At 30.5% G+C, this 72,089-nt stretch overlaps 4 protein-coding genes across 12 annotated transcripts; 2 read left to right on the top strand and 2 right to left on the bottom strand.

Annotated features, from left to right (window-relative positions):
- Positions 1-5,179: 5,179 nt before the first annotated feature.
- Positions 5,180-8,604, bottom strand: LOC111295502 (GATA transcription factor 8-like). Of its 2 annotated transcripts, XM_022889009.2 has the most exons (4): positions 8,524-8,604; positions 7,773-7,830; positions 7,066-7,332; positions 5,180-6,414 (listed from the first exon to the last, which is right to left on the bottom strand). In XM_022889009.2, exons 3-4 carry the CDS (start codon positions 7,303-7,305, stop codon positions 5,623-5,625), a joined length of 1,032 nt encoding a protein of 343 aa, XP_022744744.1. In that variant the 5' UTR covers positions 7,306-7,332; positions 7,773-7,830; positions 8,524-8,604; the 3' UTR covers positions 5,180-5,622. The 2 variants fall into 2 exon arrangements, with proteins under 2 accessions (XP_022744744.1, XP_022744745.1); XM_022889010.2 differs by lacking the exon at positions 8,524-8,604 and having other exon boundaries at positions 7,773-7,894.
- Positions 8,605-35,122: 26,518 nt separating this feature from the next.
- Positions 35,123-37,453, top strand: LOC149515104 (uncharacterized). Its single transcript, XM_089742983.1, has 6 exons — positions 35,123-35,262; positions 35,393-35,641; positions 35,792-35,990; positions 36,467-36,513; positions 36,927-36,976; positions 37,080-37,453. Exons 2-6 carry the CDS (start codon positions 35,427-35,429, stop codon positions 37,199-37,201), a joined length of 633 nt encoding a protein of 210 aa, XP_089599109.1. The 5' UTR covers positions 35,123-35,262; positions 35,393-35,426; the 3' UTR covers positions 37,202-37,453.
- A 3,199-nt stretch (positions 37,454-40,652) lies between these two features.
- LOC111293600 (Zn-dependent exopeptidases superfamily protein) lies at positions 40,653-58,378 on the bottom strand. 4 transcript variants are annotated; one of them, XM_022886376.2, is made up of 14 exons: positions 58,249-58,378; positions 57,270-57,624; positions 56,558-56,796; positions 55,769-55,925; positions 54,454-54,531; positions 53,666-53,740; positions 53,388-53,507; positions 47,518-47,682; positions 46,821-47,343; positions 46,396-46,552; positions 44,749-44,858; positions 43,015-43,127; positions 41,696-42,047; positions 40,653-41,237 (listed from the first exon to the last, which is right to left on the bottom strand). In XM_022886376.2, exons 2-14 carry the CDS (start codon positions 57,606-57,608, stop codon positions 40,915-40,917), a joined length of 2,751 nt encoding a protein of 916 aa, XP_022742111.2. In that variant the 5' UTR covers positions 57,609-57,624; positions 58,249-58,378; the 3' UTR covers positions 40,653-40,914. The 4 variants fall into 4 exon arrangements, with proteins under 4 accessions (XP_022742111.2, XP_089599820.1, XP_022742112.2 ...); XM_022886378.2 differs by lacking the exon at positions 40,653-41,237 and adding an exon at positions 42,292-42,347 and having other exon boundaries at positions 41,837-42,047; XM_089743694.1 differs by lacking the exon at positions 53,388-53,507.
- A 577-nt stretch (positions 58,379-58,955) lies between these two features.
- On the top strand, positions 58,956-66,893 carry LOC111294213 (mRNA-decapping enzyme subunit 2-like). Of its 5 annotated transcripts, none has more exons than XM_089743695.1 (8): positions 58,956-59,273; positions 61,179-61,330; positions 62,288-62,415; positions 62,904-62,999; positions 63,581-63,733; positions 64,992-65,095; positions 65,183-65,250; positions 66,354-66,893. In XM_089743695.1, the coding sequence occupies exons 1-8, from the start codon at positions 59,194-59,196 to the stop codon at positions 66,536-66,538; spliced, it is 966 nt and encodes a 321-aa protein (XP_089599821.1). In that variant the 5' UTR covers positions 58,956-59,193; the 3' UTR covers positions 66,539-66,893. The 5 variants fall into 5 exon arrangements, with proteins under 5 accessions (XP_089599821.1, XP_089599822.1, XP_089599826.1 ...); XM_089743696.1 differs by having other exon boundaries at positions 61,179-61,337; positions 62,298-62,415; XM_089743700.1 differs by lacking the exon at positions 61,179-61,330 and having other exon boundaries at positions 62,298-62,415.
- The last annotated feature ends 5,196 nt before the right edge of the window (positions 66,894-72,089 follow it).

Here is a 72,089-nt window from a genome sequence, read left to right as displayed (position 1 = left end):
AAAGAGGACTTGAATGAAAATACTGGTATTTTATTTTCAATTCGCAATTAATATATAATTAAATTAAATATATTTTAACACGAACTTGAATTAAAATATAATGTAATAAAAAATAATTTAAAAATTAATTAAATTTTCATAAATTTGTAGTTACAAAAAAAAATCTTATGGTAAAAAATATAAAATAAATATAAAAATAATTAAATTTATATATAAAAAATTCATTAAAAGGGTTTTTAGTTCAAAAATCATATTTTTATTTTTTATATATAAAAATTATAATATAAAAAATAAAAATATTACAAGTGTTAAAATTTAAATTTTAAATCTAATTGAACATATAATTTTTAAATATAATTATATAATTATGTTTCAATAAAAAAATCTTTATTTTATGAAAGTTGATCAAATTATTAAAATTTAACCTAATTCTCTTAATTTGGAATTTTGAAAATTCCAAATTAATGTTTTAAATTTTAACCATCGAAATTTGTCGCCGTACATCCATCACATGAAAATAAAATTATACTACTATAAAGACAATTAAATTATTTTATTTTTGTAGTGGAAATATATTAAGACTAAATCATTCAAATAAAAAGTAATTTTATATGGATTTTTGAATTTAAGGATGTCAATCTTATTAAAATTTGATGAAAATTTTGATTTTATTTTTCTAATAGAGATGGAGATAGCATTAAATTTTGAGGATAAATATGATTTTAAATTTTTTATCAAATACGAATATAGAAATGAGTAATATAACATCAATTTTATTTTTGTACTTTATATATATATTTAATAATGTAAATTTATTTTAGACTTATTAGAACTAATATATTTATATTTTAAAAAATTATTTAAATAATAAGATAAAAATAAAAAATATTTTTTTTATTTTTTTAAAGCCATATATACAAAAACAAAAATAATATAAAAAATAAAAGATGAAGATAAAAAATAATTTGCTTATCACATATTTTATCAATTGACATTCTTACTTTGCAATTACTCCCCTAAGGCAAAGTATAATGATTTTTAATATTTTATTCCATGACATTTTTTTTTATTTGGATGAAAATGACATTTTCCATTTCGAATTTAAATGGTTTGCCCTCTAAAAGAGGCAAGTCCCAACTGCCAAGGTCTGGCCTCCTTAAGGTTTTTTCTATCAGCGCGATGGGTGGAGTTCACATCACATTAAAATTGCGTTTTTAACTTTTTTATGATTGGACGAATCATAAAACCAAACTGTAGAAATGGGGAGAGTCTTTCTTATCACAATGATAAAGAGAACCTTAAAATGCAAATGCTCAACCATGGTGTTTTGGCCTCAGAAAAATTAATGTTTGCCAAGGTGCTCCACCACCAACCTTTTTAGTAAATCCCCTAAAAAGTATTGCTTAGTTGAATACTCATTATACATATCTTTATTATTTTACCTTCCAATTCTAATTAATTTTTAGGTTTTCCTTTCAGTACCTCATCTCAAAATAGGGTTATGTGTTTCTTACTTATTTGCAATAAAAAATCCTTAAATTTTAATATTAAATTTTCAAAATTTAATGTGAAAAATATTTAAGCAAAATTTTCCTCTCTAAAGAACATGCAAAAAATTAAATCTTTTAACTTGAGACAGAAGAAATATATTTTTTATTTATAAAAAATTATGGAGTGACATTGTTTTTGAATTTAATATTATGGTCCCAAATGCCTATAAGGACGTCAACAAGTTGGGGAAAAAAAAGAAGAAGAAGAAGAAGAAGAAAGGAGTACATCAACAAGAGACTCATCCTAAAAATTTTCACTAGAACCACAAAAACATTTTGAGGAAAAAACACTTTTGTCCCTCTGTTCCTGGGCCAACCCAACACTAATGTGACCAGCAGTGTTCTAATTTTCTTTGCCACAATAAATGAAATATACATTTCATTAATCACAATAAATGTGCAATGAAAGTTTAAAGATATATGAAAGAGTTTGATAATGAAGTTCTCTTAGTATTTTTTTTTTTTTTTACCTTCTAAACATAATGTTTATTGCATATTTATCATTGTCATGCTTTTATATCTGGAATTGAAACTGCCCTTCAGTTTTTAATTAGTTAAGGATTTGGATCCAGAATTTTGCCTTTTTGGTATTAAAAAAATTATTAAGAAGTGCCCATTAATTTTAAAAATATAATTTAAGTATTAAATAAATAATAAATACTTGCAATCGTTTAAATCTACTTACGGAATTAAAACATTTCATCATCAATTAGTTAATAATCCTAATTATTAAAATAAAAATATATAGATAAATTTTTTGTTGTGCATAAAAATATGTTTTAAAATGTTCTTTTGAGAGGGAAAAAATATCAATTATTGAAATTTTATGGTGGCGTTGCATTAATTGAATTCTAATTTCAATCCCAAACCATTACAACACGTGTCCAACGTGAATGCTGCAGCCAAGGCGCGGGTGGCGGCCGTGCCTGTTGGCTTTACCCTTTTCTTAAATTCCCTTGAATCAATGTAGTCAACTTTTAATTTTCATTGCCATTTCAATTGGAGACATCAACTAATGAGAATGACCGGTTAGAGAGCGGTTCTTTAAGAAGTAAGCTTTAACAAGCTTGGGGCGGATTGACCCAATTGTCATAGGGTTTTTCCAAAACTAAGATTTTTCAGTTTTTGTGAACTTGGGATAGAGCCTATTTGATTTATTAGACTCAAACTTAGCTTGGATCTTGAGTTTTGGTCCAAATTTGCCAACACAATCATCAATTCTTGGACTCAATTTTGGGCTATGAGAGTAAACAATGCGAGTACTCAAAATGTAACCTGGACAAAGTCCAAAACCCAATAGTTTCTCCTTATATTTATTAAAAATAATAATACGAAGCAGTTTCTGTTAGAGCCAAGAAAGATTTTGAGTTGGTAATGATTGAATATTTTAATTATAAGAGTTAGATTCAATTTTGGTTATTAGTAATTTTTTTTTATAAATGATTTATAAATCTAATATAAATTTTTTTTTTTCTGAAATCTCCAATCTACTCGGATGTTAGAATAGAGAAGCCTCTCTTTATTTTAAACTTAAAAAAATCGCTCATCTTCGAATATGGTGGAGGAAGGTCATTTGGAAATTGTCAGTCCCGACTTAGATAAGGAACTTTCTTCAGAGATCCTGTCATGATGCAGCGGCAACTAACCACAAACTTATGGAAGAAAAAGGTGAAATTGTGTCCTGTTTGCTCATTTTGTAAGTCAGGATTTGAGACTATTGAGCTTATATTGCTATCTAATGAATGGACAAAAGTTGATCTGATTTCCTAAAACTACATGAAAAAAGGTTACTTGAATCTTGCCTTTGCCTTTAAGCTGCATATAATTTTGTTTTTAACCTTGTTTGGAATTCAACTCAGTAAAAATCTCCATTTATAACACAGGATCACATACCCTGTTTGAAAATCACAATTATGAAATTTAACTAGGTAGCCAAGATTGGGCTTAGACTTGAACTTTAAACAAGAATGGCTTTCCTCCTCTCTTTTTTTTTTTTTTTAATTTTTTTTATTTACATAAAGCGAGAGAATTGAGTTCAGCAATTTACCATCCTACTCAGGAGTGAGAACAAATTTTAAAAAATAAAAAATTGATTGAAAATTATAGTGCTTGATCTGATTTAGATTGATTTTTTTATTTCTTTCACTTTAAGTTTGAATATTAAACATATATTAAATTTAAATCAAATTTTTTATTAAGAAATAAAATTTGGAAAAAAATGGAACCAAATTGAATTATAATTTTTATTAATTTATATATTTTTAAAATTTTTATAAAATAAAATTAATAATTTTTTTATCAAAATTTATTTAAATATATGAAAATTTTATATTAAAATAACATATAAAAAATAAAAAAATAAAATTTAAAAATCAATAAATCAAAATAATAAAATTTGATTTGATTTGAATCAAATTATATGAGAGATCAATTCAAATTTAGATTAAATTTTAAAATTTTATCATATTATATAATATCTAAAAAAATTAAATCAAATTTTATATGATTATCCCCATAATCCTAATCAACTTAATAGAAACCCTCTATTAAATCTTTTATTTATTTAGGTTTTAGTCGACTCACATACGTTGATCTTCTCTCCACACAATCCCAGCCTAGATTAGTTTGATGAATGATGGAAGAAATCTTCAGGTTGTTGAGGCAATTTTTCCGGTAGGTGATAGAATTGACAAGATGTTGACACAATTCTCGCTTGGTGGTATATTGTCCCATCAATGTCCCTATTGAAATTTTGTTGCCACAATCAAAGCATTACTTAAAACATGCCCCCCGCAATACCTATCAAACCATATGATTAGGAAGTCCATTCAACTTTTAGAATAATCAAACTAAGTGATTTAAAATTTTGTTTGAGTTTAATTCTTTTTTAGAATTATCTTAAAAATGTATTTTTTCTTTTCATATTAATTTTTTTTACATTAAAAATTTTTATTTTTACAATGCATTCATGAAAATCGAATCCCAATCCATAAGAAAAACAATTTTCATTCCTCATCAAAGTTGACATGATTTTAATTTCAATATTTCCTAGGCTTTTTAATACTAATCATTACCTGCAATGAAGTTGCCCTCTAGGTTGATAGAGTTGAGTCAAATTTGGAGGATTGAGACGCATTGCCAAATGCTTTAAACAACCTTACGCATGATCGCATTTGATTTTGATTATCCAACCAAATTAGCTAAGAAGCTGTTGAAGTTTTTTAGGGATTCGTTTTTAAAACAAAAGTTCAATTCTCTGCTACATTTCATAACTTAAATTATAAGGGATTCCTGTCAATTTGGTTCATCAACCATGATATCTATGGCAAGCCTACATTTGCTTGAAATTTAAGACATAAAACCATTCATTTTATTTTAATAACTTTAAACAACTTTTCCATGTGTCGAATATTTCCTTCAAAATGGCAATTTCTAGTTGTTCAATTACCATTAGCAAGCTTGCTAAAATTTCATATATCAATATCCCAATATTTTACTGTTCATGACAGCAGTTGGAGAGGGCTAAATGTTTCATTGCAAATAAAGAAGCAAAAAATGTAGCAGCATTAAAGTGGAAATTTTGAATGGAGGAAATTATAGAATTGAAGGAAATTTTGGAGAAATTCAACTGAAAATAACAAATTATCAAATTCCATTACTGATATCAGAATTTGGTTTCTACTAACAAATGAACTGCAAAAAGAATTCTCATGAAGAGAAAGAAAAAAAATTAACACAGACTCCAATGACTAATGACCTTTTAAGGACCTACCCATTACTAAAACCTACAACCTTGCTAACCCTTAACCTGCCATTTTCTCTACCCAGCACCCCCCCACCCTTTTTTTTTTCTTCATTCTCTCATTACAATCCATCTATACCATCTAAAAATATTGGTCATCTATTGCTCCTATTCCCTCATTCCAACCCTGTACAAAAAAAAAAAATTTGAACAAAGATCAAATAACAGTAAATAATACAAGGGGAAAAAACAGAGAGAGAGAGAGAGGGAAACAGAGAGGAGAAAGATTATCCCAACGAAGGGAATTTTCACAATTCTCTACACCCTCCCTCATATATAATCTAATGCTGGGTTGGTTTTATTTGGAATCAGCTCTGGTGAATTGGTGGTGACCATTGTTGTGGTGGGTGCTGCACTACTTTTGGTTCTCATCTCGATCACTTTCTTATGGGAATTGGAGTGCAAAGATGGAACAAATGTTGGACTTGCCGCAGGCCGGTACTCCGGGAAGAGCCTGCCTGACTTGTAACGCACGCCACAAGCATTGCAAAGGGTTTTCGGCCCCATTGGTCCAGCCCTCCATTGCGGTGTCTTTGTTATCTCACAGTGCATACATTTCCTAACTGCTTGTCCTGATGGATTTTGAGTATTATAGGCAGGAGCAGCTGAAAGTGACAACTTGATCTTCTTTTTTTTCTTATGTTCTGGATTAACTTGCCTAGGTATTTTGATCAAAAGTCGAGACTCTGCATAGTTCTCAGAGTCTGAAGGCACCTTGGGGACGACAAACGGCTGAGGAACATTATTCTCATTGACAGATGAAGTAGGGGAGACAAGCTGAATCGCCGGACGAGGATTGAATGTGGCAGGGCGGGGACGTTTGCTACGTGCACGTCCGGGCCTTCCTGGAGCAGCCGTCTCAGGACTTGGCGGCAATGTTTTGTCCCCTGAGCAAGAGCTGCTGCTTTCCAGAACAGAAACCGGGCTGGATGTCTGGAATTGGTGATGGGAGGAGTCCTTATTGATTGAAGAGGACTCTTCTTTCTTAATTGTCAAGCTTGCTCCACAATGAGAATCTTCAACAAAGTTTGACAACCACTCCAATTGAACAATGTCTTCGTACTGCAAAAACAAAACTACCCAAAGCTTTATTCACGCAACTGTAATCATAAATAAGACTATATAATTAACAAGTTAATCATAAATAAGACTATAATTTTTATTTGACAAAAGGGGAATTCGAATCTGCTTATACAGCGAGCATAAAAATACATACATATATTATTGAATTAAAAGTTTATACGCATGAATTAGACAATAATCGATCATAATTACACCAAATCAAGCATTTCAAAATCCTCAAAACTTCAGCCTAGATGGATTAGAATTTCGAAGTGGCTATTATATTGTTGAAGTTTTGAAAAAATAAAATAATTTTTATAATACAATGTATTACTGAATTTTTTTTTGCCACCTAAGCATGTCTAACTAATCACATGGTAAATCACGTGCCCCATAATTGAAGCAATAATTATGCCACTAAATAATGCAAAACTCCTGGGTGGATTCCACATTTCCACCGACGTAGCCAACAGTCAATATCACAAACAAATAAATAAAAATCATTAAATTTTTATTAAAAAATCCCATTTTATCTAAGGCCCCACAAAATGAGTTAAATTCCAAAAACCCAAAAAAAATTCCAATTTAATAAATAAAACTCGCCATCACTATAATAATAATAATAATAATAATAAAAAACACGACACTTACCGGTAGGGAGAGTTCCGCAGAGAGGTCGGGAGCGGTGTTGTTGGAAAAAACCGAGTCAGAAGCAGGAAATGACTCGGAATGAGCTGTCCAAATGCCAGGAAAAGCGGCGGCGTTGAAGGCGGATCCGGATGCTGATAAGCCAGGTTCGATATCCTCGTTAGGGAAGTCGAGGAGATCATCTATGTGGTCGAAGAAGCTGCCGCAATCTATCTCATCAATGAAGTCCGTTGGTCCAATCATGTTTTTTATGTTAATAATTTAAAATTCCTGCAAAAAAATGTAAATTTATTACTATTTCTGCATGTAATTTGTGAATGTCTGCCCTTTTTATATGTAAAGCAAAGCGGCCACCGCTAAATGATTGAGCCGTGTGGCGCATATTAGCCCACTTCCTCGAAAAGTCTCCGCCGTCACATGTGCAATAATCAATTTATTTTGAAACAAAAAATGGATTTATATGTTTGAAAATTGAAAATTCAAATTTGGGTCACTTTGAGTTGGAAGTTTTGAAAATTCTAAGGAAAATATGTTTTTTAATGGAAAGTGAATTAAAATTTTCACACATGGATTAAGTTAGTGCAAGGTGGTCCAAGGGCAGCTCAAATTTGGTTTCTTTGCAAAATTGGATTATTTGTTTTTAAAATTCTTTTGCTAATTTTGAGGAATTAAAAAAGAAAAAAAAAGTTGGGAGGTACTCTGAAGCAAACCTTCTGTTACTCAGTGAGCAAAACTTTCTGGAAAGAAGAGATAATTTTCCTGAGAAACCTGCAAGAAAAGTTAACAAAATTGTAATTGTTAGTACATAAATTAAATTACTTTGGTAGCTGAAATATACTGTCAGTTCATTGAATAAAAATGCAGCAGAAAGCTTCTTATTTTCTTTACATTGTTCTATTGTTCCCAAAGAAAAACAAAGGAAAATGGAATTGAATTTTGAGAATTGGTAAGATAAAATGAGAACCCAGTACAGTGAAAATATTTCGAAAAGTTCGTTTTTAGTTCACAATTGGGATTGGAGATGACTGAAATAATGAAAACTTTAGTTCACGAATTCAGTTCAATTCCTTCTCATTTCCTCCACTTTCTCAGCTACGAAACAGAGTAATCTGGATGAAAAAGATTTAAAAAAAAAAAAAAAGCTTCTTGAACCATAATTCTATATCTTACTCACTGCCGACACTGAATTTTTCAAGAAGAAAAAAAAAACTCACTGAAAATGCTAAACTTGAACTCAAAACAACTATAATTCCCGCCCAATGTGAAGAAAAAAAAAAACTTTCATTGAGAATCCCGAGAAAAACAACAGCATTCCTAAAACCCAATTTGAAAAACCTCCAAAAGAATGAGAATTTCAGCTAACTAGCGATCAAAACAAGTTGAAAACCGCTTCATCCTTGTTTAAGTTAGCGGAACGATGTGAATTAGTAGTAGCAAAGGCAATTGGGTTTGAAGCAATACCTTGAATAAGAGAAGAAAAAGAGGGAGACAGGAAAGGAAAAGAAGGGAAATGAGAAAGTTTGAAAGGTGAGAGAGGAAGGAAACGAAGGCTAAAAAGGAGAGGAGAGAGGAGGGCATTGAAGGAATTATGGTAGTTGAGCATCTCCCTTCATTGCTAGCTGTCTTTTACTCTTCTTTTCTGTCTTGATGTTAAAGTTTTCTCTCTCTTCCTAATTGCCCCTCCGGGTCCCACCTCTATTCTTTTCCATAATTTTTCTTCTTTTTTTTCCAAGTTTCAAATTTTCCATAATAAAAATTTTAAATTATCATATGCATTTAAGAGTATTAAGTTGATTTGATTAATTTAAAATAAAATTATTTAAAATTAAATTAATTAAATTAAATTATTTTTATTAATTAAATTAAATTTATATATTTTAACAATTAATCGATCAAATTTAATTTAATTGATTTTATTAATTTTTTATTAATTGAATAATAAATATATGTAAATTATATTATATTTTAAATTTTTTATATTTTAAACAAATTAAATAAAATTATCTAATAAAAAAATTTAAATACCAAAACAAAATGTTAAAATCTTTAATAACTTATGAAATAAAATGATCAATTTTATATATTTTACATTTTATATTTGGATTTTGTATATTTCAATTAAAATTTTAGTTAATTTAATTAATTCTATTTTCAAATTAAATTAACAGAAAATTAAAATTGTTTTTAAAATAATTTTTTATAATTATCAAAATTATTTCAATAATTGACCTGTTTAAACAAATTAAATCTATTTATTTAATTAATCCCATTAAAATTGAGTTACGAACATCTTTATTTGCATTCACATATATAACTAATAAAAATCCATTTATTTAATATTAATATCCTTTATTTTGTTTTAAAAATTGATCAATTTATTTATCTTGAATTTTTGTTACCAACAAAAACAAAATCCTTCGTCAAATCAAATGAGACTGAAATTTTACCAGTAAAAAGAAAAAACTACCAAATCCACTATGAAGCTTGTGGTTTTGGGATAGAGAGTAGAAAACAGAAGCTTCATTGGCTTTGCAATTTGCTCCCATTAATGGAATGGCTTTAATATACAATTTGTCTAACCAATTTGAATAAATACAAAATTGATTGAGGTGATGGCACAGAATTCAATCCTTTTTAAATGACTTTCTCCTCTTAACCCAACTGGTTAAGAGGCTGTTAGAAAATCATCTAGGCGAGGGTTCAGTCCCCGCCATGCCCCCTCTCCTTTTGTACGGGCATTAGCCTCCTTTGAAACCAAAAAAAAAAAAAAATCATTTTTAAAATTTGATTTTATTTCTGCTTGATATTGTTTGTATTTAATTAGCCATACTTTTCATGGAGATAATGAGAGTTGATAAGAATAATCCTTAATTTTTTTTTTAAGCTATGTGAAACATGTCGGTAGGTACATTTGATTGGATACATCATTATATTGTACATCAATATTGAATTTTATCATTATACTTTAATTTCATTAAATAATAATATTATATTTTTAATATTGTTAATTTTTTAACATAAAATAATAAATTTTATGAAAATTTATCCTTTACATTAATATAATATATATTGTACTTTTGTTACTGTTTGTCCAAAAACCAATGGGGTGCTTATTTCTTATCAATGGTAATTAGCATTTGAGTCAGACAAAAATAATCATCCCTTTTAGCTTTCCCCTTTTTGAATAATTTTAATTAAAAGTTAAAAATATCAATTTTTTTTAATTGATATTGACTACTTAATTATGAAATTTGATGAATTAAAATCTATTAACACCATAAATGTCTTCAAGAAAACAATTGTAGATATGCATACATATAGTGAAAAAGAAAAAAAATAAAAAGCTTTAGCTGAATTAAAGCCATATAGGCATTGTTAATCAATTTTAGCACTTTGAAAAAATTGGTCAATGATCACTAATTAATTGGAGCTCTCTAATTTAATGCAAGGCACCTTGTAAAATCTTGACTTTGTAATTAGATACATGTTTTGGTGCTTTTATGTTTAAGTTCAAATCTCATGGCATGTTTATTTAGTTTAATTTTATATTAATTTGTTTAGTTAATTATTTTTTATTAAATTTTCTATAAATATAATATTTGATATATATATATATATATTAGTTAAACATGCATTTCATGTAAGAACTCAACTGTAGGATTATCCTCCCATCATTCATGACATTATTGAAGCTGAATGTAATGTTCTCTATATCAATGAAATTATCCTCTATTTAAAAAAAAAAAAAAAACTACTAAAAAAGTTTTGGGTTTTGAACAAATTTTCTGGGTCCCTCTCACTCATTCTGAATTATTTCCTTTCCTTTTAGGAAAGCAAAAAGGTCAGAATTTAGTAACCGGCAAGTGAATGATATTTGGGGCATTCTTGTAATTAAAAGGGAAAAATATATGTAAAAGAGGTAATTTGCTCTCATTGGCTGGGATTTGCCTATTATTTTACAATATTACCCTGCAACACCTTATGGGAATTAATTTATTTTTTCTTCATTTCCACTCCACCTTGTAGATGGGTGCCACAGGCCGTTCAAAATTGGGACGGGCAAATTTAGGGTGATAAATTTAGGATTAAAAACAAAAAAAAAGTGTTTTGGTCAAAAAAAATGATTGATATTTTTCTTTTAAATATGAGGAAAAGGTTAATAAAAGTGACTGCATAACAGAAACATGTTTTGGGATGTTAGGCTCTAGAAAAAATGATGAACCTCACTCACCCAAAATCAAGATTCAATACTCCCTTCTCCTCTCACTCTCTTTTAACTAACTTGAATTGCACTCTATTCATCAAATCCTTCCAAAATACTTTCTTCTTTTTTTTTCTTTTTCTTTATGAAAAATCTGCTAATATATGTTGCATTCTTTGAATCACTTTCTTCTAAAACACTTCTCCCCTTGTTTCAAAAAGTAAAATTAGGTTGAAATCCATTTAATTTTTTATGTTAAGTAAGAGAGGTTGGACTCTATGCACTGTAAAAATTGGATATGTTGCAATAATCAAACAATGGGTTCCTCTTCAAAACTATGGGAATGGAAAAAATATATATGAATATAATCATATAGCTTGGTGGTATCTAATTCTATTTAAAAAATAGGTCATAGGCCTTGGAATTAGATACTATTGATGATTGATAGGATGAAAAAAAAATGTTGAAGGTTATTTCTAGTTTGTTGGTTAATTAATCAATGTCTATAAGAAAAAATGTTTTTCTTTTTTGTATTTTTCTTTGTTAAATGATGTGATAGATATAAGTATTTTGAGGAATGATCTATAAACATGCATCATTAGAAGTATCAGCCTAATTTCTTAAATATTCTTTTTTGAGAAAATGTATATTCTTATCAATTTTGAATTTGGAGGGTGCTTTTCTTATTTACAAGTTGTACAAAGATGACAATTAACTGTTAATGTGTCATGTGTGACACACATTTTAATACAATTAAATGTTAACGTAGCATTCTCATAAAAATATGATAAGCACACCATTTCTTCCCTTTAAAGACAAGAAGAGGAAAGGTGTTGGGGCCATGTATTTATCACGATGTCTTAATTCTTTGACACATTATGTAAATAAAATAATTTATTAACTATATCTACAGAATGCATACATGTATGTTGGCATAATAAACTTGGTTCAAGTACCGAGTTTTTTTTTTTTTTTTTTTTTTTTTATCAATAACATTCATTAGTACACAAATAATGGGAAGTCCCACCCCCCAATTAACTTTCATGTGTTAATAAGGTCAATGTGTATGTAAAACCAAACCTATGGAAAAGCACATGCCCTAAAATAGGTGCCCATGATTCAATATTTCGAAAATTTCAAGTTTAAATTTGATACTAGTTAAAACGTTTGATTCCTTAATATTGCCTATCGCATATTATTCCATTGTAGCTTTAATTAATTGGCAAATCCCCTCTACGACTCACTTAATTGTACACGCTTGGTTGTGAATTAAAACGTTTAAATACATTATTTAAAAAAAAATTTTAATTCAAAGTCTATACTCTCTTAAGTTCTATAAATTATGCGTAAAATGATGATATAAAATTTTCCCACAAACGATTTAATACCAATTGATCCTTTTATTAAATTAAAAATATATTTTGAAAAAGATGTAATACGAACGTTCAATAAAAAAGATTTTTAGGAATTAGTTGTCACGTACACATGGAGTTGATGAAGGAAAGGACTTTGTAACCTTCCTACATTTTCATGACTAATATATCCTTTACAATCTTGTTTATTAATTGACATGGCATGAGCAAAATCGTAAATTGGATTCGACATCGACGCGGTGATACCAGCACAATTGACAGAGCGGGTGTGTGGTAGTGTGGTCATGTGCGTCGTGCGTGCAAGCAAGCAAGTAAGAGGGCCCATGCTGATTGTGGGACCCATTTAGAAACGTTGAAAACCGTCGGTTGCACAGGTTGTTTTGCTAACGTGGAAGGGTACGGATTCACCCTGTTTCCAGTGGAGCCCACAACAGCGAATTAAAGCTCGCCCAGGTCATGCTAAGTTCAGTGTACTCAGTTTCTAATAAAAAGAGTAGCAAGCACGTGACATGGGGCCGGATGACACATGACTATGTCTTGATACCCTAATCCTGGAATACTTTTGTCTATTTGGCTAATCATTCTCTGCCACGTTGTCAGTGCTGACTTTGCTTAGACGAAAGTACCCACAACGAATTGTTTCTATTACCTATTAGGATCTGTGATGTTCCTTAGACCATGTGTTCGGTGGGTCCACATTGCAGAATCAGCCGTACGCGACAAAATGTGATATGGAGGACTTTGGTGGGGCCAAGTTATGGTATCCAAATTTACAATTGAATTACCTAAATGCTCCTTTATAAGTTTTTAAGAGTCAGATTACTCACTCGGATTGGTTAAGTTTTGGTCCAATTTTTTTTAGTTAAATTATATTGGATGTAGATTATTTGAGTTAGTATCATTTTATATTAAATTAATTTTAATTCAAATTTGATTTGAATAAAACGAATTTAAATTCTTAACTTTTAATAATTAAATTGAATTAAATCACATTCGCATCCAAATCAATTAAACATATTTTTTTCAATTTGAATCCATTTTATTAACTATAATTAAGAATAACAATATTTGTTGGATGTTTTCACGTAATTGAATATTCATACTATTGACACATCTCAACAACTCTCTTTCATATTAAGCTTTAAAACCTTGGGTTTTTAAAGTTTTGAGAGCAGTTGGAAGCTGCTAGCTGTTTGCTACTTTAAATTGGAAATTTTGAACCTGTAAATTACGTTGTCACAGCTGTTTTAATGTTTTGACTAAACCACCAACACGTTGTGCTATAGTGATAGGTTTTGTAACAACTAATAACAATGTCGAAAACTTTGCAATTGGATTATTTTTTAAATACCATTCAATTTTCTATACATGTTTTCATGTGCCTGCACAGCTTATGTATAGTACAAAATTCTAGACTTTCTATCACCACATGACGAGTTATATATATATTTTATATGAATTTTCTTTTCTTTTTTAATACATGATCTTGGACTCGTTAACAAACTACCTACTTTTAGACTTTTTTTTTTCTTTGAGTTTTATAATTAGATTAAATGGTATCGGTGATTCTTTAATTTTGAATTATATATTGTTTTGATCTTTATATTTTTTAAATGTTAGTGGTCCAAAACTTTTAATATTGTATTGAAATAGGTTTTTCGTCAAAAATTTTGTTAAATCTCACCTTAAAAATTAATTGATGTCACGTGTTAGTACAAATGACCGATATGTGGGTGCTGAAGTTATTTTTTTTTTTATATTTAAGTTTAATTTTAAAAATATATTTTATATATAATTTTAAAATTTTTTTAAAAAATTATTACAATTTAAATTTTATTTATTTTACATTATAATATATGATCTAGATTTTTAATTTTATTTATTTTAAATTACAAAACTAGCTAAAATATAAAAATTAATTATCTTTAAAAAATTTATTAAAAATATAAAATTTGATAAAATATATTAAAGCTATGTTACATTTAAAAATAAAATTTTGGAATTTATTTATTTTAAATTATAAATTTTGATAAAAATATATTAAACTATATTATATATAAAAATTAGAAAAAATTATTCAAAAAGAAAAGTTTGAAATTTGTTTATTTTAAATTATAATATTTTATAATAATATTATAATATATATTATATTTTGAAAAATAAAAAAACTTCTTAAAAATAGAAAATTTAAAACTTATTTATTTGAATTATAATATTTGTAAATATATTTAAATTTTATATTATGTTTACAAAATAAAAAAATATTTTTGTTAATTTTCTATTTTTAAAAATAATAAAATGAAAGAAATTAAAAAAACCATTTGCTTGTTATTTTATTGTTTAATTTTAACTATCACGTCAATCATGCCAATGACTTTTCCTTTTTTTAAAATCACATCAAACCCTTAATAGAATTAATAGTTAAATTGATGGAAGAACCAAATCGATATTATACTTAGCAAATAAGGATCAACAAGTTAGTTTTAAAATTTATGAATTAAAATCTTTAGTTTCATGTTGTCTTTAACTCATTTTATTAGATATCTAGAATTTTAAATATTGTTTAGTTAAAATTTCCTTTCCAAATAATATGCTACAAAATTTTTGTGTTCATGACTTTTATTTTCGAAAGATATAAAATTCTTGTTTATTATAATTATATATTACAATTGATAAATGATATTAGTGAGATTCACTAAGTGGCTAAAGTATGAAAATTGCAAATGTGAAAGAGAAGCACTTGAGTTAATTTTGTCAATGACTAATATAGTCCAAATACATGTTCTTAGTTAGGGACCACTAAGATCAAACTAATCATAACCACTAGCCAAAATAGTTTGAAGATTGCATGATTGGATGGTTCTTGGCAAAGGTACTAAAGTTTATTCTTCTTCTCTATTTTGTTCTACTGTGATCTAAATATTCATAGACAACCATTTTTTTTCTAGATTCAGGGAATTGCAGGGTTCCCACTGTCGGTCCTTTTGACTAGTGATCGCTTTGCTTCTAGGGTTTAGATAGGATATGGGTGGGTGTAGCTTTAGCTTTATGTTATCACTTAACGCTGAGTGCTGGCTCGCCGTCTTAACATGGGTAGTTATTATGAGTGTAAATGATATATTAGTACTCGTACATTATTCAGATTCGATTCGAAAAAAACTTGAATTCGATTTGATTATTGTCGAGTCGAGCTCGAGCTCGAGTAGTTAAACTTATCGATCGAACCGAATTCGAGTATTCTTATATCTGATTCGAGTAGCTCGCGAGCCTAATTGAGCTTTTATATTTAAATATATTTTTATTATTTTAATTAATAAAATATTTTGAGTCTGAGTTCGAGTTCGAGCATGAATAATCGAACTCTTGTCGAGTATACGAATCGAGCTTATTTTTACATATTAATCGAGCGAGCTCGAGTAACTCGAATTCGATTACGAATCGAGTTCAAACTTGAAAAATAAAACTCGATCGAGCTCGAGCTGAGTATCGAACTCCGAATTATGAGTCGAGTTTGAGCTCGAACTTCTCACTATTCGATTCGGTTCGACTCGTTTACAACCTAGCAGCCATGAGAAAGTAAAGAGACAAATTGCAACAATCAATTATAGCTAAAAATAAAAAATATATATTAGTAAAAGCTTGAAAAGTGTAACTTATTTTCATTTTTTTTTCAGACACAAACAAGTTGGTTATGCGAACATTATCTTTTAAGATGTGCATGTTTCTAACTTCTATAAAATATGAAAGTAATTAGGGAATTAAAATTTGAACCAACTCTTTTTCATAATAAAATATTCGTGCTATTAATTAATACTTAAAAATTTTAAAAAACAAATAGTTGGTTAAGACAATGTTTATTAATAATAGTTTTATAGTGAGTAATAGGATTAAACCACTCATGAAAGAGTTAGTTCAATTTGATTATTAGTTCGTTTGTCTCGAATCATAGCCAATAGTACTGTCCAATCCTATGAGGAATTGATTTGGTAGCAAGGAATAAGTTCTAGAATTTTTATGTCTTAAATTTAAATGTTATTATATGTAGTTTGTCATTTAATTATATTATAATTTGTCAATGAATTATTAATAATCGTAATTTGATTATTAAACTAATTATATAAATATAATATTTGATTATAAGTATAAATTTTTAAAAAATTATTATCTAAAATACAAATCATGTAGTTAGAAAAAAAATTTTTTGCCAATCTACTCTTAGAGAATTTGAGATTTAAATAATTTAAGTTTTTGTGATTTCGAAAACAAATAATCTAAACATCAATTAAATGAAATCATACCTCTTTCAATTTTTTTAAGAAAAAGAGGAAAAATAAAACATTAAAAGGGTCAAGATCTTTGCTGTTGCAAAGACAAGTCGGAATCCATTGTGTTGCAAGTCACATGCACATATGGTCGTGTAGTCAAGTACTTCTCACCCGACGGAGATGAAGCCTCCCCTTTTGGACCCTACTTTCCCCACAAACCAATCAACTTTTTTAAAATCCTCCGGGCCCACCATATTGCCGTACACAGTAAAACACCTAATAAACCCTTTTTCAAAAATTGTTTATGGCCTTAAAAAAAAAAAACTCGAATTACCGGAAATAAATCTGGCGTGTCGGTGCCGACACTTCGAGCACCGACAGGGATACCGGGTGTAGCAGGTGAAAAAGGAGGTACCCGGTTGCTTAATCGGGTAAAGAAAGGGAACGAGAAAGTCATGAAGCGACCCGGAAATTCATGCACGAGAACAGAATGAAACGGGAACTTTGAACGCGTCGGTGCGGGGATTGTTGACTCTCGTGAAAACGCCGTATCCGTAACGATTTCCCGTTTGTTCCCCGGGTTTTCGACCGTTGACATTTATGATTTTTTAAAAAATTAAAAAATTATAAAAAACCCTTGAATTATTTTTATTGTATTTATATAATTTTTTTAATTTATATTAAAATAAATTTTTATTTCAAACGAAATATTAATTTATATTAAACATTTATTTAAAAATAAATTAAAAATTTATTTAAATATAAATTAAAATTTAAAAATTTACTTGAATGTAATAAAATTATAAGAATTTATCCAAAAAAATGTTAAAATTCATGGATTTGTTTTTTATTTTTGCCAAAAAGAGTTTCTTTTATTTTGGTTTTTTCTATTATTTGGAATCAATTGCAATTAATTGCCTGAGAGCTAAGGCAATCCATATTTTAAAATATTAAGTTAGCAAATCCATTACTATAGTTTAAGAATAGTTAAAATGTTTTTTGTAAATATATATTTGATGTAATTTTCATTAAATTTATAAAAATAATACGTTAATTACATTTTTTTCTCTAGATATCATCTAAAAAAACGCTATTAGCCATTTATTATAATTTTTCATAAAAAAAACCTCAATATAGTATAATAATAATAATAATAATAATAATAATATTATTATTATTATTATTATTATTATTATTATTAAAAAAGACTGAAATATAAAAGTTTTTGCATTAAAATTTAAAAATAAAATTCTTAAGAATATGTAAATTATTTCGATGTTCATTTTTTTACATTGGTATTACTCTTTTCTCTCCTTTTTATTATTTTTTATGATCCAAAAATATATATTTATTTTTAAACGCCTAATAACTTTTTTCCCAACATTTTGTTACTAATTCTTCGTAATCTTTTAACTTTTTAGTACCATCAATAATCAAATCTCAATATGCATTAAAACTCTACTCCACCTGTTAAAACCTAATCAACATATATTAAATTCACTACAAGTGCATCTCAAACAAACTCAACAACCCTTCTACTACTCTTTTCAAAAATTTATGGAAAAAAAGCATTTTTTTTATAATTGAATAAATTATTAAAAGGGAGCATCTGGTTCATAGAATCTTAGATTTTAAAATAAAATATGATTCTTGGAAAAGTGCAATACCCATGATTTTTTTTCATTTTTAAGATATCTTGTGTTCAGATTCATTGTTTGATTAAAAAAATTCACGTATATTAATTTTTGAATAATTATCATAATCTCTTTGACATATATGATAGCAACTTTTCATTAATTTTTATTAATAATTAATACCCAAACGACAAATGATACCTTTAGCAATAAATGAAGATAAATGTTTTATTTAATTACTATTTTTATTTATAAAATATAATCAACAAATAAATGTTGTGGATTGTTTTGCTCAAAAATGTTTTAAATAATCCTTTTTATTTTTCAAAGGGGATTATTTAGGAAGTTTTACAACTAAAAATGCCTTAAATAAAAATTCTGTATGGCTTGTACCTGTAAAATATTTAAGGCATTTTGCATAGAACTCTTATTTAAGGTAGGAATCATAGTATGGCTTATACCCAATATTATTGGTTGTAGGATGTTTTATGTATATTGGTCTAATAACTATATTGGATATTTAAGGAGACAGTTTGGTGTATTTCATATAATTATGATTAAAATCGCATGCATTATGAAATTTAAAGAACATATGTCTTCTACTATTGAACATGAAGATGACACACCCGTAGTGAAAAAAAAAAGCAAGGGGACACGGTAAACAAATTAAAGCAAGCGATATAAAAATTCACATCAACTTCAATCAAAGTGGGCAGCCTGTGTCAGATGAAGCTGCCAAGTTGGTTAGTCACATTGGAGTGGTCGTTTGTAGTAGTATTTTTATTATGTATCATAATTGGCGATGAGTTCCTGTTGATCAAATGGATCGTATACGGGAATCGATTGTAATATGTTTACTCAACAATATCTAAAAATTTGTTTATGGTTGGAAATTCAAATGAAATAATGAGTCCATACTAATTGTTTTAAATTTATTAGGAACGGTTTGACGTCCTAAATGTATAAAAACTTGAGAAAGTATTCAAAAAGTTTAAAAGCAGATTGATAACCCAATATATTTTACCATTCATTGATAATAGTAGATTGTTGGCTGATCCTTTATCGTCATATGCAAATGTTATTAGTTATCAAAAGTGGATGTGTTTTGTTCGAGATCGTCTATCAGAAGAATTTTCAATATGCATACCCATTTTGTTAAGTGTTTATAATATTTTATGTAATATATTGGATATTTTAATATGTGATTTATCTTATTTCTTTTTTTTTTCAAAAAATCAAAGAACAACAAAAAACCATTTAGGTCAAACAAGTACGTCACCATCAGACATCCAGAAAAGGGTTATGCAAATATCAAGCATGATCTTGTAAGTATTCACACGCTTATTTTATACTTATATATGAATATTTATGAACATTTATTTAATAGATTCTGATTCTTATATCATCTTAATTTATCAAGAATTATCTAGCTCTAGAGCTAAAGTTACTAGATGAGATGTGTGAAAACAAGGACATATGCAAAAGGATGGATCGTTTGTAAATGAAGAAATGGCTAAAAAGATTATATTTATAACTGATTAATTTATCTCGTATGATTGGTTTTGTGTTTGTATGGATAACTATATATTATATAACTCGATTGTGTTACGCGTCATCTTATTGTGTTTTACAATGAATTTGCTATTAAATTTGAATTTGGTGCACTGCTAATTGGTTATGGTAAAGATTCATTGTCTTTAGCATTAGGATCGAAAAAAAGACATGGTTGAGTTCGTGGGGTTGGTAAATTTGTGTTACTATCAAAGTTTTTCAGTAATCAACCTAAATCCTTCCAATGAAAAATGTTGAATATGAAGCAATCATTCAGCAACACTAGCAAAGACTTGATGAGCAAGAGCAACGCTTGAATGATTAATAGTAACAACTCACAATTTTGAAGGTAATGTTGGCAGCAATGTAGCTTAACATGCCTAGAAGGCAATCAGTTATTGACATCTAGTAGAGACAAGCTTTCACGAATCAAATTTTGTAGCAAACCTAAATTTTGGTAATAATCATTATTTTCAGTTTGTTTATTCACTTATTATTTATTTATATTTTATATTTATTGATTCGATTTTAATACTTTTATTCTATTATATATTGTAACAGGATGTTGAGACTCAGAGGATGACCTTTGCTGAGGCTGCCATTAATGTGTTATCTAATTATGCACTTGATATTTATCTGGAGGAAACGTCATTGCCATTGCATCCGATGATGGGTTATTTGATCATCCATTCATTTCTTACATAAAGAAGCCTGAGATTGAGGCATTTTGTACCTTGGATGAAATATCATTTTATGATATTATTACCTATATAAGGTTAGCTTATCAATTAGTTTAAATATCCAAAGTCAATATATATTATTTATATTAAGGTGTATTACTAACTGATATTATTGATTGTTATCGTACAGCTTCCTATATAGAGAGATCAATGGGAGACAGATGACCCATAGATTCAGATTTATTGACCCAAATGTGATTAGTTAGGAAAGTGGCATTGTTCTTATTCCTGGTTGTCATGTGGATCAATACAAGTAAAAACGGGCCAATTATTTTTTGGTACCTTATAATGTTATGTAAGTTATATTCGACCAACTAAAATTCCAACCTTTACATCTAATATGATGCTTAATATTTGTATAACATGTCTCTTATTTTGCAGGTGTCATTAACAGTATTGTAATTGATACTATTTCCTGGATGCCATACTTATTTAACTCCACTCAACCAACAGTGATGCCTAAACCTGATATTAATAATTTAATAAAGAGGTATTAATAAGAGATAATTAGATTATATTGTGTTTCTTCATAATTACTTTTTTCTTTTGCATTTACTATTATTTTTCTATTCAATTTAGGGGAATGAATGTAGTTGATAAAAAAACAAAGATAAATTGGTGTTATTATCGGTAAATGTGAAATAAATTTTTTTATGTTGAGTTTGTTTAAATATATGTTTCCTAAACCAAATGTTATTTTTCAGGTACCTCGTCAACTTGGAGTTACCAAATGTGAATATTATGTTATTCATTTTATGAGGGAGATAATTTTATATAATTTTATGAGTACACCATTTAAGGATAGTATTAATTTCATACAATAGTAATATCTTTCAATAAAAATAGCTAAACATTATGCTCATTTAATAACATTGACTTTTGGTTTTTTGTTTATAATGGGAGAGTAAAGGAAGCTTCACGAAAGATGAACTTGATGAAGTCCGCAAAGAGTGGTCTAATTATGTATTATCATTTTTTACACCTTGAGGTTAGAGAATATTGATTCGCTGTAAATATATACATTAAATTTGTTTAAGTTTTTTTGTAAAGGCATTTTAGTTGGATATTTTTTAATTTTTGATTGGGGTATTAGTTCATCATTATTGGTATATATTTGTTTTATATCACTTGCATTATATGAAAACACATATAATAATAAGCACCAATCTGTGAAATATATTTTTAAACACCAACGTTATTAGTTATAAATTCAAATTATGGTGTAATATTGAAGTAAAATGATGTTTGTAATTTAAATACAAAAATGAAATTTGTTGTATCACAACTATAAATTTGATTCATACAAGTACAATATCCGTTATAAATAAACTCATGTTTAACATGCCACATAATTTATATATTTACAATCTTCTATTTCCTGCCTTAGTTAAATAAATAGGTTTATAAAATTATACAATGAATCTGTATACAAAATGTAGTGTGGTCTACATGTGTCCAAAATGAAGAAAGTCGAACAATGACCGATATGTGTTACATTCATTTAACCGTTTTCTAATGTAATTACTTCTAAATACAATCGACATCATAAAGAAAAACTCAACTTTGTGATTTTCTTTCAACATATACTCACTAACATTAAGTATTTCATCAGGCATGAATTTGTCAAGTCACATTATTTCATTAAAAAGTGACTTTTTTATCTGTATTCTCGACTTTTATTTGGAAGTAAGCTAAAATGCCTTATAGCCTATCATATGAAACGCCAATATTGTTAATCTGATACACCAACTCAACTATTGGTCCATCCTCATTCCTATAATGCTTTTTGCCTAACAAAGTCGTCCTAACGTTGCTCGGAACAATAGAACCAATTTCATCATCATCATCTCCTCTTTCCACGTTTCCTTCGGCATTGATATCAAACTCATGAAAGAAATAAGTATTGTCATTAACATTCAATGATTCAATCGCATTGGTTGTTGTTTGGCTCATTGACTGATTGCTCTATCAAATTTGAATATTACTTTAAAATCATCAAAAAATGAAAAGAATTTATTTTTTAACCTTTTAGCATGTGGGCGTGACTGGCATAAGTTAAAGCAAATACAAATAAAATAAAACCTATAGAAAAAAAAAGTAAAAAACATAGATAAGCCATAATATAATCTTAAAAAACTTACTTAAATCCACTTACCAAATACTTTTTTATCAGCTGTGATACATTTTTCTTGATCATTCCACCCAAATCCACTAGAATTTTTTATATCATAAATTGCATGATATTATCTCTTAAGCAGCTTAACCCTAGATTCGATGTAGGTGATGTCTTTAAGTTATGAAGTTGGGATGATTTGCTCCAGCATTCATTCAATATAACCTAGATATTCGACGCGAAATGTCCTATTATTTGCTATCCATCTAGGATCTTCAGCCAAAAAATATAGGCATTGAACTAGATGGGAATCCTCTTTTCGAGTCCATGAATGTTTACCAATACCTGAACTATTCAATCTTCTTTTGGAGACGCCTCAAATGGATTGCAACTGATTGAAATGCGATGAAGACATGTTCAATTTCTAATCACATGGTTACACATTATGAAACAATATCAATATAATAAATGAAAAAATAATCAAGGGAATGAAATAAATGAATACACATGAAAACAAAGCAAAAAAATTGTGTACTCTAAATTGTAATATTCATTGGACAATCAACAATGCCTTAAATATATTGTAAACATATATTCAACATTGATAGAAAGCAAATTTTATACTTAACCATATGGTACATACAATAAAAATCATTGGGTAAACAAATAATAAAATATAAAACAAATCTATAATATTATTATCCCCGAGATTGCAAACAATAAGTGAACATCTCATTAGCCAGATTATTTTTAAACTGAGTTCAATAATCAGATGGCTCAATATGCATAATCAAATTTAGATGTTCAAATTCATCTAGTTAGAAAATACTTCCTTCAGCAACATCCCCTTCAATAGGGTCAAAAATCATCTTAGACCTAATAAAATTCTAGAGAAGGCAACAAGCAGAAATGATTTTACACTATATCGTAATTGATTAAAATAACTTCTCCTTAAAATTGTTCATCTAGCTTTCAATATACCAAAACATTTGTTGACATAATTTTTTGCTTGAGAGTATTTCATATTGAAGTATTCTTGTGGGGTCATCGATTAGAGTCCTGCCCTTCAGTTACTAAGGTAGCATCATTGACCTCTATAAGGTACCAAAAATTCTTTCTCATTTGTGTATCCAACATCACATAAATAATAATTACCTGTTAGAACGCTCAACAACATTACTAATATGAAAGTAAGGTGTTTCAACATTAATATTACATGAACATAATAAAAATAATACCTTATTGGATCCTTAATCCATTCTTGCATGTAATGACATCCCTTAACACTCTACCATCTGCTATAGAACCTTTCTATCTTGGTATAACATATATGAATTACATATCTGGGGTGCAAACACCAAAGACATTGATAACAATTTCATTTTTTCTAGTCCTGTATCTAGGTCTGTCAACTGTGTCTATGTTGACTTTGATGTATGTCCTTTCTAAGGCGCCCAAACAACTTTTAAACCATTTTCATATATTATCTATTGAATTTTTCAATATGGGTTTGGATTTTTTAAACAACAGCTTATACAATCTTAAAACGAAATACAATATAAAATGTAATTATCCACTAATCGTCTCTCCAAATTTGGCCATTTGACACTTCATAACCTTATTTTTTATATGATAAGCAATTATGTGGATAAAGCTAGTTACTGGTTCTTCTATTGACATATGTCTACATGACTATAACCCATATTCTGTTTTAAGCAAATGATATAATTTTGTAAAAGTTTTTCTATTCATTATAGTATTATCTAGATACTGTATATTGCTGTCAAAGAGCATTGCGTTTAAGTTTAACTTCCTAATATATAGCCTATCATAAGATGTTCCACTATAAGATAATTTATATCATTTTTTTATATTAATATTTAATAATGTTGCAGCAACAAAACATAATACATGCAACAAAATCTTCATCTGGTTCAAATGCTTCATAGGTAATATAAACCATTGCATCTTTCTTCTTAGTGATAAACTAGCCATAACTGTTTATAAGACAAAATATCATTAAAGTTGAAAATATAATGGAAAGTAAATCTTGACATATGGTAGATGGAATCTATCAAACATCATCAAATAAAATATAAATCACAAATAAAACATTGGAAGATTGAAATGAGCTAAAACAAATTAACCATAAAACAAGGCATTTATATAAAAAACTTAACTTTAGATTTAAACGACATCTAAAAAAGTGAAAAATAAGTTCATTGGAAGGAAACATCAATTATACACTATCAATCAGAAAGTATACACACCATAAACTTAACAATTAAATGACGAATAAGGAAGCTGATATTTTTCAAAGAGAAAAGTAAATACTATAAGCTGAGATCTGTTGAAATATAAATAAAAAATGTATTAGTTATTGAAATATGATGAAGACATCGAATAATACGTTCCATATATACAAATGCTATATTTGATATATAAATTATAGGTTCTTTTGCTTCACGATTAGATGTTAGAACGTTTATATTGTCAAAATACGGTTATTGAGAAGGAAAAAAAAATTTAATATGAGGTAATTAAAGCGATTGTAAGAAGAAACACCTTAAATGGTAATTATTTAAGGTATTTTTTTATACAAATGCCTTAATTGTTTGTTTATAGGCATGTCTGAAAACGATTATATCATAACACTCTAATTAATACAAATAAAAAGATTTATTTTAAATTATCAATTATGGCATTTTAATTGAGAAAATGCCTTACATAATTAAGGCAAGGATTATTTGGGGCATTTAAAGAAGAAAATGCCATATTTGATGATCATTAAGGCGTTTATGAAGAAAAAATGCCTTAAATGATCATCATTTATGGTGTTTCTTCAACAAAAAGGCCTTAAATGATGATTGCAAATAAAAAAAAAGTCATATTTGATGACCATTTAATGTGTTTTTTAACGTCAAACATCATTAATTGTAATAAAAAAAAATTTTAGTAGAAAAAATATACAATTAAATTGAATCACTTTCAGACATACTTTTAAAAAAAGTAACGATTATTTTATAATTTTTTATTTAGGTTAAATTTGAAAATAATGCAATTTTCTCTCTCGAAATCCTAAAATATCATAGAAAGATGTGAGTTTTTAATTCCAAAACTTTGAGTATTATTAAAAATTTGTCACTTTTTTCATAATCAAATTATCTTAAACCAAATATGAGAATCAAATACTCACCATCAAGATTTCGAAAATAATTTTATGAATTTTTTCGAACTAAATAACTCGTAAATTTTTTGTGCATAAAAAATTAAGCACAAGAGATTTCATTTCATGATCATTAAAAAATATAAATTAAAGGGCAATTCTATGTGTGTATGTATTGTGATTATTATTTGTAACTAACTTAATACACTTCCAAAGCAGTCGAGCGCTCGAGTCAAAGTGATGGGTAAATAATTTTTATTTAAATAATAAGGTTAGAATTTTTTAAAATAAAAAATTACATTCTTTCAAATTGGCAATAATTTGTAGATCTTGTGACATGCTGTCACGTAGAGAGAAAGAGACAGCAGCATGTGATGGTGCCATGTGGACGTACGTATTTTATTTGTGCATGTAACTGTTGTATTCAGGATGATGACGTGGAAAATCATATTACAAACACCGTTACATTCGCCAAGAACATGTGAAAATTTTATCTAAAAAATGTTACATTGACTAAAAATAAAACAAAGTTTCCTTTTTTTTTTTTTAACCATAAGGTTGAAAAATAAAAAATAAAAAATAAAACAACATATTTGGTTGTAGCCACATGCCACGTGGGTGCCTCAATCAAATGACACAACGTGGAGATGACACTTGATTAAGAAAGGACTCTTTTGCCCATGAGAGGTTGACTTGGGGGGCAAACGTTGGAATATTCTCAATTTGATTTTTGGATTTTGAGATTTCAAAGGTCAGTCTCAATTTAAAAAAATAGTGTAGTTTAAGATAGTGCACCCCACCCTTTTTAAAGGCCAATGGGAGACAACTTCCAAGGGTACGAAACAGTGTCTTTCACATGAAATTGAAGCATGCTTCCCCACACATTTATGGCTTTATTATTATTCTTTCTTTTGGTAATTTCCTAGCCAACCAATTTAAATGGCCAAACGTTCAGAATTTGATTGGCCACTAATTTGAATGTTTCTTACTACATAAAAAAAAAAAAAAGGAAAAAAAACCAAGAGATGGGTTATTTTTCCATATTGCTAATTCATGTTAGGTAAATTTAAAAATCAAAACCAATATTGATATGGGTTATATTATAATAAATTTTTTATTAAAAAAAATTAAAGTTAGTATTAGTTTTCATAAATTTAGGCAATCATGTAATATGAAAAAAAAAAAAAGTTGATGCTATGATGAGATTGATACAATGAGATATCTATCATATACTGAGTATAGATTATGACCTCCCTAATGGAGTTAGTTCAATTGCGGTAATTTGGCTAACATTATCACTATAAATGAACTATTGAGGTTTTTTCCCCCTTTTTGTTTTATATTAAAATGTTTTTTCAAAACATCTTTTTTAATAGTTAAATTCTTATCCTGTGAATAGTTGTTACTGCTTCTAACCAGAATGGATTGAAGTTCTTCATTCACGTTGAAAGTACTAGGGAAATCGATCTTTATACATTTTGGAGTATGCTAAAGCTAAATTACAGGCCGTTCATAAATAAAAGAATGTAATAAGTAGGATGGCAATGGATTGAGTTGAGGTAAATTTTTATATATCATAAATCTAATATGATTTTATACTTTAATACTTAAATTTGATCCAATCTGATTTTTTTTTTATTTTTTAAATATTCGAATCCAAATTCAATTTGATATTATATAAAACTATATCCTATTCGATCTGATTTAAAATTAATAAAATATTAATTTTAATATAAAATATTATTTTAAATAAAAATATAAAAAAATAAAATTTAATAAATAATTAAAAAATTTATATAAAATCGGGTTGGATAGGGGTAGATTTGCCAAAAACTCAACTTTGACTTAACTTGAAATCTAATTTAAAAAAAAAAAAAATCTTATAAAATTGAATTGAATTAAAATCCGTTAAATTCGAATTAAACTATCATCTCTAATAATAATAACAGAAACCCGTAACTTAATTATATTTATTCAATACATCTAAAATTTTTATGATCTCTATGGCTTTCTTCACCATTTCCCACGCCTGATGAATGCAATCAGAAAACCAATCCTTGTGCCAAAGCAGCAACAATAGATAGTAACAAATTTTTATTACAAAAAAATTGAAAAGGCTTTTTTGCCAACAAGGTGAATTATTTTGTGGTTGATTTGAGAGGGCAATGTGGGGAAATTTTCATTTTGGTTTTTGGATTTTGACATTTCAAAGGTTGTATCAATCTATAAAAATGGTGTAGTTTAGGAGAGTGGCATCCCACTCTTACTTAAAGGCCAAAGAAAGACAACTTCCAAGGGTAGGAAACAATGTGCCTTTCACACCCCACACATTTATGATTTATGGCTTTATTATTATTCTTTTCTTTTGGCCATTTCCTAGCCAAATTAAATGGCCAAAAATTCATAATTGATAGGGCCCTCATTTGTATGCTTCTTATTATATACACACATAAAAAAAGAGATGGGTTAATTTTCTTTCCATGCTAATTCAGGTTAGGTACACTCAGAAAGTCAAAACCAAGATTATATAATTTTTTTAAAAATAAAAGTTAGTATAATTTTCCTAAATAATGTCTTGTTTGAAAAATTAAAAAAAAAAATTCTTATTAAGGATTTGTACTGAATTGACAACTCATTATTGTGACATAGGATTCAATTTTAGGATTAAATAATATTCAAGGCCTTATTTGAAATTCATTAAATCTCTATTTCAATGCATTTGAAGAAATTTTTGCTTAATCGTGTTGTGATGACCCATTTCGATATCATGGGTGTGGTATGGCAAAAACATTTCCATTATGCCATGCCTCATTTGTTTGACCTGACCTTTAAGGGTCCAATAAGCCTTATTGCTACTTGGTACCGTTTCTATCCTTCAACAAGCAATAAGCATATTACAATCAACAACAAAAAATTCCAAAAAAAAAAAAAAAGAATTACCATAAACAAAAATTAGTAAGAAGAAGAGAGAAAAAGGATGAAAATGTCACCTAATGATAAGAACAACATACAACAAAATATGCAAAGACAAAGTTTTAGAGACAGAGCAGAGGTGGAATTGAAAGAAAATAAATGATAAAAACAAGGAAAGAACACCAATGGAAAATAAAGAGAATTCTTTATTTTATTTTTTATTTTATTTTTCAAGTAAGGCTGATGAAAAGCAAAATCTAAGACTAAAAAAAAGGAGTGACGTGAGTGCAATTAAGGGAAGAAAAAGATGAAAAAGAAAAGGAAAAAATGAAGATAGGGTTTTTAGGGTAGGCTTATATAGGAATAGTTAAAATTACGTAGTTTTGGCATATTGTAAATAAAAACACATACTTTTTAGCTAATAAAAATACATATTTATTATATATAAATATATTAAATATATAAATAATTAGATTTATTTTTATATATTATATAAATTATGATATATCAACTTAAAAATTTTAAATATTGTTCTAATATAAAATAGAAGTACCAATTAAATCTGTTTAAGGTTGGCTACTCACTCAAGTTTAAAGGTTTGTTCAAATTTTAAAAGAGTTTAAATAAAAAATTAAAATTCGTTAAATGAGTTTGGATATAATTTTTAAGTCCATTTAAATTTCAGGTGAATCTTGAATAAAATATTTAAAACCTCAACCCGGCAATGCTCAAATTAACATATATATAAATTTTTTATTTTTATGTATACGTGAATTAAATATATTCACATTAAACTTAATTTGATCACACATTTTTTAATTTTTTATTATATAAATTAAGTTTAATGAGTGAACTTGAGATTTATTATTTTGATTTAGACCGAACTTGAAAAAATTTGGAGATTTGAAATTTTAGGTTGGGCTGGACTTGACAAGCATATAAATTATTAATATCAAACATGAACTTGATCAAGCCCATGAACACTTCTAATACTAATATTATTTTGAATAAATTTTGAATATGTTAAATGTTAAATAAAAGTAAAAAAAATATGAGAATAATTTATTAATTTACTTTTAAATTAATTTTTGAATAGTAATTTGTTCATTTTACCTTTTTACAAAATATCATTTTATTTATATAATTATTTCATGAAGAAATATTAAATAAATAAATAAATAATAAATTTTATAATCAACTAAATTATTAGTGAATAAAAAATAAAATTGATATCTATATAAATTATAAAGTAAATAAATATTAGTTGTTTTTATTTTAAGATGTATAAATATATTAATATTTTTTTTAAAAATAATTATTATCTTGAAATAAAAATAATCATATAAAGAAAATATAAATAATAATAAAATATATAGTCAATTTATTTATTAAATAAAAGAATTACATAAAAATAAAATAAATACATAATTAATTTATATAAAATAAAAATGAGACCTAAATAATTAAATGAGAAATATTATTTTGTTAAATTTAATATGTATAAATTTATTATTATTATTTTTAAAAAAATAATATTTGATATAATAATAATTATTTTAATTTTCAATTATTTGTTAAATTTATAACTATCAAATATATTATAAAATTTAGTATATATAAGTTTTAATTTAATATCCTTAATAATAATTTTCTCTCATAAAAATTTACACATTTGTATGTAGACATATATCCCACCATTAAATTTAATCCAAATAAATATTATAATATTCAATCTCACCTCTATTACTATTTTAATCTCACTAATATTAATTTTATCATTCATCCAAATAAACATTGATAGTAATAAATCATCAGAGTAATTAAAGATTAGAGGAAACTTCAAATAGTCTTAAAATGGACTTTAGCAAGGATTGGCACATTCGCCCATTGGACTGTGGGCTTTGTTTTTCTCATTGGATCCATTTTTTTTCTAAAACAAGTTCCAATTATTTTCTTTCTCCTTGTTCAAAATTTTCAATAACAAAAAATGAAACAAAGGCCATAAAAAAAAAAAAAAGATGTAAAATAGAAAAAAAGGCAATTAAAGTTAAAGGTTAAAAAAATATCTCCCCCAATTTTTTTTTTTTTTTTGTTTTTTATATCCTTGAAAAAGGGGGAGAATTATCTTTCTTCTTTAGGACAAAGTCTTCTAGCTTCATGATTATTGTTATGATTATCATTGAACTAGATATTAAACATCATGATGTGCCAACAATAGTAGTGCACGACGAAATTAATTAGAAAAATGTTTTTTTTTCCCAATATAAGGACTCCGTTTCATTTTTTAGGACATTGAACTCTATTATTTTGCCACTATATTTGCAATAATTTCTTATCTTTCATTAGGGTTTGAAAGCAAAGAAATAATCCACAACGTTTTTTTTTATATATAAATATAATTATAAATATAAAAACGTTTTCTTTTTCCTGATGAAATATTAAGAAAACCATAGATTTGAAGGATTGAGTTCAGTGGCTTAAGGTTGAAGAAAATTCAAATAATATTGGGTTTTGGTCATTTTAAATTTGGATTAATTTGAATTCAAATTGTTTTAAATTAAAATAATTAATTTTTTTAATCAGTCTAATTTGATCAAATTCAGATCAGATTTGTTGCCTTTAAATTTCTATAAACCATTAATCATTTTCTTTAAAAAAAGCTTGACACAGGCAAAATGTGCTTCGAAAACATTAGCACCATAAGCCTCTGTATTTTAAGTGAATTTACTGGGAGAAAAGAAAATTTTTTTGGTACTCGTGAAAATCCGTTCTACTTGAGTTATATAATGGAATATGACATTGTCTATGCTTTTCTTGAGATTTCAACTTGAAACTTGTAATTGAAAAGCTGGGGCTCTTATGATCTTTGGATCGAAGTATGATAGTTTGATTTCTATGGTATTCGTGAAAAGAAAATAAATCGAAAAAAAAAATTGTAAAATTCTTCGTCATTTTTACATCTTGATAGCAAAATTAATTGGTAGGCAAATGCACAAAAAGAAATGAAATTTATCATTTCTTTCCGACGCTTTGATTGACAATTCATGATCTCTTAATAGGCAAATTATCGGACAAAACATATAAACAGAAAAAAAGAAAAGAAAAGGAGAGTAAACAGCATGATATGTAGGAAACCTGCAGCAAAGAAAGTTTTTATGCTTTATATTAAAGCGTCGCTCACCTTAGAAATGTGTGTTATAAGCTTAAATCTTGAGTTCCTATAGGCATCAACCCCATTTAGAAAGTTATATAGCAGGGGATGGGGTTGGGGTTGATCTTCCAAAGGAGTTTTTATCATGGGTATCATTCGTTGGCGACCCTGGAGTATGATTCATAATAGTAGGGAGTATATAACGTGAAGACAATGAAATTTATTGAAAATATAAAACAATCAAACACATCCGCATATTATTAGTAAAGAAAAATTCTGGTCCACCTCGTGCTGCATATTAATTTCTGCGGGAATATATCGACACAATTATTTTTCAATCACTGATTGGTTTCTAATAGTTTGTCTCTGTTTTACACAGATGCTTAATAACAAGGACTACGTTGTTAGACATAGGCAAATAATACATATAATTATAATTCAAACCTGAACGATACCACCAGGTCGGCTGGCCCAGATCATAAGATATTAACCAGCAGTCTGCCCTTACCATTTGCATTTATGGTTCCACTTGCCTTAATCTACTACGAAGAATAGGAATTTGGATTGAAGGTAAAAGACAGAAGAATGTACATATGCAGATTTTGAAAAGCGAGTAACCGTATCTTAAGAAGTATTTAGATATATATTTAAAGGATTTCTAAAACCAACATTTCAGCATTAAGGATAGATTCTTGTTTTTAAAGTCCAACTTTGAGGTTGGAAAGATGAATTTTTAAGGATTATTAGGAAGCTGTTTGATGTGAACTGAACTCGACTGAAGTCCCTAACATTGACGTTGGTTCCTAGTATATGATTTCCATAAATAATCTCACTTCGAAAGCAAAGATAGTCTTCTGTCAGTTTGCTTGGCAGTGCCTCCATATTTTAACTTCAATTTGGGCCCAATTGTTCCTCTATTTTTGCCACTTTCATTGCCATGCTTCAAACTAACTAATCTGGTTTCTTCCCATCTTATACCGAAAACATTAAATTCTGGCAACGTACTTGTTTCTAGCATAGACATTTACTATTAAATATGGCATGTACACAAACTAAAAAATAAATATAGAGACAAGCATAACAAAAGATAAACTTGCTGCTCATCAACAAAATAATCTCCATTAATGAAAACAATGTGGGACTTAACACTGACATCTTTCCAATGACAGAAGTTCATCAAACAAGCATTTAACAGTTCAATATATCAATTATACATCCTTTCTTCATAAAGTTTATCAATTTACATTTGTGTTTTCCAAGTACATAGATCATCTAAAGGTTTTTGAACTATTCATCACGTTAAAACCTATTTATACCCATTAACATCACACTTCCGACAACATGACTAATTAGTGCAGCATAAAGTTAATTTCACCTCTTCTGTGGAGGTAGCTAAGCCAACTTTCTGGCTATCTTTCCACCGTTTACTTCATAACAGGCAGTCAAGCCACTTGTCAAAAACAATTTTTGTTGAAGGTAATTTTAACCTCAGCCTCAGAAGGAGAATAACAGCATTTTGCAGTTTTTCCTTTTATCTGTCAAGATATCCATATGATTATTTTAAGCAAGACTCACTCCATGATATCACAAATGACTTGTGTAAGCAGTGCTTTCATTGCTATTTAATTTCTCGTACTTTCTCTAACTCTTTGCTCTTAAAACCATTAGCGTTCATCAAGTTTACAAGATTTATTTGAAATTTTAACATAATTGTACTGATAACACTTCACTTATATTTCTGACAATTCATCTTCTTTCAAACTTATTGCTAGTTCTATTTCTAATCCTAAAATTTAGCCAATATTCCAACCCTCAATTAATAGTTGTTTGAAATTTAACATTCTAGCATCAAATTTACATAAAACAATTTGGTATACATATGAAATCAAGAATCTGACTTTACCAAGCACACATATGCAGACATAAGTATAGTATGCATGTATATATCAATATGTATTTATTTACATATATATATGCACATACACAAAATATGTCTGTATCTATGTATGTATGTATATTTGCATGCATGCACGCCATATGCACTTATATATCTATGCCTATATGTATGTGTGTCTCTGTGTTAATACAATTGACTAATTTCAAGGTTTGTGTGAAAGAATCAATTAAAAAGGTTGTGGACCTGTCAATTTTTACGACATATCAAAACCGTAAAAGGATGGCCAACAAATCAACTGCATGCAAGGTAAAATGCAGGTTGGGGTTCTTTTGGAGAGAGGTTCCGTAGGAGTAGACTGTCTTCCCTATCCACATATTGTAAGTATGTAATCCTTTCTTTTGAACTGCAGCATGAATAAGGTTGGATACTTGCTCGTCAGAATATAATAATTAAGGAACAGCTAAGATGCATTCGATCCACCAATTATCTCAAGGTTAATTTTGGCTAGCATAATTGAACTCACTTGCAAGATCATGCAGCTTTCTCACTAAACCAGCTGCTGATGTCAATTTCGCCTGTTGTACGCTCTGCATGTTTCATTGTGGGAAAAACAAATTACTAAATTATATGAATCAATAAAAATGGGAAGGCAAGCGAAGTCTCCTTGGAACAAAGTTGCTTTGCCAAAGTCACATTTGGCACTTGAAGCCACAAATTGCTTTTGACTTTTGGGTGCTATGCCTATGTGAAATAAATTTCATTGAATAATTTTATCGCGCTCATACAGAACGACATAAGAGGGAGAGAAAGTCACTACTTAGATCTCTGCTTGAAACAGTTAGGCACAGCAAAAATAAAATCTTGAGAGAAATATCATATCCACTGACTAACCAAGTTTCTTGCCAACTATAATAGGATTTCAAGAATCTATATAGTGTGTGAAAACGAACACCCATATGGTGGTTTTTCCACCTCATTTTTTCAATTAAAATATCCTTCTAGATCTTTATTGTCCTTTCGGACAAGATCAACCATTTTTTTTTCTATAAAAAGCCATCAAAGCAGACAGCCTATACGAAAAAGCTTTGGCTGGAGATAAAGAGTCCCATGCGAATATCAGACTGGGCAAGTTTTGTTTAATCTCTGCCTCATTGCCAATCACGTTAATTGAAGAAACTGATTTGGTGAATTTCAAGGTAAACAACGCATATGTCTTTTTTCTCTTCCATTTCGATTTCCCAGATTTCTTTTAACTTTGATTTTTTACTTTCTTTTCAACTCCAAACCCAAAATTCTAGCTTGAAATTCTCCACTTTTTTTTTGCAGCCTGGACTTTTCCCAAAGTCTGAAGAAAGTTAACATGTCGAAACTCCTTAAAGTAATTGTTTTTTCTTTGACTTTGCTACTGGTATCAACAGCTGAAGAACCACCAACATTGAATTATGACATCATTAGGAAGAGTAATAATGTTCCTCCGTCGATGTCGATGCACCCTCCACTTGCTAATCACCCGACAACGGGTTGCAACGCCGAAAACTTATGTCGGCATTTTACTCTGAGCGTTGAAAACCCCATGTGGGTTAGCAATCCATTTTTCTTTGATTTTTGTTTGATTTCATAACTTCGAGCTATATGTATGCATACACATATATATGTATATATTTATTTATTTATGGTGTGGGGAAGTTTGATTTTTCGTTCTTTCACTCGATCATGTTGATACAGTGGCACTCGAGTTGAGGCTGTTGGTAGTATCGTTGAGGTGGGAGCACATTTAAGCACCAGTGAGTCAGGTACTGAAGCAATAGCTGCTGGTATTGCTGCATGGTCGTTGAATAAGACTAATGGTAATGCATCTGGACGGTTAAGCGTTTCAATCGATTCAATTGCTAATGTTGATTCGGCACAAATGTTACAGCTACAGGTATCTCTCCCCCTCCCATGCATGACTAATTCTCAGTAATTGTAAATGTCATGCATAATGTAATTTTAGTGTCCATTTGAATCTTATATCCCCCTGTTATCATCAGTACTTTTGACAGTTTTCCTGCTTGTGAAGTATTGTTTTTAAGTTATGTTGATTCAGTTTTTCATTTTTCCGTATCATCTCAAGTTCCATTAACGTAGCTTTTTAAGTCCTTATACTGTCCTTAGACTCTACCTACTAATTGTTACTTTTCTCATCATCTGTCATATTTATATGCCTTTTTTTAAATACAGGCAATGCCCTTAGGCTTGTAGCTATACTTACGATGATAAAACTTGTAGTTTCACTTTAATTTTTGATTCTAGGTCCTTTCTTTTTCTTTTTTATATGTATCCATGTAGTTTGATTTTATCAATATCCTGATGAGTAATAGTCTAATATGCTTTCGTTGATTTTGCCAATTGACTTTTCAGGCTGTTTCTAAAGGCGTGTCTAGTGTGGGACTGGATGTTCGATATAGGTGAGTATGATTTTCTATTTTTTATTGCTGATCTTTTGTTTTTTAATTTTATGTTGGTTTGATTATCGGTTACGACTTGAAGATCTGTCATTTCAATGGTAATGGGTCCAACCAAGTCTGCCAAAAGTGGAATTTCATGTCCCTACCAAATTATGGCTTTTGACATTTGAAGAGCTTGATTTCTTCTCGAAGACAAACGCTGTTAATTTAAACTGTTCATCACTTACAAATCTGAATTCCTTGTAGTTTATCGTGGTTAGATTCACTAGTTTTGAAACGGTTGAGTTTGCACATTTTGTTAATACATAAAAAGTTTTGGTACAAAGGAAGCCGAAGTTGGAGCCTCAAACCTGAAGTATTAATACCTATAACAATGGTTAAGTTAATTGATGTAATAATTTACCGTTTTACAGGTATGCATCAATGTCTGCTGAAGATGTTGATGGGAACATTTCAATAACAGGTATTTTTACAAATATGTTTATCTTTGAGTATGTAAAACTAGATTCCTTTTGTTTTACACTAGAATATTTTTTTTAGTTGTTAAACTCTTATCCTGTGAACAGTTGATACTGCTTCTAATCAGGTGAGATTGAAGTTCTTCACTCATGTTCAAAGTCTTGGGGAAACTGATCTTGTACGCATCTTGGAGTATGCAAAAGCTAAATTACAGGCCATTCATAAGTAAAAGAAAATGTTTGACAATCGGTTAAACTTACTGGAGTTCGACATATTGGGATGTTTCGAGTGTTAAATTTCAGTTTTATTAAGGTATTCGTCATTATAGGTTGGTCCAAGATAAGAAAAACAACATGCTATCATGAGTTTGCTTTTTAACTTTACAACTACTACATGTCCCACTTCTTTTTGCAATTTACGCTCATTTTTCCTTAGACAACAATGAAAATTTTTTCCCAATCTACAACTGAAACAACGAGAATTTTACCAGTAAGAAGATGCCTGAAAATGAGCCAAATTTTCAAGGCTGTGAGTAATCTCTGGATTGAAAATCTCTATGAAAATACCGAGAGATGGCTGCCTTTTTATGTTTGCTATGTGGTCAAGTTTCAAAATTAGCTGCATACGGGGTTCCAGATAATTGTGGACCAAGGACAGAAAGAGATAAGTTCTAGATAACGTGGTCCGTAATTATCTTTTTCGGTAATAGACAGAAAGAGAGTCCAAACACCAATTAGTGCAGGTTGCCTTCGTGCTAAATCCATTGCCAAAAACACTAAAAAAAATGTCAACTGGACTAAAACTGAAGCAAAAGCGTGATGAAAGGTGAAGACCATGTTTTCATAGAAAAAAAAAAAGGACCGTGTTAATTTCTTGAGATTGTGTTTCTTAATGTTTCACGTAACAGTTCAAAAGGTTTTAATTCAATTATATCAATGAAAATGAAATTAAATAATTAATTAAACATATAAAAGATAATAATTTAATTTGATTCAATTTAATTGACTTACGTTTACGAATGAAAAATAAGATTTATTAATTATAAAAAATTATAAACATATATCAAATCAATCTCATTCAATAATTAATATTTATAGATCCTTTCAACTAGTTTTATAAAATATTCTCAATTCAAATAAACATATATTTACGTGCACTCATGCTCCATACCCATGTGAACCCTGTTAATCTCTTCTGGTTCACTTATATGCATCATATTTGTATGAACACTTTTAATTTCTTCTAGTACACTAAAAAATATATAAACATACACTCATTTATAAATATACATTTATAAAATATAAATCTCTAATAAAACGTAAATTTTTAATAGTTTTATGAGTTATTTATCCTATAAAATATTATAATCTCTTATATATTTTTTTTCATATTTAATCTTATATAAATTTTATCTATTTATAAATATATTAATTTGTTTATTAAGAATTTAAAAAAAAAAATTTTTTTGAATATTAAATTTATCTATTAAAAAAATTTTTTTTAAACACTTTTTTTATAAATTATTTTATCATTAAATAATATTTAACAATTTTAAATAAATCTCTTAAACTCATTATTTTTAACACTACAGGAAGTGGTTGTGGGATATAACGAATGAAGTTACCGATGTTCCCTTTTTTTTTCCCCAATCTACAACTGAAATAGTGAGAATTTTGACCAGTAACAAGATTCCTGAAAATGGACTTTTTAAATAAAGAAAAAAAAAAGAAAGAAAATCCATTGGAGATCTATTTCTCTTTAAAGCATGAATTTGAGAGCACTGGCAGTCCTTTGAACCGGATTTCAGTGTCGAGTATATCTAATAATTTTAAATATAATATGATATGAATATAAATAAAAATTATAAAAATAATATAATTTAAAATTTTAATAAAATTTATAAATAAATTTAATAAAATTAAAAAAATATTTTATATTTTTATATTAATATAAATTATAACACATAATTTTTATATAAAATATAATATAAATATATAAATATTTAATATTTTATACAATAAAAATATATAAATTATCAAATCTAACAATATCTCTAAAATTCTTCTAATCTCCATGGCTTTCTTGACCATTTCCTACCTCTGATAAATGCAATCAGAAAACCAGTGCCAAAACAGCGGCAATAGATAATAACAAATTTTTATTAAACATAAGGTTGAAAACAAAGTTTCTTTTCTTTTTCAAACATAAGGTTGTAAAACAAAAAATCAAACATATGTGATTGTAGCCGCATGCCACGTGGGTGCCTCAACCAAATGAGACAACGTGACGATAACAATGGATATAGAAAAGGACCTTTTTGCTCACGAGGTGAATTATTTTCGGGGTTAATTGCGAAGGGCAATATTGAGATATTTTTATTTTGGTTTTGGATTTTGACATTTCAAGGGTCAGTATCAATCTAAAAAAATGATGTAGTTGATGAGTGGCATCCCACTCTTGTTAAATTCCAACGGGAGACAACTTCCAAGGGTGGGAAGTAGTGATGGCAATGGTCGGGCTGGGGCGGGTTTTTGCTCGTCTCGAATTTGATCTGATTTTAAATATGTAATATCCGAATTCGTACTCGATTTGATAATTTTTTTATTTTTAACACTCGAATCCGACCCGACATTGTATAAAATTAAATCCGACCCGAAATTAATAAAATATTATTTTAAATATAAATATAAAATTAAATATATATAAAATATATAATTAAATATAAAATTAAAAAAATAATTTTTTTATATATATCGGGTCTGGTAGGGTCGGGTTTGCTCAAAACCCGACCTCGATCCGAACCCGAAATTTTTTTTACTCTACTCGATCCGATACCCGATTTTCAAAAAAAAAAATCAATCCTAAAAGATCGGGTCGGGTCGAAACCCGACGATTTCGGGTGATTTTGCCCACCCTAGTGGGAAGCGTCTTTCACATGAAATTGAAGCACACTTTCCCACACTTTTATGGCTTCATTGCTATTCTTTTCTTTTGACCATTTCCTAAATGGGCACAAATTCATAATTTGATTGGCCACTGATTTGAATGATTCTTACTACGTCCAAAAGAAAAAAAATGAAAAGCAAGCGATGGGTTATTTTTCCATATTGCTAATTACATTCAAAAGTCAAAAGCAATATTGATATTGTTCTATTATATAATAATTTTTTATTAAAAAAATCAAATTTAGTAGTAGTTTTCATAAATTTAGGCAATCATGAAAAATGAAAAAATTAGTTGATGCTATGATGAGATTGATACAACGAGATATCATACACAAGTTAATGAAGTTAGTTCAATTGGGGGTAATTTGGCTTACATTCTCGCTATAATGAACTATAGATGTTTTCTTTTTTTTCTCCTTTTTGTTTTACATTAGAATATTTTTTCAATGCATCGTTTTTAGTTGTTAAACTCTTATCCCGTGAAAAGTTGATAATGCTTCTAACCAGGTCGGATTGAAGTTCTTCACTCATGTTGAAAAGACTTAGGAAACTGATCTTATACACATCTTGGAGTATGCCAAAGCTAAATAACGGACCATTCATAAATAAAAGAATGTAATAAGAACTGAAACCCGAGCTTAATTCTGTTCGTTCAGTACCTCTAAAATTTCTCTAATCTCCATGGCTTTCTTCACCATTTCCTACACCTGATGAACGCAATCAGAAAAGCAATCCTTGTGTCAAAGCAGCAGTAATAGATAGTAACAAATTTTTATTACAAAAATTTGTAAAGTTCTTTACCTACAATTGATAAGTGGAGATAGGTACAAGTAATTTCTGATGCTGGACAAGGTTCTTCACTTACAGAAGAGCGCGAAAAAAAAACGAGAATGCACTGTGTCTCCACTAACTCATCCTATGCACTTATACAAGAAAACCAATATTCTTATAACAAGTCAAGTGGTCCAAAATCTTTATAGTATTTCCTTGCAGGTATCTAAAACTTAACAGGAAGACTACTCAGAAAAGATAAAGTGTGTGGGGATGTGGACTTCCCAAACAATGAACACCACGGTGGAAACTTCTTAAGGACTCTCTCAGCTTTTGGTGTTAATTTGTCAAGATCGGTTCTGAGCTTCAAGAGTGGACGCTGCAACTCTTCCTGTCCCTGCATCTTGTGTGATCGACGCGTGGAATTTTTTGCCCAGAAGAGTGTCAGATCAAACTTTGTTGGTGCATTCTTCCCTCCTGAAACTTGAATAATATGCCATCCATCTACACTGCTCTTACCATCCGCTGGGACTACCTCCTTTGAATCCACTGCATTCAAGGTTAAAACTAAGATTGATAGACAACAGACAGACAGACAGACAGACAGACAGACAGACAGATAGACGAGAGAATCAAGGATAAAGTCGGACAAGCAATAACATCATACTAATTGGTGCAGTAGAACTAATTTTCAGTATTGAGTTATAGCATAGTCTTTATCTGGAATCCTACACCTCTCTCCAAAAGTCTATGGAGAAAGATAATAACAGTGATATCACAAAGAAAAACTAGAAGACACCCAAACCAAAATGATCCGATCCAAAGTAAACCAAACCAAACCCAACCCGACAACCCAATTGACACCTCTACCCTCCTCTCATTTTACATATCCGCCTTTTTCCTCTTCATGGTTTGTTCGCTCTAAATAGGGAAAAAGAAAGGAACAAATGCAAGTATGCCAATGAGAATATAAGAAAAATGACACACATGAGCAAACTTCATTATACCTTTAAACATGAAATCTTCTATTTCCTCGGTATTGATTGCAAGAAACCAGCGTTTGGACCTCTTTGTATCAATTACCACTTGTGTGATTCTCTTATCACCATTTGTGTCATTAACAACATCTAGTGCAGGAATATCAGACTCATTCCATCCCCCTTCGGTTTCATCAAAGGTCAAACAGCCATATTTGACTGAAAAAGTAACAAAATCAATGACCTTGTGTCTGCCACAGACAAAGCCCTCTTTAATTTGGTCAATTTCCTTGGTCAACTTTCCAGGAGTTATGGAAGATAGAGATACAAATGAGTTAGGCTTTTCACCAAGTCTTCCTGTTGTATCCACAACATGCACCACCTGGGAACCATAAAAATTTTTGTTATCTCAAGAAGATATAAAAACATATTTAATTAGATGCTAGAACTATGCTAAGTTGCTAACACCATTCAACAAACCTAACAATACATTCAATAACAGAACTGATTCTATTATTAAAAAACAAAGACAATTGAATTTAAACATGAATGTAAAACATAATTGAGAGCAGCCCAAAGGAATCTGTTAAACTAATTCAAACTAAAAAAGTAACCTGGAAATTTACCAGTAAAGAAAGAAATGAAAGTTCCATGTAGACATTAAGTACTGAAGCACAGTATTCTGAAAATAGTTGTTTAAATGGTATCAGAATATCAGGTGGATAAACTATGTTAATGAAAAAGTTAAATTACAAAGAAAAGTACCTCCACTTTTTCAGGCTTAGCTTATGTGAAAATGACACAATAATACATGTTCCCTCCTAATTAAAAAGCAAGGATACTACTTCAAACTCTGGTGAAAATTATTTCTAACTTCAGGTAATCATTACAAGTCACAGCCAAGTATAAATATCAAGAGGAAGAACCTCATATAAGATTATTAATTTAGTTTCATTTCTAATCCTTCTCTTTATGGAAAACAAGATAGAAGACAACCATAGCTGTTAGAATTAAAAACTATATATTTTAGCCCTTTCCTATTAGCTTAAACTTAGAGGATTGGTGGTTCTCTAATAAACTAAAATCCGTTCTTGCTCTTTAAAGCTAAGCTGCAAACATTAAAAAGGGGGCTCCAAGCAGCTGCAAGAATCTTTCATAACAAATTAAATAAATTAAACATTTCATTCATTAAAATTCTTGGATTCAAGAATCAAGATACTGAACCACAAACAGAACATTTTTTCAAGTTATAACGCCAACAATGACAACTATCATTAATATGATGAAAGGTAACACCTTGATATAGTTGTTTAAGAATGCAATAGTTAAACTATAGGCATGAAACTTACATTCACAGCTCTGGCAGTGTCCTCAGTGAATGGAGGAATTATACCAGAAAATACCGCAGCAAGTGACAGAACAAACAAAATACAAGTTGAAAGGACAATAGATGTTTTTGCACCTACAAAGTGGTCACACAACATGAAGAGAATAAACAAGCATTTCAAAAAATAATTGTTTGATAAATAATTGGAGCACATCAATGACAACATAGGAAAATATTTTCGAAGAGATGGTTAATAGGAAAGTAAGGAGGAAAGTAATTGACTCTGGGAATAGAAGAGTTGGTTAATCTTGCAAAATATTTTCAAAGAAATAAATGACACCCAAGAAGCCCTTAAATCTTAACTACATGGGTGATAGAATGTCAATAGCTCGCTTAGACAAATTCATTCACTTTGTAAGCAAAACACTAAGATTATGGTTTCATCATGGACAAAATTGCTTTTTTTCCTATAAAAAAGGCTATTCTTTTGGTCCAGTCGAACATGTTGGTAGTTAGTAGGTAAATATGATACTAATTTATCAGTTCAATCAAGTTTCTATGTCCAGAGGGCCGAGGTATTTCAGTAATCTTTTGTTTTTCGAGAATCGGCCTTAATTCTGGTTCATTGGTCTTGTATTTAGCCAACTTATTTGGCTTCCATATAGTCTTTAATTTATAACATTAGCCTTGTTCTTAAGTCTCATCAGTTAGGAGTCCTAGCCAGGAATGATGAGTTAGTATTTGCCTATTTACATCTCTTTTGTACTACCAGAGTTGCTGGAGTTGGATCTTTTAATAAAAATCTGAGTTATTAAGTTCAACTCTTCTTTTTCTTTCTATACACTACCACGGTGTCTTGGAGTACTACTCATATAGATAAACTGTGTTTTTATTTTCCTCTAGTTTTGCTGCTGCTCAGAATTTCCAGCATCCTTTTCCCCTTAATGACAGTTGAATCAGAACCCAAATGATTCCTATACCTTAACCTGAGTTCCTACCAAAGCCATAAACCCCAAAATCCCTAAATTCTATCCCCAGCTCACCAACACCAAAGTAGGCAGACTTCCTGAGGTCTGTCCTACACCTGGGGGACATCCTACATATGGCAGGAACATCTGGCAAATTTCAAAGCAGGCCAAAGATCAATTAACCATACACATTCTGCACCATCAACTCATTACTCACTGGTGCATTTGTTATGATGCCCACAGTTAAATAATAATAATACAACAGTGGTATAATTAGATTATTTTGCTCAGCCTTAAGTTCTTAGTTTTGCAGGATCATCATGCTTTTAGCTGATGATCAAAAAACTTAATTATTTATCAATTGTTTATAAATTAGGGGATCTATAAGGATAGTTTAAGCAATTGATTATATTATCATCTTATAATGCAACAGTCAATGAAATTGAAACTGTTCAGCATGTTCCAGAAGCAGAAGGGTATGTGAGCATATCTGGCTCATGCTACTGCATACAATTGACTCTAAATAACATTTCCTGGATCAAATTCACATCTGTTCAAACTTCAAGGTCACCCCCTTTTATGCCTAAAAGGCAAATACTCTGACCTTATATTTAGGTGTATTGACTGTCCTAATGGCTAAATATATATGTATTTTTTTGTCTTGATATTCATTGACCAATCAAACCTAATGATGACAGCTCATCATCACTAACAAAAATGTCAATGCCAAGGGCAACATAGAAAGCATTTGTAATAAATAAACACCTGCATCTAGGATAAATAAATACCTGAAAGATGAATATACGAAAGGAGATACACTAGAGTCAGGCATATAACAACTGCAATAAAAATGGAAAGTGCCACACTCGGCAGCCACTCAGGACTATCGCCTGGATTTCTACACAAGCATATAAAGCATGGTCAGCAGTGCTTTTATAAAATCACTAAAGCAAGTATAAAATCTAAATTCCAAAACTAAACTAAGAAAGGTTTTCTTTAGAGCAACAATATCAAAAGTTTTTCCACTTAAACAGACCATGCTATGCCAATCCGGTATATAGCACAAAGGATGTCAACTGGCATACTGTCTAAGCACAAGAAAGATAGACAAAAATCCAGAAATCAGAATATCAGAACATGTCTCCACTACACAACTCTAAATTATCAGGAATTCAGGATTTTGGGTCTTTATGAATTCTGATGATAAGGTTGCATAACAGTAAGGTAAAAGATCCCAGACCCCAAATCCCCAAAAATTTTAATAATTATGTTAAAGATAGTATACTTTCACATCTTTTTGTTGATATATTTACTATGAAAAACTTGGATAAAATCAAAGAGTGCATCCAGTATCCTGTGTGCTGACAAAATACCAGTTAGGCTAAGGGAAATTTTATAGTTTTACTACCAATGCTTTACACATTTGTCTATCGAGTAGCCAAGTACCATCATGTGTAGAAATGAGTATAGCTAAGATGATGAAGCTATAATGGATAATTCCCTCCCTCAACAACCCCCAACACCCCCCCCCCCCAACACAAAAAAAAAAAAAAAACCCCAAAACACGCACACACACACACAGAGAAAGAAGATAAAAAGTACAAATGAAGTTCCCTGAGAGAAGGCAAGCATTGCGTCAATAGAAAAAAAAAAAAGAGGGAGACCATTTAATGTGATTTGGAAAAGTAAAATAAAGCCCTACAAATGCTTGGAAGAAAATGCAACCATGTCAAATAGGGGAATGGAAGATTGACAACAAGAGTCGAAACAATCAGAAGGACCTTGAGTTTACTGATCCTATGTGATCCTAAATAGAGTAGAATGGCGTAAAAAGGATCAATGTATTTAATCACATACAGTGTGGCAAAGCTTAATTTATTTGTATTTATCACCCTTGTTATAACAAAAAGAGAGGAGTTAAAGCCAGTGATACAGTAGTACAAACTCTATACATTCGTGCTTTTCAGGGAAAAATAGCTCTATACTTTAGCAAGATCCTAACTAAGGTGTCAAGAAAAATATTACTGAAAGAAATTTCTCAAGATAAACTTCCTCATAAGCTCAATTCAAATATGTTAATCACCATAATGAAACAAAAGTAACAAACTAATTTTGGTACACATTCATGCCGTCCAACTAATATCACATGAATCTATATGCACAGAACTCAAGGTTGGATGATCTGTAAAACTGAATATCACTTGAGACCTGAGGCATATCCTCTGAATATACGCATTGAAGGTTTGGCAGCAACCACAAAGTTTAAGATGATTTATTTTCTATTATTTGTTGATAAAGCAAAAAGGCAGACAACTACTCTCTTATCAGCTACAGAAACTTACTCATGCTGACAGTCAATGACATGAGAAAGGGTTAGGATAGAATCTCAACCAAGGGGCAAACATTCAAAGTAAGAATCATCTTATAAATTTTACCTGTCAAATCGTACACTAAGTCCAATGATTGTGTTAGCAAATCTAATGAATATGCCAGCTGAAACTAAAATCGGAATGGCCAAGCCCATCAACAGAGTTGCAAGTTTGAGAGGTTTTGGTAACCGAACTGGGGTTAAAGTTGCTTCCAACAAGCCATCTAAGGAATATAGTAAAGAAAATTAGTCTAAAGCAAATACCATCAAGATAATGTATTCCAAATATTGATCAGAAAAAAAAAAGATAAGTAATTTCACATGTGTTATTAACATTAATTATGCCAGGCATGCATCCACACTCCACAGTGGCACAATTCAGAACAATGGACATTGTTCTTCTTAACATCAACAGACTTCAGATTCATCCAAGTTACGGAAAGTAATGGAGTTATTCTTGTGCAAAAGGCAAACTAGTAAATGTCAGCTTACATGCAAATGCCGGTGGAACTAGCCAAACAAGAGCAACGTATGATGATCCGATTTTATAGTAAGTTCCTATAATTAAAAGAACAAGCCACTGAAGAGAACCAGCTTTATAGAGCCATCTTTCAGTCTCTAACTTGATCAGATCAGCTTGGATAACAGGTGACAGCCGTTTTCTCTTGGCATAAACATTTGATAAATATCTTTGCAAAACAAGATAGCCCAAATGCTGACCAGTTAAAGCCCCAAGAAAAGCAGGTGCAGCAAATAACCCAACCACCATCCATGGGGTTGAAACATATGGCACAGGTGATGAAGATATCAGGGGTAGGATCAACGCAACAAGAGCTGAGAAACTTATTGAAAATATCCACATGAGGATAATACTTAAACATGACAAGACCAATGAAAATACAGCTGTATAACCACCCATAAGCAAAGATGTAGTCCATATCAGAAGAGATTGCATTATCACCGAATTATGAAGCATGTTTGCAAACCGTTGACGGTAAACAACCATATATTGCCCCTGAGATCAACAAAGTTTTAGCAATAACATCCTGCAAAATTTTCATGGTAGCCAAAATGCTCCATGAAACATTATAACATGGCTAGCTAGGAAATAAAATTGTGAAGGACAAAAAGGAAAGAGGGAAAGCGGATTTCAAAAACAAGAACTATGTGCCAAAGATTATGAAGGTACCAAAATATCAAAAAATACAGCAGTTTCCTGGTTAGATTGTCTGTCATCATCCGTTGCTTTGCCTTTTGAAAGATGAGAGGATGGTGCAATCTGAAGCAGGAAAGCAAGCATATTTTCTCCAAGATGCTGAAGAGATCCTGATTTTAATAGCTCCAATTTGTCATTCTGCAGAAAATATTCAAATTTAAATATTCTGAAATAAGAAAAGAATTAGAGTTGTCAATCTATTTTGTCTCCCTTTCTTTTTTGTTTCTTAATTAGCACTGAAAAAAGGATTAAAAATGATTAATTTCCCTCTTTTACTTTAATTAATTAATTTAGTTATACTAGGATTTCATTAATTGTCTCATAGACTATGAATTGCTTCCAAGACCAAGAATGCAGGAAGGTAATATTGAGATTCAATGGAACTCCAAAAGTGAAAAAATAATAGTATGTCAAGACTAAGCACTAGGTTAATTGAACTAGTTGATACGTCTGAGAAACTAATAACTTAAATATTTAAAATGCTTTCTGTACCAGGTGAAAATTAGCATTTTCGTCTTTTTAATTCTTTATAAATATAAGGATGTTAATTAGATTTGCTAATGAAAGTGCAGCTTATGATACTAAATATCAAGTATTCTAGTTAGAGGGTAACCGGTCACTTTTATGTGCATCACATCATGTAAACCATTAAACCGGAAAAAAAAAAAAAAACCTGCTTTCACACTTTTTGTAAATTACTAAAACCATGAATGTTATTGAGTAAAATTATTTGAATTTTAAATATTTCAGTACTATTTTCAAACAAAAAGCTAGACATATGATCAATTTAGTCCCTAGTTTGTCTTGATTAATTTTCAAACTTGATTATATATCTGAAATTGCAAAAATCATCATTAAATGGTGCCTTATCCAACTTCAATGCCAATAATTCTTGGATTGGTGGCATGACCCAAATAATAATCATCATTATTGAATTTGGTAAACTTAATTAGAGAGGGATCCATTAAGGAGAGCCTTGAGCTTCGAAGATGCCATTTTTTCCATATGGCACCTTTCATTGGTTACTCCTTTGTCTTGTAATTATCACAAGGATATCATCTTTCTATTAGTTCAACCAAGCATATTGTGTCTTTCGACTGGCTGATCATAACGGCTTCCCATTGATAAAAGCCCATCCTTAAAAGCTTTAAATCTCACTTATACACTATTCAGGAACTTCCAATTGGTCACTGACACCTTTGTCCACAAATTAATAACTCTCTCTCCTTTTCCATCATTTTACAGTCTGCACCATCATAATGCACTCTACTTATTTCCACAAACACATCATACCTGTAAAATTCAGATGATAATATTATGAGCTTCATCTGCACACTACATACTCAGAGAACATTATAATTACCAACTCTTACATTATAAAATTATTCAGTCCATCCTGTGGTTCAATCAATTTAGCTCCTGCTCCCTAAGTTTACAACCACTCAATGGTTCTCTAGCCAGCCTCCCACTCGTCTACACAGTCTCTGACAAGAACTGAAAACTGTGGGAAAACACTTATTTACAGCTGGTTGTAATCTTGTAATCTGTATATTTATATTTGTATCTCTAGAATTAAGTATTTGTATCCCTAGAATTAAGGAAGATTTAGTTTCCTAGTTTAACCCCTAGTTAGTTGTATATAAACCTAAGATTCTTGTATAATTGTTAATAAGCAGTTTTTCAATATACATTCAATTTCCACATGGTATCAAAGCTTTAGGCTCTTCTTGGGAAGAAAAATTTTCAGCCTTCATTGCCGACTTTTTTAGGCCTTCATTGCCGAATCCTGTTTAGGCCTTCATTGCCGAACCCTTTCAAAGAAAGATATCACTATCACCCAATTTGAGGAAATGTTAACTGAAAAAATCACTGGAGTACTACAGATGTCTCAGAAACAAAGAGAGTTTAACAGGGAAGAGATTGAAAAGCTGAGAAACTTATTGAAAATCCTTGAAAAGCCTACTATGGTATGTTCTTTGGGTAAAGTTTCTAGTTCAGGTAAAGCTTCTGGTTCTCATGGATTAAATGTCTCGGCTAAGCCTATTACGAGTTCTTGGGTCATTGACTCAGGAGCCACAGACCACATGACACATTCCCCACAAAAGTTTAGTACATATAACCTGTGTCCTAGTAATAAGAAAATTGTTGTTGCTGATGGTTCACTTACCACAGTGGCAGGATTAGGAAATGTTCAAGTTAATCCCTCGTTTGTTCTCAAAAATGTTCTTCATGTTCCTGGATTGTCTACTAATCTGATATCTATACAAAAACTTACCAGAGATATGAATTGCAAAGTAACTTTTTATCCCTCTTATTGTGAATTTCAGGACCAGAGTTCGGGGAAGATGATTGGACTTGCTAAGGAGAAGGATGGACTATACTATCTTGAGACATCAAATAACACAAGTAGTATCAAAAATAGTTTACCTTTGTCATTTTTTTTTGAAAAATCTTCCAATAAAGACAAAATCTGGCTTTATCATTTTCGTCTTGGACATCCTTCTTTTGGAACCTTGAGAAACATGTTTCCTTCTTTGTTCAAAGAATTAAATGTTGAAGATTTTCATTGTGATATTTGCGAATTTGCAAAACATAGACGTGTGTCTTTTCCAATCAGTAACAAAAGAAGTTCTACTCCTTTTTACTTGATTCATAGTGACATTTGGGGTCCCTCTACAATTCTTAATATTTCTGGTGCGAGATGGTTTGTTTCATTCATAGATGATTGTACTAGGGTCTCTTGGGTTTTTTTACTTAAATCCAAATCAGATGTGAATAGTGTGTTTTTAAGCTTCCAAAACATGATCCAAAATCAATTTGGAGTAAAAATCAAGAGATTTAGGTCTGATAATGCAAAAGACTACTTCAACCAGAGTCTATCCACTTATTTTCAAAAAGAGGGGATTATCCATGAGTCATCTTGTGTTAATACTCCACAGCAGAATGGAGTGGCAGAGAGAAAAAACAGTCATTTATTAGCCACAACCAGAGCCTTTCTTTTTCAAGCAAATGTACCTAAATCTTATTGGGGGGAAGCTGTTCTCACTGCCACACACATTATAAATAGGTTACCTTCAAGAGTTTTGGGATTTAAAACTCCTATGGAACTACTCTCACAATTTTATCCCAACCTCAATACCACAAACAATCTCACACCTAGGATATTTGGTTGTACATCATTTGTTCATGTTCACAGTCATAACAGGGGAAAGTTGGATCCAAGAGCGATTAAGTGTATTTTTGTGGGGTATTCTTCAACTCAAAAAGGATATAAGTGCTATCACCCTCCTAGTAAAAAATTTTATGTGTCTGCAGATGTCACTTTTGAAGAAAATAAACCATTTTTTACTCAACCTTATCTTCAGGGGGAGACTTCATTCATGGAAGATAAGGATAAAGACTTCTTTTTGCTTGATTTGCCCCCTTCTTCAACATTTACACCCATTAATTCTTATGAGTCGAAACCTGTTTCTGCTGAGCCCAAGTCAAACATTGAATTTGAGTCTGAACCCATTCCAAATACGAAAGATGTGACAAAGGATAATATTGTTCTTGATTCTATGAAGGAATTACAGGTGTACTCAAGAAGAAAAGTTTCAGATCCTGAACCAGTGCCAGTCCAAGAACCTGATCCTAACTCTGGAAATGAGGTAACTACAGTTTTTGACTCTGTTTCTTAAAATGAACATGAATCTCCTAAAACTATAGCTAGTGATTATGATTTGCCTATTGCCATTAGGAAAGGAACCAGAGAATGTACCAAGCATCCACTATACCCAATATCTAATTTTGTGTCATTTGAAAAATTCTCACCATCCCACAAAAATTTTCTTGTGAGCCTAAACACTATTTCTGTTCCAACTACATTATCCGAGGCATTATCCAGTGAGAAATGGAGGCAAGCCATGAAAATAGAAATGGAGGCCTTAGAGAAAAATCAGACATGGGAACTGGTAGAGTTGCCTAAAGGAAAAAATTCAGTGGGGTGTAAATGGGTTTTCACTGTAAAATACAAGGCAGATGGTACTGTTGAAAGGTATAAAGCCAGGTTAGTGGCTAAGGGCTACACTCAGACCTATGGAGTGGATTACCGGGAAACCTTTGCCCCAGTTGCCAAGATGAATACAGTTAGGATTTTGTTATCATTAGCTGCAAATTACAATTGGCATCTTCAACAATTTGATGTAAAGAATGCTTTTTTACATGGTGATTTGGAAGAAGAAATATATATGAAGGTTCCACCGGGATTTGAAGGTCATCTAGCAGCAAACAAAGTATGCAGGTTAAAAAAGGCTTTATATGGCCTTAAACAGTCTCCTAGAGCTTGGTTCGGGAGATTTGCCAAAGTGATGCTAGCAATGGGATATAAACAGAGTCAAGGAGATCACACATTGTTTATCAAGCACTCTGATTCAGGGAGAGCCACAGTTCTATTAGTGTATGTTGATGATATAATTGTAACTGGAGATGATGAAAAAGAGAGAGAATCTCTAAAACAGTGTTTGGCTAGAGAATTTGAGATAAAAGAGCTAGGGAGATTGAAGTATTTCCTAGGAATTGAAGTAGCTCACTCACGGCATGGTATTTTTATCTCACAACAGAAATATGTGATGGATCTTCTGAAGGAAACTGGGAAGCTTGCATGTAAACCTGCAAATACTCCTATAGATCCTAATCATAAAATTGGAGAAGCTAATGAAGATGCTGCTGTAAATAGAGAGATGTACCAAAGATTAGTTGGAAGACTCATTTATCTCTCACATACTAGACCTGATATAGCATATGCTGTGAGTGTGGTAAGTCAATTTATGCATAGTCCTAAAGAAGTGCACCTACAGGCTGTCTACCGTATATTGCACTATTTGAAGGCCAATCCTGGGAGAGGTATCTTATTCAAAAGAGATTCGGGGTTAGTTCTAGAAGCATATACAGATGCTGATTATGCAGGTTCAGTAACTGATAGAAGATCTACCTCAGGCTACTGCACTTTCTTAGGTGGTAATCTTGTGACTTGGAGGAGTAAAAAACAGAATGTGGTGGCAAGATCAAGTGCTGAAGCAGAGTTCAGAGCAATGGCTCAAGGAATTTGTGAACTACTATGGTTAAAGATTATCCTAGAAGACTTGAAGATCAAGTGGGATGGACCAATGAGACTCTACTGTGATAACAAGTCTGCAATAAGCATTGCACACAATCCTGTGCAACATGACAGAACAAAACACATTGAAGTAGACCGGCATTTCATAAAGGAAAAACTAGACAGTGGGTTGATTTGTACACCTTATGTATCAACCAAGGGTCAACTTGCAGATATGTTGACTAAAGGTCTCAGCAGTGCAACATTTCAAGAAATTATTTTCAAGCTGGGAATGAAAAACACCTATTCACCAGCTTGAGGGGGAGTGTGGGAAAACACTTATTTACAGCTGGTTGTAATCTTGTAATCTGTATATTTATATTTGTATCTCTAGAATTAAGTATTTGTATCCCTAGAATTAAGGAAGATTTAGTTTCCTAGTTTAACCCCTAGTTAGTTGTATATAAACCTAAGATTCTTGTATAATTGTTAATAAGCAGTTTTTCAATATACATTCAATTTCCACAAAAACATTGGTATTCTATCCTTGCATATCAGCCAGGCTATCAAATTTCAGACATATATATGGATCATAAATAGCATCTAAATAAAGGAGCTTCTCTTATCTAGGCAAAAGTGAAAGACCTAGTAAATCCTATACCTTTGATCAGAGGAATAAAAGATTCCAAATCAACCATAATTTAATGCCAAAATGAAACTTTCCAAGTGAATGGTGAGAAAGAGGCAAAGAAATAGAAAGAAAGACCTTAGTGTGATATACTGCACCATTGTCTGTGTATGCAAAGTCAAGCCCTGAAAGACCAGCAACCTCTCTGTACACTTGGAAATCTGTTGCAGATTTTATGACTCCAGAAGAGAAAAGATCCTACAGCATTTTATTGCTCAGATTTTAAGGTTTCCTTCAAACCTTAGGAAAAATTAACTACCAAAGCATGACATGAAATAGAAAGCATACAAATTATGCACGCACATATGAATGTATGTTTACACACACCCATAGGGAGAAGCAGAAGAAAATCACACCTGAGCTATGATAAGACCAGATGGGTATTTTGCAACTGAAGCAAAGCTCTCCACAGCCAATGGATGAGGTCCAGCCTATCAAGTATAGAACAGAATATAAGTTGACGGGAAATATGGTAAAATATAAGCAAACTAGGTAAGCTAAGGAAATACCAAGTAATCTTGATTTGATTATTTTGAGGTTCAGAATATATAAATGAAAGGACACTGAAATTTTCACATGGTAAATCACAAGAACAACATCACTGAAATCAAATTAATACACAAGGATCTTACAACATGTCATACAAACAGGTGGTAGATTCAATCATATGCTTGATGTCACAAGGTCAAAACAGTGACATAGGAGCACTTCAAACAATAGAAAGTATCCACTTTAAAGAAAGAAAAATAAGCATGGGTGGTATAGCTGTCCAACAATCACTGTTGGTGCCCATCCATGCGTGAGAGGAAGGAGTTCCTAGTTCGTTCCTTCCTGAATTAGCACTGGTGTCTAAAGTTAGAATGGGAAAAACTAGTTGGAATGATCCACCAAGGATACTAATCTCTGTTAACAGCTAACACAGTATACAGCAACCTTCAACCATATAGTTGAAAGAAGGCTGCACAATTGAAACTTTGGTAAATCTGACAAGCAGGTATACCCCCAAACACAGTACAATTGGGTAAATCAGCTTAAGTTTGTGAATGAAAAGTTTTTCAGAATTACCGTTGTCTCATTAAGTGGATTTCATAAAGTTCATACTAATCCCTTGCAACAAGTCAATGGGGGGATTAAAACTATATACCTGGAAAATGCTGGACTTTCCTCCAATACCCATTGCCTCCAAATCAATAGCCATATGAATGGTTGAACTCCAAGGATGCTGCAATAGCAAATTAAAGTGTTAATCCTTTAACTCAAAAGATTTTGTTCTTTTGTTACTTTAAGTACTAGATCTGCACAGTAGCCCTACACATTCACTATTGGAGAAATACTGCAGAAGAATAATCACTCATTCATGTGTCTAAAACCGACAAAACCACAACTTAGAAGAATACAAAGATGAAAAAGTTTCCAAGCACTTGCTAGTACTAGAAACATGATCTAAAAGTAAACATAATTCAACATCTCAAGTAAAAGAAAAAGCTTATCAGTCTACAGATAATTGTCATTTTATTATGTTGAATTCCTTCCCCCGGTTTTTCTGGACTCTCAGGGTATCACTGTCTTCAACTTACAAATTTTTATTAACAGAAAAGGGTATTCTTATTTATTACTGTCTTAACAATTATATTTCAACCTCATCCTCAAATTCACCTTGCCCCCTCGATATTTCTATACTTTCTCTTAATTGTTATGTGGTGAGATTGAATGTTTTAGTGTGAATTGCCTACCAAGCTTAATCATCTAACAGGTTATAAAAATTAACAAATAGATACTAATATTTATCTAAACTTGAACAAGGAGTTATGCTAGAGTTGTCAACTAAAACAATCTAGTGTATGGCAGTAGACATGCTCTTCAACAATCGTAAATAACAAAACCTGCAACATTCTAAATGAATGCCTCTACAATCCCTTTTAAGATTTTCAAACCTATGTAAGCCTTCACCAATCTTCTTCCTGACTGAACTCCTTTCTCTAATTTAGTTTCTTATATTCTTTCTTTGTGGCACTGCTAGATCATGAATCCATGAAGAAAATATATATGCTTTCACTTACATGCTTAACTAGAAATGTATGCAACTGTTCAATTTTACTATAGAAAATTTGTTCAATCGACCATTAAACTATAATAAGAAACTCAGCCATATGGTTCATTCGGGTTAATCCAAGCACTAAACATGGTACACACATTCCTCATGTCTGTTTTATGTAGAGAAGACAAGACAGATAAGATTCTTCTATCTTTATTTTAATCACACTATTTTTCTTGCAAATCTTCCAGTCATTATGTAGGAGAAAACACATGAAGGTATCATCATCAAGGACTAAGAAAAAAGAAAACAACTACATCTACCCAAACCAAACCAAACCATGCACCTTAGAGGCTAATCCTCAAGAAAATCATACATAATACAGTTTAAGTTTTTAAGTGAAGGCCTTGAAAACATGTTCAACCTGTGTTATAAAGCTATGAGCACCAATTAGACCCTCCTCCTCTCCAGTATTAAATAAAAATATCACAGCATTCTTAAATCCATGAGCCCACTGAGAAACTCCCCGAGCAAGTTCTAACATAACGGCAACACATGAGCTGCAATCACCAGCCCCTTCCCTGAAATAACACGACGATGTTTTACACAGAACAAAATCATCAGAATAACCAATGCTGTTAAGCAAGACAAAATGAAGGATAGATTATGATGTCACAAAAAAAGTGGCAGTGTTATGCAATATCCAAAAGTTATGAGAAAGTTTCCAACAGATTATGTTCCCACATGAAAATATTGAGGCCACAGCTACTTGTTGAAATTTTCAAGAAATGAGCTTAAAGTGTTGCAGACTTGCAGTTCATTTTTCCAACAACAACCTTTTACACCAGATTCAAAACTATTTGTTTTGGACCAATAAAAAAAGTTTGTATTTTTTGTTCTTCAGGAAACCAATTAATTAGCTGCCCTTCTCTTTCTTGACTTATCTGAAATACAAATGGCATTATTCACTGGATATTACAATGCTGCCAATTTTATTCTTTGACACTTGGGCATTATACTGGTCCATCAGCAGCATACATACCGCAAGAAAGAATGTAAGAAGAAATTACTGTTAAGACCATTAGACTTAGCTGAATTCAAATGAAAGCAACATCTACAACGTGTCATACACAAAGTATTGCACATTTTCGTCAGAAAAGAAACTTATTTGAACCAACATGGAATAGATTAACAGAGAAGGAAGAAATCATACGTTGAGAAAACAGTATCAATGTGGGAAGAAATCAAAATAGCACTTTCTCCTGCTTCAGGTACATATTTTGGCAAGATTCTTAATATGATGTGATTCAGATCAGAATAGACAAGTGTTCTCCCCACAAACATGCCGCTGACCAGACGACTTGCACCAGAATTAACATGGAAAAAGTCCACTTCAACATCAACCTCCCAGTGAGCTGTTTTTTTAATTTTTTCTGATGCTGCCAAAACATACTGTGTTGAAAGCATATTCAGTTATCTCTAAAACATGATTGCACAAGAAATGGATCACTAGAATAGCCAATGTAATCTAACATATAGGTCAACGAAGATGCATGACGGACTGAAGACTTAAAACAAGCCTTGCAGCTTAAATCATAAAATAAGGGATATCTTCAATCATAAAACTGCAAGTCACCCCTCTAAAAACGAGCATTTTAAGGCAAGATATACCATCAACACCACAATGCCAACCGGTTAATTTTTGTCAACATCACAGTATTCATAGAAAAAGGACCTGAGCTACATCTTATTCAAACGACTGAAATATTCTAATCAAAACCAAAATTAAGATTCTTCCCTTTTTTTCCTAACCGTGTCAAAGAATCCAATAACAATGAAAAGAGAATAGAATATAATCATGATTCAGGACAACAACACAATTATAATCAGCCAAAAATCTGATAAAATGATTTAATGGACCCAACCTGCAGAGCAAGATCGAGAGCATCAGAACCAACAGGATGAGGGCCCAATTCAGTCAGAGCTTTAACATGCTTCATTGCCACCACCTCTGAGAAACCCCTTTTGCCAGCTTGGTCAGCAGTAAGGGGCACAGGCAAACTCTCAAACTGGTAGTGGTGAACAGTCCAAGAAGAGTATATAATCACCGCAAACAATGTCAGCCATACAAATCCTGACCTCCTTGCCCTTTTTATCTGAATACTGTTATTAAATTTGGCTTCCTCATTGGTTTTCAAGGTATCACTTGATTCGTTGGCTGATGTTTTAGGTGAAATTGATGAACTTTGAGACCGCTTTCGCATTTTTTAACCAATAAATCTGCTCAAAATATGACCAAAAGATTGGTTGCAAAAAATATACCTTTTCCTAAACTTGGGACATCAACAGGTTACTAACTAATTCACGAGTAAAGATTCCAAGGACTCGAGTCCTTGAAAATTATCACGAATCTTGACATGAAAACAGAACTAATATCACCCAAGGTCATATAAACATCGCAATTCACAGGCTACTAACTATTCATTACTAATGATTTCATGGACTCGAGTTCATGAAAATTAACACGGAATCTTGACATGGTGCCAAAACTAATATCACACAAGGTGATATTAATATATTCTCATTCATCCTGAACAAAAATTTGAAATTTTCCATGAATTCAAGTCCATGGATCATTACTTTCAATTTTCAAAAGCCATAAACAAACATAAAAGAAATGGATATTTACTGATAAATTGAATTAAATTTAAAATATATATATATAGTATATATAGCAACCTCAAGTCAACGAAACTATAAAAATTACATGAATATATGGCCAATTTAAAAGCTAAAAAAAAAAGGCAGAAACTTTATTAAAAAGAAGTAATCTGAAGTGGGTTAAAAAAAACTTGATGCAAAAAAAAAGGGTTATGAGATAGAAAAGAGAGAAAGGAGACTTACAGCGGAGATTTGATGCAGAAAAGCAGAGCTTTGTTCGGAAGCTTAAGTCCAGCGAAAGCAGAAGATTCGGACTGGGTGCATGCTTTTCTTTATTTCATGGCAGGACCGTATAATTTAATATCTCAGCGTCAGCGTATTCAAAACACATAATACTAAAAAATACTAGTCTTTAATTTTTTTTAATTATAAAAAAATACATAAAATAAAAAGATAAGAGAAAAATTAAATTCAATTAAAAAAAATTTGGATTTAGGGTTTAGGATTATGATTTAAGATTTATGGAATGTTTAAGTTTGTAAGTGGTAATGAGTATTTGAAAATGATATAAATGGCTTTTTTTAAAAATATATTTTGAAACATGAAAATTTTTTTAAAAAATATAAAATGAATTTAAATGTGAGATCTATTTTTTAATTTATGAAATATTTTTATATTTTTATTATTTTATTTTTAATTAATGCTAAATCATTAAATTTTGAAATAGAAGATTTGCATTTTTTGTTCTTGGCTAATGGTCAAAGGTGAATTGGATAGATGAATACGGAATAATCATTAGTAGCAGCACATAGAATGGAAGAGTTAGAAAATGGGAATATTAATCAGCCATCCATGGGCCAGCCCATGAAATCCTGTTCAACTTCAAACCCGGTTCGTTTAGGTCAAATCCCGGGTACTATAAAATCCCAAAATCCACATAAAATGAGCTCATTTCCAGGCAGGCGGAGAAACGTTTCTTTTTTGGGTCACCAACATCCCTCGAGAGATCCCGGCAGGCGGGACCTCTCTTGTTCTCTCTTTCTATCTCAGTTTTCCGTTCAAATAGAAAAAGAAAAGAAAATTAGTAACAAAATAGAAGCTTCTTCTGTAATCTTCTGGATCTTTCTCTAAAAAAAGTTAGGGGTAGGGTTTTAGTTTTAGTTTTTTTTTTTTTTACCAGAAAAAGCTATGTCTGGTCTTCATCGATCTTCGAGTGCGCCATTGAAGAACGGTCTTCCTCCTCAAGAGCTTCTTGACGATCTTTGCAGGTTTCACTTTTCTGTTTGTTTCCCGAGAATTTGATGTTGGAATTCCAGTTATTTTGTGGTTATTTTATTTATTTTTGACTAGTTTTAGGGTTTTTTTTTATAGAATAAGTAACTGAATTCAGTTGTATGATTGTCAAGTTAGTTAAAAAAGGAGCTTTGGCTTATTAGCTCATGATTTCCGATATTGCTTGATTGAAAATGATGTGAGTGTTTTTTAAAGATTTTTAGTGTGATCAGTGGCGCGACATGGAGGTTATCATACAAATTCAACTTAGTTATATATTGCACATTTCTATGGGGAACTCTTAATTGCATTGCTTTTGAACTTGTGAGAAAAGTGTGGAGATATGGGAGCATGATCATTTGTAATATCTGTTGAACATGTTGTGTAATTTGTTTGCACTGACCAATTGAAGAAGCATAGTGGTTAGACCCCTATGATGTTTAGATCATGATTTATTATTGCTAGGCCACTTATTGTGCAGTTGCGATGATTCTTTTTATTGTTTCTAGATTGATGTTGATGTTTATTGAAGATTGTTAGTGAGATTAATGGTGTGGTGTGTGTATAATTATGTAAATTAAAATTTACAGTGTGTTTGGATTGAGGGGAGAGGAAGGAAAGGAAAGTAAAGTAAAGGAAACAAAACCCCCCTTCCCTTGTTTGGATAAATATTTAATTTAAAGAAAGGAAAAGAGCTGGAAACCAAATAACCTTTGGTTTCCCTTATAAACCCAATTTTTTTAATACTCCTATTTGGAGAAAAAGCTAGGGAAAAGAAAGTTGAAATTTTTTTTTATAAAAAGACTATTATATCCATCTTTTTATTAATACTAAAAACCTAATAAAAAAACCTAAGCAGATGATAATCATTCTGTAAATTTTTTCAAAGCCATCTCTTTTTTCAAGTAAGTTTCATATATATCTTCCAATATAAAAATTTTTTATAATTTTTTGGTGATTTGATTTTGATGAATGATTGAATATAAATAGATATATTTTTTGGGTTTATGAGATGTCAGACTAACTCAAAATTCGTCAATGCATATTTGTAAAACATCTTCTTGTTGCACTTGATTAAAAATCTTTGATATAGCAACAATTGTGAGGCCAGACAAGATAGCAAATATATTATGGTCTAGGAATGCTCTAAAATCACAGGCAATGAAAGGTTATAATTGGAAAAAATTATTATAATGAATCATTTCTTTCTTTTTCACTCTTTATCCAAACAATGGTTGTTGGAATTCCTTTCCTTTCTTTTCCTTTATTAATTTTAATTATCCAAACAAGGGCTACATATATCCTTTCCTTTCCTTTAAAAAACTTTCTTTTCTTTTCCTTTTTTTTCCTTTCCTTTATTAATATTTATCCAAACATAGCGTTAGTGGGGACCGGGGAGTTGTTAATCGCATTATAAGTATGGTGTTAAGGAAGTTTTACCCTTTGTAATATTAGTTGTAGATATTGTAGCTAGATTTTGGGTTAATCAATCAAGTGTAAGGTTTAAGCTCAAGAATCATGTTTTTAGGTATCAGCCAGCCAATTATCACACATTCGAAATTTTCCTCCTAATGATTCTTTAACAAGTTGTATTGGCAGTTTTTCACATTGGCTTTTCTCATCAACCAGCAGAATACAATGAAGAAATTGGTTGCGTTGCTAGGAAACTAATTTCTAGTTTCACTGATATGATCCAATTATTGGCAGATGGTCCTTTTGTATGATGCTATTCCATTTTTTTTGTTTTTCACTCAAATGAGTTATTATGGCCTTAAAATCATTACCATGTGATGACCAAACCACTCTCTCTCTCTGTTTGTTTTCCATGTCATTGCCTTATTTCTGTTATTTTTTCCCCCCCCGGTCCTATCTAAAGCTTATTACTAATAATTGTTGTGCAGTCGGTTTGTTTTAAATGTGCCAAAAGAGGACCAGCAGTCATTTGAGAGAATTCTCTTCCTTGTGGAGTATGCACATTGGTTCTACGAGGACAATACAGTGGAAAAAAATCCATCACTGAAGTCATTGAATCTGAAGGAGTTCACCTCTTTGTGTATCCTGTATCTGATGCATCTTTATCATTGTGATATATTTCTATCAATAGCCTGTTGGCTGATTTGTCAAATATTCACTCTTGATTTCAGCTTGATGATAATTTTCTTCGTTTTTAATTGTTCAAACCCCTTTTTATCTACAATTATCATAGCTTTTTACATTAAAGTATTGATTCAAAATTTAAAAAAAAAAATGTTTGGAATCATCCTATCTCACAGCTTGGTTTATGAAAACATCTAGGCCCTAGTCACTCATCAAGTTGACGCCAGTTTTGTAACTACATTTTTATGGGCATTTTCTAATGTGATTAATGATTAAACATTTAAGTGATAAGAAGTCCAAGGTTCATTCACACTATTCTTAAAGTTCAAAGATGGGGATTTTGTCCCATTTTTGTCTGGCAATTATTTCTATTGGTCATGGTTATTTGATTTGCACTCTGCTTGATTTTCTGAAATGTTTTTTCTTATCTAAGACCTTGCAGTTATTTGCTTGGATGCTGACTTTTACTTTGTTGTTGTAAATAAATAGTATGAAGTTTGTTCATCGTAAGAATCAAATTGTTTCTTCTAGGAAAAAAGAAAAAAGGCATATAAGTTGATACAGATATCTGGTTTTGGTCTTATGATTGCAAAGTTTGGGCTTCTATTTCTTAGAACCTGTACCATTGGGAAAAGGAGACACTCTGTTTTTCAACAGGGAGTTGGAGCTAACCTTTGACTCTGAAGAGGATGACCTCTGACTTTATCATTTTTTGCTCTCCAAATTGAAGATTAGACTTTATACTATTAAGTGCAGTATAAGTTTAGATTCTTTTTAACTTGATTTTTTATTTACTTTTAGAAGACATCTTTATGGCACTTTCTGTACTTTTGGTTATTCCATGCTATGAGTATCGTCTGTTTTCTTGTTTCTCAATTTCATCAATATCCTCTGTTTCGTTAACTTGTTCCAGTGTTCAACAGCTGCGATGTTTTAAGGCCTTATGTTGTGCATTTAGATGATATATTTAAGGATTTCACTGATTACAAGGTTCGTGTTCCGGTAACAGGGGCAATTATTTTGGATGAAACATATGAACGGGTGAGTCTCTTTCTTGCGCTAGTTAAAAATGAGGAAGAGTCTTTTTTCCTTTTCATTTTTTTCATTTTTGAGTGAATGTCAGTTTTGTCCCTCTGTTGTTTTCAATTTGACAAGTTAGCTCCATGGTACTTTTATACATGACTTTAACGCTGCTAATGCACTTTACACATTCATTTATTCATGCTTAAGAAATGAAATTTTGCACCCGTTTACTTTTTTAATCCCACTTCTTCATTCTTTTTCCCCATAATTCTAATCTCTTGATATACATATCAGAGATTTTGTGTTAGTGCATCTGTACTTTTTTTTTTTCATTCAAATGTTATTTTCCAGTTTATGGAACTTCAATGAAAGCGATTCCTTTTAATTCAGGATGTTAAATTCAAGTTGTATAACATTTTCCGGGATTATCATATATGTTGAACTGAATTCACTAAGCTTCCATTCTACAAGCGTCTTTACATTGTGTTTGTTGCTGCAATTAATAGTGCATCCTAGTGAAGGGATGGAAAGGGACGAGCTGGAGCTTCCCACGTGGGAAAAAGAACAAAGATGAGGAAGACCATGCATGTGCCATTCGAGAAGTAAGCTTATTTTTCATGGAAGTTTTTTGCACTTCAACTAAAGAATAAGATTGGAAATGTATTTCCTTTTACAAGTGGTTCAACCTTTTGCACACAAGATGAATCTATTCAGTGTTGTTTGTGTTCTTCGGATGGTAGTAATTAGACTCTACTAGCTAATGCAGATGGGTACAGGGTCAAAGCTTACTTCAGAATGATCTTGCCTTCTAGTTGTGAGTGACATGGATGAGAAAGAAATGTAGAATCTGCATTAGTTTATTAACTAGCTTTCCATATCTGTTCATTTACCCCTCAAAAGCAAAAGCTAGAGTAGGGTTGCCATTCTCTCTATTAAACCTGTCATTAAACTTTGTCAGTGGCATGGAGCCATCGAATATTTAGATTATTACCCATAATTTATTCACTGCATGTTTCCCTTCTAATTTGGAGTACAGTTTATGGTACCTAAAAAGATGCTTCCAGTTTCTGATGATAAGGGAATCCAAATGATTACTGATTATTCTTTGAGTTCTTTATCTCCCTTTTCTCGCCCCTTTCCTTCCTCATCTGTGATTAGTGATGTACTTTCTATGAAAATGCAGGTCTTAGAAGAAACAGGCTTTGATGTTTCAGGACTCTTAAACAAAGATGAATACATTGAATTAATATTTGGACAGCAGAGGGTGCGGCTCTATATAATTTCTGGTGTAAAGGATGATACTGCCTTTGCCCCACTTACAAAAAAGGAGATCAGTGTATGTGTATTTTTGGATGATAAGTGCAATTTACTTGTTCATAATATTTTGGAAGCGTACATAACATTAATGGCCTGATAGGAATCCAATTTTAGGCACCTTTTTTATGTTGTTGCAGTTTTCTTCACGACTTCAGAGCATATATCTAATTAGCTTGTGTTTAGTGTGCTCAATTGTCAATCAACTTCACTTTGGGCTATTTTGAGGCCTTAGTACCTGTCAACAATAGAATAAAACCATCTTGTTGGCAAATTCAGTCTGCAATTAACTTCAGACATTTGCGTTGCCTCTCACTACTGGGTCTTTCTTTGCCAATGGAAATGAAGAAAATTAAAAAAGCTCTTCACAAAACTGTTGCTTTCATCCAAAGTTGTCTAAATTGCATACTGCTCTTGTTTTTGGTGTGTGTGTTTCGGTGCTTTCTTTTTGTTTATTTTTATGAACTGCAATGTATGCTTTAAATATGAATGGTTGCTGCCTAGAAACACATGGCAGAATTGCTTTATTAATTTATTTAATGCATTGTTCGATAATGACTTGTGATAATGTTTGATATAGAGTAAAAGCAATTATAGTAATAGCATTCTTGATGTTTTTTCTCCTTTTTTTTGAGAAAAAAAAAACCTCAGTATTCAAAATTATTATCAAAGTTATTTAACAAGGGTTACTTTAAAATATATTAAGAAAATAGTGTTACAAGCTTGATAGATATTCTTTTAGTAGTTACCAGTTGAAACCTTTTCGGTTTTGCTAAAAAAAAAAGTAGTTGCTATTTTCTACGATGGTAATGGTTGGGCAAGTGCTCTTATAACATGCTGGATTCTACCATGATTAGATGGTGGTCTGTGGCCCTAAGCACTTTGCTTTTATGAAGAAAATTGTAAAAGCTGTAACCAAAACTTTTTCTTTAAAATTTTTGCTTTTAGAATTAAAAGGCCAAAAGTTAAGTTTGTTATGGTATGATAGTATCTACATTTTTGCATGTTAAGCAATGGTAGATTGTACATAGATCTCATGGATACAACGATGTCAATCAGAAACTTAGATCCAAGTATAGACAAAGTAGCCACTATCTAGTAAAATGATGTGCAGCAGAATAGTTTTTTCAAGTATGTGCTTGATCTGTACTTTTTCTCTTGACTTTTATGGCCTGCATATCTAGCTCATCTGTCTTTTCAAAGAGGAGACGATGTCTAAGACCCTGTATCTCTTAGAAAACAATAATATTGACAGCTAGCCTGCTATTATCTGGCTGCAGGAAATTGCATGGCACCGGCTTGATGAACTTCAGCCAGCAACTAATGAAGTAATATCCCGTGGGATCACTGGCCTAAAGCTTTATATGGTGGCCCCCTTTTTAGCGTAAGTACTTTGTTATGACATTATAATAATTTTTCAAATACCTTTACGTTGTTGGCTAAATTGCATTTACGTGACGTCGTTGTGCAGATCTTTAAAATCATGGATTTCAAAGCATCCTCCCCCAATATCTCCAAGACCAGATTTGCCCCTAAAAGGTTTTCCCTCTCCCTCATTTTGGAAGATAATTTATTGTAGTATTAGGTTTGTGTAAACCCTATAAATGCAAGATTAAAAAAAGGAATAGAAGCTAGTTGAGGAAGTGTGTTGTGAAAATTGGACCAAGCCTGTCAATTCAATTGTTTGAACCTGAAATTAGTCAATTGTTTGGTCAGGAGCATACTTCTTAAGCGGAAAATGTGAAAACTGGTTAAACAAAATGCATGGATCAAGCTGCTCAGTTTAGCCAGGTTGAAGCAGTTCTGGTTTATTAAAACTAACCTTAAAATGTTCTTCTCTTTTCAAAATCTTTAGTAAATGTGAGATTCAACATACAATGTATTTAGTATACACTTTACTAACATCAGTCAAACCGCTAATTGAACTGGCTAAACTGGGAACGCTCCACTGATGCGGGTCTCTCTCTGGAGAGGTTTTGAAAACCACTAGAGAGAGATTTTACAGTCTAAAGCTGGTCTTGGATGCCTTCATGCATGTCCTAAACCCAAACTGAATAAGAAACAGTTGAATTTATCTTTGGAGAAATTCAGTTTTCTATAGTGTCCTCATAAAGTCATAACAAGAAGAAAGTAAAAAATCAAATCTATTCTTTAGATCTCTTATGGTGCTTTTGTTACTAGAGGGATTATGGGTGAAGAGCTGAAGTTTTTAATATGATCTTCGCTGCCTGAAGCTATAGCATCAGTAGCATGTTATTAGATATTTTTGTTAACACCTTTTTTCTATTTTTCCGTGACCTCTGGTTGGATTTGGAAAGAACATTGACATTATAACATAAAACTGAATCATATAAAATTGGCCATAAAATGCGCAAGTTTTGAATTTTGACAACTAATTTGATAAAAAAATATCAGAATATTTGTGGTGTTGAGAAAACGAATTAAAAACACAAATAGAATTGTCTCGCACATTGTAGTTTAGTTTGCTTTCAAGTGCTTCACTCTCTCATTAATATCTCAACTACTGTGATTTTGCGTTCTGGCAATAACTTAAACCACCTTTGATCCCATGAAAATATAGGTTACCCATGGAAATCTTATGGTCTGTGTTTTCTGATAAGTTCCTTTTTATTCTTGTCAAGGGATCTGTGTGTGGAAAGCAAAGAATAGTTCTACCGGAAGTAACTCAATGATTGTGGAGAGCCAATCTACTAAGCCTGCATCTGATGCTAACCAGCCTGACACTGGTCCGGGTAAGAGCTTCAGAAACTTTAGATTTGATACTGCTGCAATATTAAGAGCATTGGAAGCTGGCTTCTCTGCTTGAAGATCAGACCAAGTCTTTCTCATGACATGTTTATGTTCAAATTGCTGGGACTGCTGGATTAGTTGCTAGGACTTCACCTGTAAAGCAAACAGCATCGTTGCCCTAATCGGGTTGTATATTCTTGTGTCAGATGTTCAGGTTTGTTTGACATGTAAATTCTGTACAGAAAAAAGACCTTTGTGGCAACGATGCAGTTGTTGTTCATTGTTCTGTTAGTCAAACCGGTGAATATACTATAGTCCCTATGTATGCTAACAGCCTCATGACTAAACGTTGCTCACTTTGTTGATTCTTGTAATCTACTGTTGTATTTTGTTTGGTTCTTGTTATCAGTAAATACTCGTTTGCGATCCCAGATTTTTATGTATTGGTTTCATTGAACTGGTTGATTAGGGCTGGGTAAACCCGCAATATTGCTCGTCTGGCATTCCTTGTCTTCTACAAGCAAAATGTCGAGTCGGGTGTTTGACGAGGTCTGCAATTTGATTCAGATGCTTAACGAAGCAAAATACCTCTTCTTAACATACATTTTGGTAGAGTGGCAAAAGCTTAGATTCGGATTATTTGAGTTTTTTGGGTTCCAAATTGTTTCGTGTTTGAATCTTTTTAGATTTGTGTTTTCTCAAGTGCGGATTATTTTTGGAATTTTTGTAGTATGCAATTTTATTTTTGTGTTAGTCATTTTGGGCTTCAGAATTTTTATTTTTTGGGTAAAATGGGATTTGTTTTTTTGACGGGTTTTCAAATTCATGTTGATTTTACCATCCAGATTTTGGGAGGCGGCTGTAGTAAAATCTTTTTAGCTAACTTTTTCATGGGAAAAGGAACTAAATTGCTAAATCGCTCAGGTTCATAGGGTATTTACCGATAAATCGGTGATAAATTGATGGATGGTCAGATGTGATGAATCAACAAATTTAAATAAAATAAAATAAAATAAAACAGCAGTGGAAAAGAGTAATGAGTTTCTTTATATTTCTGGTCTTGTTGGTGTGTTCTTTTTTTTTGCCATTATTATAGCTAAGCATGCAGTGGAGTATGATTGAAGTTTGAATGGACCACCATGAAAGCTCAATTCTCAAAGCTGGTTATGATGAAGGCTTAGAACTGAAAAACGGTAATATTTTATATTAAAAAAAATGGTAAGTGGTCCTTAGAATTGAAACGGATATATATATATATATATATATATATATGAAAATTTAGTATATACTACTGGCTTTGCCTTTTGTCCATAACCATATCCAAAATCTGCGTTTATCATTAAACGCCGACTCATTACCTTCATTTGGTGTCTTCACCAACTCTAAAAGGCACATGTTTTATTCTTCTCTACAATCCCTTTTCTTCATGAGAAGTAGTAACTCATTATCTTTCTTTCATTTATTTTTCAAATTAATATAAATTTTGCGTTTAAAAAAGAAAAAAGAAGTTATTGATTGCTTTTAAGATTATCATCAAACAAAAATCATAATGTTCAAACCCAAACTGTCCCGTAGCAAAACCAACTCAACTTAAACCGTTGAGGCAGCCAACCCCTGATTTGTCCCCTGCAACTTGTAGCTCAAATACACATACAAACAACAAACAAGACAATTACCGTTGAGAATTTCATAAAGTAAAACGCCCAACGGCCACTCGAAAAAATAAAAAAAAATATTCCTTCATCCTTTTGATAAATGATAACTATCGAGAGGCCTAGGTATAATGTTTTTCATGGACTAAACCTAGAATTTTGTTTTGTGACGTTGTGAAGTGGGAAAGAAGAGCATCTAGTGGTCCTATTTATTACTGATTCTGATCCATAACGTTCCTCTTTGGCTTCATTTCCATGTTGGGATTCTCATTCATCTCCCAAATTCCATTTTCATCACTTTCTATTGTTTGCTTCAACATGTCCCAATTTTATGTGAAAATTATGATTTGGCTATCCAAATTTCAACATCTAACGTTCAAATTTCTTTGCTATAACGTATATGCTTACAAACATAGAATGGAAAATTTTTAAAATGCTCATTTAATTTTTCCATACACGACCGTTTGAATGATTGTATATATGACTCGTTTTTTTCGTAAGTTTTTCAACCTTTTAGCCGTCTTCTTTACGATTTTCATTTCAGAACGTGTTGAGACAACGTCATTAATTTCAACACAAAACATTCATACAAAGGTCATCCAACAACAACGTACGTAAGTATGCATGGGAATTGACTAACTTCAATCTGCTAAATAATCAACAATTTCATTCTTTTTTCTATATATATGACGCAAATGCTAACGAATGTTTATGTAAGTGATGACAAATCGAAATTATTTTTGACTAAGTTGACAATACCTTTCTCTTTTGAGGAGAGATGATGATGCGAAGATCTGAAAATTGAATCATTGATCTTTTATTTGCGGATTTGCAAAAGAAAAGAAGGGTATTAATCAAATTAATTAAAACTATTCAACACGTTAGATCAAATAATGGTAGCTGTGTTAAAATGCAATTATAATAAATTGTTTTTAGTAAACCTTTTAATAAGAATCTAAAATTAAACAATGGTGGCTCCATGACAATCATGTTTAACATAGTACAATTTTTTTCCTTGGCTTAATAGATAATTCAAAAGGTTACCTTCAACTTCTTTCCCATCATTAAACCATTACTGCAGGTAATTTGAAACTTGATGAAATGGTAAATTCCAAAACGTCACCATTGAGTAGCTATGGAATATATGAGTGTCACCATTTTCATTGGTCAATGACTTTTCTCTAAAATTTCATTTTTGTTTGTTGGCCCTTTTTTGAAATATTTTCATATTGTTTCAAAATGCTAAAATTGAATCAAACAAGTTTTTGTCAAAAAAATAATGTTCTTTATTTTTTAAAAAAAATTAAAAATGAGTTTTTATTTTTTAAAAAATCTAATACTAAAATTTTTGCCATCTTGTCCCATAGCAATTATATACAAACATGGAAAATTTTGACAGAAAATTCTTGATAATATAATTAAAATACTTCAAGCCATGTAACTTCATAAAAAATATTTCAAGCTGTAATTATTCGAAATCTTGCATTTTATTTTCAATGAAGAAATGGGATTCAAATGTTTTTTCTATTTTCATTACCTAATGTATTCAAAATGTTATAGAGGAGTGAAACTTTGATTTTAATTAAACCATGGAAAATAAAATAAATGTAAATTATTATTCCTTTTATCTTAATTGTTAGAAACATGAATATTAATGGTCTCTTGAGAAAAAAAATCAAAGCCTAGCTAGGATGGCAAGAATATAGAACTAAACAACTCAATCGTATTGATCTTTAAAAGATTTTTATATGTCGCACCTAAACATTTGATTTAATAATTAGTACATATTTTTTTTATTTCAAATACTAAGATTCAAATCACACCTTTCTCAAATTATAAGGAAAAAAAAAAAAATCTATCTTTAATATTTCCTTAAACTCATATAAAAAAGTATTCCAGTAAAAAAACCATTAATTAGGAAAACTGGACTTGCGGACCACGTAGATATGTATAAACATTGTGCAAAAGCTCAAGCAAATTAATAACGAGATATGAATCTAAAATTTACATAATTAGATTTCTATAATTATTTTTAAAGATAATATCTAATAAATTTTAAATAATATTTTTATCTTTAAATTTTTTTTTTAATATAAAAAAAGCATAAAATTATGAATATTCAAAAAGTCAAAAACAGCGGCACCGTCCCCTAATGAAGGCTTAGAAGGCAAGTGAAAGAAATGAGAGGTTGGGTTGTGTCTGGACAACTTTAATTTGCAGGCAACAACAAAATAATTTGAGCTATGAAATTTGGTGTAGTCCTCACTCTAATCATTACATAGACAATGCCACATTCAATTGGTTCGGTGACTTCAGAGTTTGATGGTCGGGCCTTTCATATTTAACAACGTATATACATTTAGCTTCTTTTTTTATTAGATTAAATCATCAATAAATCATAAAATTAAGTTATTTAAACATTACTCAAAAAATAAATTTCTTTAATTAATAAAGAATCAATTCTTAGTAACAGTGGGAAGATCATGCAATTTACAGTTTGGTTTTTCATGCATGTCAATCAATTAAAATATGAGGAAAGAAAATATTTATTTGGATAATGTTCTTTGATCACTCCCATATCTAATTACTTTGTTAAATTAATTATTATTTACAACTTTATAATTAGATAATAATTGTCTTGAAAAAGGAAAAAAGAATATTTTTTTCTTTTATATGAGAGACAAAGTTGAAACTTAAAAATCAAAATATAAAAACTTTTAAATTGTAAACGTTGAAATAAGTTTCTATATTATGATCAAATGCTTTAGTTACGTGTGATTGAAATTGTAATAATTATTATCTTATATAACGGTAATAAAATTTAACATTTCCTGTTTAATTTTTATTAAAATATCATTTTTTTCATGTTATTATAATATAATTATAAAATTTATTGAATATTATCAATAAATAATTGATTAAATTTTATTTTTTTAATAAAAAAATTTTAAGTTATTCTGATGATCGTTTATTAAAGTTATTTTGAATATAACTTACAATTATTTATTTTAAATTATCATATATAACATATTTTATTTTAATTTAAAAAATTAAATAACTTATTTACTTCTTTTTTTTTTTACCAAAAATAAAATTGCTGAACATTAACAGCCTTAGTTTTTGTTCTAACATCAACGGTAACATCAATCATCCAACAAAAACAAGAGGGATGCCATTGCCATTGCCTTAAAAAAATTCAAGTCAACTCAAAAGGCTAATTTTTTTATTTTTTTTTTAATCCCAACTTGTATTAGATAATAGTTAAATTCTTTAAAATTTTACTTTTGTTTTTTCTTTCATATTCCGTTTTCCCCTACGATCCAAAGGAAAGTGAGAGTTGGGATTGGATTCCCTTTTTTCTAAAAACTGTGGTTAAGCTTTAAAAGAAAAAAAAAAAAAAAAAAAAAAGGTGCTTAATTAAAGTTGGTTAAGGACAAGCTAACTTTGGTCACCTTAGGTGGACTTTCACGTGCTTGCAGAGCTTGCTTAGCTGGCTCACCAACCAATGACAAATGTCTGTCTGTCTGTCTGTCAATTATGGGACCCACATTTCATTTTGGGATCTTCAAGGCCATATATTCTAAAATTAAGTCGCAATTATTTTTTAATTTTTTAATTTTGTTGAAAATTTGTATTTATTTGTGGATACTAAGGAACCAAATAAATTACACTAAACTAACATTTGACACATCAATTGCGTAAATGTTTTTTTCTTTTTCTTTACAAAGAAAAGTTGTGTAAGTAGTTTTGTTACGGAGGAGTGTGTAATTTTTTAATTTTTAAATAATTTTTTTTTGAAGAATATAAAAATATAATAAATATACTTAATTTTATAATTAATAATTTTTAAAAAATTTAAAAAATCTTTTCAATTGAATTGATTTCACAACTTTTTCTAACAAATTTAATTACAAGATTTTTCAAGAGGTCAAAAAAGCATATTCTTTAGTTTTATTTTATTCTTTTATTTTTTTA

Source organism: Durio zibethinus, chromosome 14 (assembly GCF_047325235.1).
Source record: "Durio zibethinus cultivar Kanyao isolate XHJ-2024 chromosome 14, ASM4732523v1, whole genome shotgun sequence".
Classification (NCBI taxonomy): Eukaryota; Viridiplantae; Streptophyta; class Magnoliopsida; order Malvales; family Malvaceae; genus Durio; species Durio zibethinus.
The sequence above is the reverse complement of the archived record's forward strand: the minus strand, read 5'-3'. Positions and strand labels throughout refer to the sequence as shown.

Bases quoted from the DNA above. Each gene is read 5' to 3' on its own strand.
- LOC111295502 (XM_022889009.2), bottom strand. From the start codon at position 7,305: ATGATTGGACCAACGGACTTCATTGATGAGATAGATTGCGGCAGCTTC. The intron at 6,415-7,065 runs GTAAGTGTCGTG...TTGTTTTTGCAG, and splicing joins CTGCGGAACTCTCCCTACCG to TACGAAGACATTGTTCAATT.
- LOC149515104 (XM_089742983.1), top strand. From the start codon at position 35,427: ATGTCGAAACTCCTTAAAGTAATTGTTTTTTCTTTGACTTTGCTACTG. The intron at 35,991-36,466 runs GTATCTCTCCCC...TTGACTTTTCAG, and splicing joins CACAAATGTTACAGCTACAG to GCTGTTTCTAAAGGCGTGTC. The intron at 36,514-36,926 runs GTGAGTATGATT...ACCGTTTTACAG, and splicing joins GGACTGGATGTTCGATATAG to GTATGCATCAATGTCTGCTG.
- LOC111293600 (XM_022886376.2), bottom strand. From the start codon at position 57,608: ATGCGAAAGCGGTCTCAAAGTTCATCAATTTCACCTAAAACATCAGCC. The intron at 56,797-57,269 runs GTTGGGTCCATT...CTTTCAACACAG, and splicing joins CTCTCGATCTTGCTCTGCAG to TATGTTTTGGCAGCATCAGA. The intron at 53,741-54,453 runs GTATATAGTTTT...TATACTTGATAG, and splicing joins GAAAGTCCAGCATTTTCCAG to GCTGGACCTCATCCATTGGC.
- LOC111294213 (XM_089743695.1), top strand. From the start codon at position 59,194: ATGTCTGGTCTTCATCGATCTTCGAGTGCGCCATTGAAGAACGGTCTT. The intron at 65,096-65,182 runs GTAAGTACTTTG...GTCGTTGTGCAG, and splicing joins ATGGTGGCCCCCTTTTTAGC to ATCTTTAAAATCATGGATTT. The intron at 65,251-66,353 runs GTTTTCCCTCTC...ATTCTTGTCAAG, and splicing joins ACCAGATTTGCCCCTAAAAG to GGATCTGTGTGTGGAAAGCA.